General features: G+C 41.2%; 1 protein-coding gene across 3 annotated transcripts; it reads right to left on the minus strand.

Annotated features, from left to right (window-relative positions):
• Positions 1-7,229: 7,229 nt before the first annotated feature.
• LOC130275630 (coiled-coil domain-containing protein 134) lies at positions 7,230-21,934 on the minus strand. Of its 3 annotated transcripts, none has more exons than XM_056523830.1 (6): positions 21,741-21,934; positions 15,845-15,973; positions 13,549-13,633; positions 12,887-13,068; positions 11,800-11,871; positions 7,230-7,555 (listed from the first exon to the last, which is right to left on the minus strand). In XM_056523830.1, the coding sequence occupies exons 1-6, from the start codon at positions 21,765-21,767 to the stop codon at positions 7,430-7,432; spliced, it is 621 nt and encodes a 206-aa protein (XP_056379805.1). In that variant the 5' UTR covers positions 21,768-21,934; the 3' UTR covers positions 7,230-7,429. The 3 variants fall into 3 exon arrangements, with proteins under 3 accessions (XP_056379805.1, XP_056379806.1, XP_056379807.1); XM_056523831.1 differs by having other exon boundaries at positions 15,845-15,983; positions 21,741-21,900; XM_056523832.1 differs by having other exon boundaries at positions 15,845-16,001; positions 21,741-21,877.
• Positions 21,935-72,089: the final 50,155 nt, after the last annotated feature.

A 72,089-nucleotide genomic window follows, 5' to 3' on the forward strand; every position in this document is an offset into this window, starting at 1 on the left:
TGTCATTTTGAATACTTTGGGGGGTGTAGTTTTTATAATGGGGTCTTTTATGGGGTATTTCTTATATGAAGACCCTTCAAATCCACTTCAAACCTGAACTGGTCCATGAAAAATAGCGAGTTTGAAAATTTTGTGAAAAATTGTAAAATTGCTGCTGAACTTTGAACCCCTCTGGTGTCTTCCAAAAGTAAACAAAAACTTTAATGCCCAGGGCGGGAAAAGGGGTTAAATAAACCAAGAAAAACCTCAAAACCCCAGTCACCAAGGTGACGGGGTAAAAAACCCTTATTGAAAATTCCCTCCCTAACTGTAAATATAAAACTTCACTTTTATTTCACTATTATTAAAAAAGTCCCCTCTAGTGAATAAAATTAGCAGGCTATTCCCTCAACTAGTGTAACATCTCCTATCTGGAGTTCACAGTAATATGTACTTGACAGTGGCTGCAGACCACTGTCGATTGGGGAAAGTGCTGCAAATAAAATGTAATCAATCTGTCTCCCCTACATGTTTCGTGGTATGACCCACGTCCTCAGGGGTTAAGAGATAAATGGCCACGTGTATATGCAAGTGCTTCCTTTTATAACGTCCTCTGGACACTCCCCATACCTTAGAGCCAATCATGATCACACATGAACTTACCTGTTCCTATGCCACCTATCACTTGACCGTTTATTGCAGGTCACTGGGGTTAAAGGATAACTTCCGGCGCTTGTTAATGACATTCATGGGTCGCCGCACTTACCCGTAATTTCCTTTTGTTTACATGTTCCGTTACGTAGATCGCGCATGCGCCCTATCTCCGGGCTCACTGTTCAATGCGCGATCAGCGCTGTGATGACTCGCGCATGCGCGCGGACTTAGACCCATGTCCGTAACTCAGAATGTCAATGCGCATCTGCACGGACTTAGAATCTGGCTGATAGAACGTTATCTACCCAGTAATGGTGACATATATAGATCACAAGGATCTCTTAATCTATATATTAGGATTAAGATATTAGATGAAGGAGACTTATAGGGATCTATAATAGACAACCCATATAATCATTTAGCTGTACACTCTAATCTCTATAGTTGTATATCTAACAAGTGTATTAACAATTAATTCCCACTATTGATGAAGTGGTGGTATAGTTTAACCCTAGATGGCTTATAATTAATTATTTATTTATTTATTAATCTATACACTTGCACTTAAAACAATCTATTTAGTTGTCTTCTATCTTTTTATGGGTTAGTTATATGTCTATCCATATATACACGTTTTATGCCAAAACCAATGAAAGAATGGGGGAACGCATTAGTTATATATCGATCAAAAAAATAATAGATATGATAGTTGAATTGGCCCAGAATGATACCATTGCCAACTATAAATGAAAGAATTATTAGGATTGTACCATTTCTACTCATAAAAATGCCGCGAAGGAGAAGCCTTCATTAAGGCCATAGGGACTACGTGTTCCCAGTCTGTAGATCCATCTGGATTCTTCTTGTAGCAATATTTTATCTATATTGCCTCTACGTGAGCCCAGTTGTTTCTGACAAATACCCCAAAATTCGATCTCAAATACATTCTGACCATGAACTGCCCTCATGTGTCTAGCAAGTGGCGTATCACTGTTTGTACGTATAGTACTCAGGTGTTTGGAGATTCTCCTCCTAAATTCTTGTGTTGTCTTACCGACATAGAGTTTGTGTCAATTACAGCGAGCTGCATAAATGATGTTTTTACTTGAACAGTTAATAAATTGTCTAATCTGATATTGATGTCCATCAAGTGGATTAGAGAACTCTTGAGTCTTGGGTAAGTATTTGCAGAAACTACAATGGCCACATGGAAAAGATCCTGTAACCCCCATCCGAGGTCTATTATGGGTCTCCTCCAATGAGGGTAAATGACTCCGGACTAAAATGTCCTTAATATTGGATCCTCTCCTAAAGGTTACTTGTGGTCTAACCCCTACAAATCCTCTTAGATCTGGATCTGAATATAGAATCGGCCAGAATCTGCGTAAGATATTGAAAATCCTAGTACTATATGCATCATATGTACCAATACATCTGATTTTATGTTCTGTAGCTACTCTATTTGAGGTTAATAGTTGTCTCCTATCACTGTTGTTTGCTCTCCTGTGTGCCTTCTTGACATGGGCTAAAGGGTAACCCCTTGCTCTAAACCTCCGGGATAACTCTCCAGATTCCGCCTCAAAGGTTTCTTGAGTAGAGCAGTTACGCTTCGCCCTTAGGAACTGCCCTACAGGGATGCTTCTTCTCAGAGTGACAGGGTGCCAGCTTTGCCAGTGTAAGAAATTATTCGTCGATGTAGGTTTGCGAAAAACTTTTGTTTGAATCGTGTTAGTCTCATCAATCATAATAGTAAGATCTAAAAAATTAATTAGTCTACCCCCAAACTCTGAAGTGAAATGCATACCAATATCATTGTGATTAAGAGCTTCTAAGAAGGATGTGAATAAGGTGCTCCCCCCATCCCACAAAATCAACACATCATCAATATATCTACCCCAAAATATAATGTGACTAGTGTAGTGCTCAAAATCATCAGAGAAAACAAACTCACTCTCCCACCACCCTAAAAAAAGATTAGCATAATTTGGTGCACAAGTGGACCCCATAGCGGTGCCTTGTGTCTGGAAAAAGAAGGCATCATCAAATAAGAAGTAATTATGTGTCAAAACAAATGTGAGTAAATCAATGACAAATTCATTATGTGTCTTAAAGTGAATACTGCGTGTATTAAGAAATTTCTTTACCGCCGTGATCCCCAAATCGTGCCTAATATTAGTGTAAAGACTTTCAACGTCTATACTCGCTAACATGGTGGAATCAGTGACTGTTAAATCTTGTAATTTAGTGACAGTGTCCTTAGTGTCCTTAAGATAAGATGGTAGAGAGGTGACTAATGGTGCTAAAAACTGGTCTACATAGATGCTGGCACCCTGTGTAAGATTATCATTCCCCGAGATTATCGGTCGTCCTCTGAGTGGCTGTGGATTCTTATGCGTCTTCGGCAGAGAATAGAAGGTCGCAATTGTAGGATTTGAATTATATATGAAATTATATTCATCCATAGAAATTAGACTACTCTCTTTCGCTGAGGTCAAGAGGGATTTCAATTCCCTGAGGAAAGGAACTGTGGGGTCTGTTTTTAGTCTCCGATATTTAGTGTGATCCTCTAACAAAGCCAGACACATACGGATGTATTCACTCCTATCCAAAAGAACCACATTACCGCCTTTGTCCGAGGCTTCACACTAAATATCGGAGACTAAAAACAGACCCCACAATTCCTTTCCTCAGGGAATTGAAATCCCTCTTGACCTCAGCGAAAGAGAGTAGTCTAATTTCTATGGATGAATATAATTTCATATATAATTCAAATCCTACAATTGCGACCTTCTATTCTCTGCCGAAGACGCATAAGAATACACAGCCACTCAGAGGACGACCGATAATCTCGGGGAATGATAATCTTACACAGGGTGCCAGCATCTATGTAGACCAGTTTTTAGTACCATTAGTCACCTCTCTACCATCTTATCTTAAGGACACTAAGGACACTGTCACTAAATTACAAGATTTAACAGTCACTGATTCCACCATGTTAGCGAGTATAGACGTTGAAAGTCTTTACACTAATATTAGGCACGATTTGGGGATCACGGCGTAAAGAAATTTCTTAATACACGCAGTATTCACTTTAAGACACATAATGAATTTGTCATTGATTTACTCACATTTGTTTTGACACATAATTACTTCTTATTTGATGATGCCTTCTTTTTCCAGACACAAGGCACCGCTATGGGGTCCACTTGTGCACCAAATTATGCTAATCTTTTTTTAGGGTGGTGGAAGAGTGAGTTTGTTTTCTCTGATGATTTTGAGCACTACACTAGTCACATTATATTTTGGGGTAGATTTATTGATGATGTGTTGATTTTGTGGGATGGGGGGAGCACCTTATTCACATCCTTCTTAGAAGCTCTTAATCACAATGATATTGGTATGCATTTCACTTCAGAGTTTGGGGGTAGACTAATTAATTTTTTAGATCTTACTATTATGATTGATGAGACTAACACGATTCAAACAAAAGTTTTTCGCAAACCTACATCGACGAATAATTTCTTACACTGGCAAAGCTGGCACCCTGTCACTCTGAGAAGAAGCATCCCTGTAGGGCAGTTCCTAAGGGCGAATCGTAACTGCTCTACTCAAGAAACCTTTGAGGCGGAATCTGGAGAGTTATCCAGGAGGTTTAGAGAAAGGGGTTACCCTTTAGCCCATGTCAAGAAGGCACACAGGAGAGCAAACAACAGTGATAGGAGACAACTATTAACCTCAAATAGAGTAGCTACAGAACATAAAATCAGATGTATTGGTACATATGATGCATATAGTATTAGGATTTTCAATATCTTACGCAGATTCTGGCCGATTCTATATTCAGATCCAGATCTAATGGTTAATTGTTAAGGGGTTAATATTAGAAAATGGAATAAATAGCAGCTTGGTAGAAGAATGATCTAAAAATATAATAATTCAAAATGACAAGGCTGCTGGGAAGGATTTAAGAGCCACATTGTTTTTATTGTCTACATATTATCCCAGTGTTTTCCAACCAGAGTGCCTCCAGCTGTTGCAAAACTACAACTCCCAGCATGCCCGGACAACCTTTGGCTGTCCGGGCATGCTGGGAGTTATAGTTTTGCAACAGCTGGAGGTACCCTGGTTGGAAAACACTATTATCCTATAGTCTTAAAGGGGTACATTTTTTTTTTATAAATCAACTGGTGCCAAAAAGTTAACCAGATTTGTAAATTTGAAAAATCTTAATCCTTCCAGTACTTATTAGCTGCTGAATGCTACAGAGGAAATTATTTTCTTTTTGGATTTCCTTTCTGTCTGGCCACAGTGCTCTCTGCTGACACCTCTGTCCATGTCAGGAACTGTCCAGAGCAGCATTTGTTTGCTATGGGGATTTTCTCCTGCTCTGGACAGTTCCTGACATAGACAGAGGTGTCAGCAGAGAGCATTGTGGTCAGACAGAAAAGAAATCCAAAAAGAAAAGAATTTCCTCTGTAGTATACAGCGACTAACAAGTATTGGAAGGATTAAGATTTTTTTAATAGAAGGAATTTACAAATCTAGATAACTTTCTGGCACAAGTTGATTTAAAAAAAAGTTTTCCACCGGAGTGCTCCTTTAAGCTACCGGTACAGCTGTCAGATGAGCGTTCATTTCGGTCGACAGCTATTCCTAGTAAACTCTCATATACGTGCACAATCGTTTCAACCAGATGTCCGTGTGTTCTTAATAGGAAGAGAAGAATAAGCCGCTGCTAGACTACTGTGGTTGTGGGTTATCTACCTTGGGACAAAAGGATCAGGTGGCTTTCATGCTGCCTGAACCACAGGTCCTCAGGGTGGTCCCTATGGCAATCAGGGTGGACCCTGGTAGGCAGCATGAAAGTTTCAGGTTCCTATGAACATCACACCATACACATTAGACCAGTGTTTCCCAACCTGTGTGCCTCCAGCTGTTGCAAAACAAAAGCTCCCAGAAAACCCGGACAGCTAAAGGCTGAAATATTATTCAAGTAATCCGCTAAAATTAGCAGCAAGGAATAGCAGAAATTCAAGTATCAGACAAAGGCAGAATAATCACTTTTATAGATAAAGAAGAAATTCAAGGGTCTATTCACATGTTGCAGTTTCATTATAGGTCACGGTAAAAAAAAATAAAGATAAATAAAAATATGAGGCTTTTCACAACTGATTTAAAGGGGTACTCCGCCCCTGGCATCTTATCCCCTATCCAAAGGATAGGGGATAAGATGTCAGATCGCCGGGGTCCCGCTGTTGGGGACCCCGGGGATCGCTGCTGCAGCACCCCGCTATCATTACTGCGCAGAGCGAGTTCGCTCTGTGCGTAATGACGGGCGATACAGGGGTCGGAGCATCGTTACGTCACGGCTCCGCCCCTCATGACATCACGGCCCGTCCCCTTAATGCAAGTCTATGGCAGGGGGCGTGACGACCGCCACGCCCCCTCCCATAGACTTGTATTGACGGGGGCAAGCCGTGATGTCATGAGGGGCGGAGCCGTGACGTAACGATGCTCCGGCCCCTGTATCGCCCATCATTACGTGCAGAGCGAACTCACTCTGCGCAGTAATGATAGCGGGGTGCTGCAGCAGCGATCCACGGGGTCCCCAACAGCGGGACCCCGGCGATCTGACATCTTATCCCCTATCCTTTGGATGTCTAGGGGCGGAGTACCCCTTTAACCGCAACAGGTAATGACCCCCTTGGAGCGAGTCCACATTTAGCAGCTTTGTTGTGGGTTTTACCACAATTTTCGCCCTAAGTACAGCTATGTATCAAATTGACAAAATGACCCATGGTGGCTTCTGGGCAGATTTTAGACCCCATGGACATCAGATAAAGGAGTTATCCAGGCTTGACCTATCCTCGGGTTTAGATCAGTGGGGGTCCGACTCTAACCCCCTGCCATTGGCTATTTAGCACCCAATCACACTAAGTATTTTACAAGCAGAATTGTGCTCCAGAAATCCACTCGGAAATTACATTGTAGCAGCCTTCCATTGTTTTCAATAGGATTCTGCTGCACCATTCCAGATCCCAGGCTCTGCCGAAAGAATGTTCATTATTTGGCGGGACCCGCTTGGAAATGTATTGCTGTCTATAGAGATGGCGTGTTTTTTTGAGAGCGGTCCTAGCGCAGGAATATCTTGTCAGTGCTCTATTTGTGGAATGTCCGTCCATGTTTTCCCGGGCAGACGTTCCGCAATATTTCCGCCATGTGAACATGCCTAATTAAGAATTAAAGGGATTATCCAGGGATAGAAAAGCAGAACTCAAAATTTTTGGGTAGTGTGAATAGACCCTTATTGTTTACATCAGGTTTGTATTCGCACACATCATACTTTCTCTACTGTAGCAATGCCTCATTGCGCTGTGATCTCTTTAAATAGGTGCTGGGTGTCGGACCTTCCCCAGATCTCAACTTTCTAAAAATTCTATAAAAAAAAAAAATCCCTTTAAAAACACGACCATTTAGCACAGCACCATTCTTCAAAACAACTCTCTTAATTCTGTTTTAGAGGTTACATTTTCTCGAGCGTAAAAAAACATAAAATAAGAAAAAAATAAAGAGAAACCCAAAAAACAAAACACAAACACATTTTCTGATATTTTACAAAAAGAATTAAGAGCTCAGAGCCATAGACCCAATGGTTCAATCTTCTACTTGTGTTTCTGTATCCAGCATTAGAACAGTTTTTGTTACATCTTGGTTCAGACCGGAATGATGTTGGCACGTGTATTGTTCAGTAAGGCTTTCTCCACTATACGCACACAACGTTACCCTCGGCCCACCGTTATAATTCTGACCGAGAGCGCGTTATTCGAGGGCCTTTCCGGATTTCTTTCCGCTTCTCTTCCTTACGTCTTCGTTTCTCCTCTTCTTTTATCGCTTTCTGAAAGGCATCTGTATTGGGTAAAAACTAGGAAAAAGACACCCACAATTACATTTAATACACCAAAAAATGGCATCTTAACAGTTATTAACGCAAAATTATAAACACTTTCTATAAGGCCTGGTTTACACCGCGATTTGTGCCTCTAAGGCAGTGTTTTTCAACCAGGGTGCCTCCAGTTGTTGCAAAACTACAACTCCCAGCATGCTGGGAGTTGAAGTTTTGCAACAGCTGGAGGCAACCTGGTTGAAAAACACTGATCTAAGGCATGGAAAATGTGAAAATGATTTGCCAATGGAACCATTCTTAGAGTCTATTAACACAGCAGAATTTGCGCCAGGGCAATTCCGCCTCAAATGAAAGCCCAATACACTTCTATGGGATTCTGCACTCCCGTTGACCTTTCGGAATTTCCGCTTGCGGAATTCAGCAAGCGGAAATTACGGAGTGTCAACGGGAGTGCAGAATCCCATAGAAGTGTACTGGTCGCAGTGTGAATAGACCCTCAGAACAATGCCAGGTAGAGGTTTTGTGCTCGTAGCTTCTGGGGCTGTGGTCAAGAGCCCACCACTTGTATACAAAAAAAAAAAAAAAAGGAATCTTGTAGCAGCACACAAGTAAAGTGAAAAAATGGGGATTTATTCCATAAAAAGTGTTTTCACAGCAAGCGACGTTTCGACCAGGCTCTCCTAGTCTTGAAAAAGACTAGGAGAGCCTGGTTGAAACGTTGCTTGCTGTGAAAACACTTTTTATGGAATAAATCCCCATTTTTTCACTTTACTTGTGTGCTGCTACAAGATTTCTTATATAATTAAAAAAAATTAAAGGATCACCAAGATAACACATCCTAGATCTGAATGAAGGAACGAATCGTATGAAATACTTTCGTCTTTACATAGTTGAATGTGCTGACAACAAAATCACACAAAAATTATCAATGGAGATCAAATTTATCAACCCATGGAGGTCTGGATATGGAGTCACACTCAAAATCAAAGTGGAAAACCACACTACAGGCTGATCCAACTTTGATGTTATGTCCTTAAAACAAGTCAAAATGAGGCTCAGTAGTGTGTGTGGCCTCCACTTGCCCGTATAACCTCCCTACAACACCTGGGTATGCTCCTGATGAGGTGGCGCATGGTCTCCTGAGGGATGTCCTCCCAGACCTGGACTAAAGCATCCGCCAACTCCTGGACAGTCTGTGGTGCAACGTGGTGTTGGTGGATGGAGCGAGACATGATGTCCCAGATGTGTTCAATCGGATTCAGGTCTGGGGAACGGGCGGGCCAGTCCATAGCATCAATGCCTTCCTCCTGCAGGAACTGCTGACACACTCCAGCCACATGAGGTCTAGCATTGTCTTGCATTAAGAGGCACCTAGGGCCAACCACACCAGCATATGGTCTCACAAGGGGTCTGAGGATCTCATCTCGGTACCTAATGGCAATCAGGCTACCTCTGGTAAGCACATGGAGAGCTGTGCGGCCACCCAAAGAAATGCCACCCCACACCATTACTGACCCACCACCAAACCAGTCATGCTGGAGGATGTTGCAGGCAGCAGAACGTTCTCCACGGCATCTCCAGACTCTGTCACATGTGCTCAGTGTGAACCTGCTTTCATCTGTGAAGAGCACAGGGCGCCAGTGGTGAATTTGCCAATCTTGTTGTTCTCTGGCAAATGCCAAACTTGATGCACGGTGTTGGGCTGTAAGCACAACCCCCACCTGTGGATGTCAGGCTCTCATACCACCCTCATGGAGTCTGTTTCCGACCATTTGAGTGGACACAGGCACATTTGTGGCCTGCTGGAGGTCATTTTGCAGGGCTCTGGCAGTACTCCTGCTCCTCCTTGCACAAAGGCGGAGGTAGCGATCCTGCTGCTGGGTTGTTGCCCTCCTACGGCCTCATCCACGTCTCCTGATGTACTGGCCTGTCTTCTGGTAGCGCCTCCATGCTCTGGACCCTACACTGACAGACAGAGCAAACCTTCTTGCCACAGCTTGCATTGATGTGCCATCCTGGATGAGCTGCACTACCTGAGCCACTTGTGTGGGTTGTAGACTCCGTCTCATACTACCACTAGAGTGAAAGCACCACCGGCATTCAAATGTGACCAAAACATCAGCCAGGATGCATAGGACCTGAAAAGTGGTCTGTGGTCACCACCTGCAGAACCACTCCTTTATTGGGGGTGTCTTGCTAATTGCCTATAATTTCCACCTGTTGTCTGTTCCATTTGCACAACAGCATGTGAAATTGATTGTCAATCAGTGTTGCTTCCTGAGTGGACAGTGCGATTTCACAGAAGTGTCATTGACTTTGAGTTACATTGTGTTGTTTAAGTGTTCCCTTTATTTTTTTGAGCAATGTATTTACTTATGAATGAAATCCACAGTTGCAAATTTTGTGGAGATCTGTAACAATTTTAAAATTTTGGGTTCATTGCAGATTTCCCATTTAAAATCCACAGCACATTAGCAGCATATATTGACAGAACTAATATTTTCCAAAAACAGCACCACGCCAGTGCTCAGGTTGTGTGTGGTATAACAACTTGGCTTCATTCACTTCTATGGGCTGCAATGAGCTCAACTGAGGGCAGGGGTGTAGCTTTTTATTTTATTTTTTATTTTTTAAAGAAATCAGCTCTTTTTTTTCTTATCCTGGATAACCCCTTCCATGTGTGACCAGATTATAGTTAGGCTAAGTTTCCACTTGGTTTTTTTCTGGCAGTTTTTGGATATCTGCCACTGCAGTTTTTCAGCCAAAGCCAGAAGTGTATTCAAAAGGAATAGGACATATAAAGGAAGGACTTCTCCTCCATTATGGATCCACTTCAGACTTTGGCTCAAAAACTGCAGTGGCAGTATTCCAAAAACTGCCAGAAAAAAACCAAGTGGAAACTTAGCCTTAGGGAACCAATCTCTTTAATACTTTTATCCAAAAGTATAGATGTACTTTAAAATCTACATACCGTATATACTCGAGTATAAGCCGACCCGAATATAAGCCGAGGCCCCTAATTTCAACCCAAAATCCCAGGAAAAGTTATTGACTCGATTATAAGCCTAGGGTGGGAAATACATCATCCCCCCCCTGTCATCATCCAGACCCCCATCATTAACATCCTCATCATCATTACCCTGTCATCATCTAGACCCTCATCATCATCACCTGTCATCATCCCCTTGTCATCATCCCACACCCCCTTCATCATCCCCTTGTCATCATCCCACACACCCCCTTCATCATCCCCTTATCCCACACCCCCCCTTCATCATCCCCTTGTCATCATCCCACACACCCCCTTCATCATCCCCTTGTCATCATCCCACCCCCCCTTCATCATCCCCACCCCCTTCATCATCCCCTTATCATCCCACACCCCCCTTCATCATCCCCTTGTTATCATCCCCACCCCCCTTCATCATCCCCTTGTCATCATCCCACACCCCCCCTTCATCATCCTCTTGTCATCATCCGCCCTCAGTGGTCTTCAACCTGCGGACCTCCAGAGGTTTCAAAACTACAACTCCCAGCAAGCCCGGGCAGCCATCGGCTGTCCGGGCTTGCTGGGAGTTGTAGTTTTGAAACCTCTGGAGGTCCGCAGGTTGAAGACCACTGCGGCCTTCGACATCATCCAGCCCCCTTTAGTTCTCACCCCCTTTAGTTCTGTACAGTACTCGCCTCCGCTCGGCGCTGGTCTGGTGCTGCAGGGCTGTCCGGTGAGGAGGCCTCTTCTAAGCGCTTCAGGCCAGAATAGAGGCGTTGCCTTGACGATGACGCAGAAGTACGTTGGTAATGAACGTACCTCTGCGTCGTCAAGGTAACGTGACTATTCTGGGGCCGGGCCCGAAGCGCTTAGAAGAGGCCTCCCCGGTGAAGATAGCAGCCCGGAACCACTATCCCACCGGACGACCTCCTCACCTGACAGTCCTGCAGCACCAGACCAGCGCGGAGGAGAGTACTGTACAGAACTAAAGGGGGTGAGAGGGGGCTGGATGATGTCGAAGGCCGCAGTGGTCTTCAACCTGCGGACCTCCAGAGGTTTCAAAACTACAACTCCCAGCAAGCCCGGACAGCCGATGGCTGCCCGGGCTTGCTGGGAGTAGTAGTTTTGAAACCTCTGGAGGTCCGCAGGTTGAAGACCACTGCGGGTGGGGAGTTCACTCGAGTATAAGCCGAGGGGGGTGTTTTCAGCACGAAAAATCGTGCTGAAAAACTCGGCTTATACTCGAGTATATACGGTAACCAAGTAAACTTACCTCCATATTTTCACTCCTAAAGGGATTTCGATAATCGGGGGACTTTTCACTAATGCCCAACTCCTGAGACATCTGCAATAAGAAGTTATATGTAACCAAAATATACGCTGCTAATAAAGCTCTGTCTATATACTGCACCTATACTACACTGGAATTTGCTGTCATAAAATTAGATATATAAAAAACACATTATACAATATCAGGCAATAGTATTATGCAGGATAAAAAACTAAAAATGTAAAGATCACAACACAAAGGTTTACAGTTTTCATGTACTGTGGCTTTTATAGTGAACACTATGACTAAAAGTATGTGACCCCTGACCATTGCATCTATATGAGCACAGACAGGGGTTCTTTACTAGAACATCAGGTGGTCATGGGGAACTCTATAAAAAAAGATCAGAAAGGGCCTGGATGCATTTTTGGAGACTAATAATATTACAGGTTATGGATATTAGATATATATGGACAGAACGTTGATCCAGGGATTTATTCTGATCACCATATTGGAGTCGGGAAGGAATTTTTCCCCTGGTATGGGGAAATTGGCATTGGCCTCATAAGGACAGTAGGGACAAAATAGGGTTATTCAGTTGAACTTTATGGACTCTGAACTTTTTTCAACCTTAAAAGGAAATTCGTCAACAGTGTCACCTGCACTAACCTGTTGGTACGGACAGGTAGTGCAGGGGACACAGATGACAACGGTACTTACCTTGTCCCGTTCTATGCAGTCGTTCTCCGGTAATCTTCTCCGTTATCTTCAGCTCCAGGCCCGGCTTGGAGCATGGGCGGAGCTTAGTGACATCACTGCTGCTGCTCTCTGCTGGGTCCCGCTGCTAGCAAACAGCAGCTGTAACATCACTAAGCTCCGCCCATGCTCCAAGCCGGGCCCGGAACTGAAGATACCAGAGAAGATTACCAGAAAACGACTGCACAGAACAGGACAAGGTAAGTACTGTTGTCATCAGTGTCACCTGCACTACCTGTCTGTACTGACAGGTTAGTGCAGGTGACACTGGTGACGGATTTCCTTTAAGAACTATGTAACTTTATATTAACACAAATATTGGATTATGACATACCAGGCCAAGAAGCTGGGAGTGAGGACCGTCATCAAAGATGCCACTCAGATTACAGAAGCCAATACCCCACCGAATCAGGTTGTTCCAATTGGAATTTCGATCAAAGTAATGGTGAACGATCTTGGGAAAACGTAGGACGACATCACCAAAGAAGGCGGAATTTTCCACAGTGTGTGAATAGGCTGCAACATAAAGCAGGTATTAACAGCCAGCATTATAACACTTCATCTGAACAGCCGCATCACATACTCTGCCAATGACCGATCTCCTTCAGACATTTTTCCTTCTCAACAAACCTGCCAAGAATCAGAAAATGAAGCTGACAATAGCCGCATTCTTATTTCTTTCCAGAAAAATCTGCCAGTGTTGCGGAACAATTATTTAAAATAAATAGGCTTATACTTGTATATGCATAATGTGTTTCTAATCCACAGCATGGCCATACACATCTTACACCAACAATACATTGTACTGCAGTATACAATGTGCACTTCTCCCTCCTCGCAGTCTATACACCCATCATACATAGCCTAGAACAGCTCTATAGAAGATGCTGACCCCATAAACATGATCAGAATGCTTACGCTTCATACGATGAACTGTTTATAATATAAATATCAGTGAATTCTCCTTTGTAGCACTTTATATCTAACCTATCTTACCATCTTTAATCTTCTCATCTATGGGGAATGGACCATCAGGCTGTATTCCTGCTGCAATGAGAACAGCTCGGGAGTCCTCCAGCACCTGGTACGACACAAAATATTATCATAGTGCAAAGCTAAAGGTAATCTGTATTTCCTGCTAAGAGACACCATTGAATCATACTACGGAACTTCCGTGCGTGGAATTGTGCTCCGGAATTACGTTGTATAAAACTCAACATTGGAGTGCATGGGCCTTCCGCGGTCCCATTCACACTGCAGAAAACTGCTTCTGAAATTGATACAGCAGTGGCCACCAGACGGAATCTCTGAGAGGAATTCCTGATTAGAATTACGTGTGTGGATATTCTGTAGTGTGAACATATCCTTAGGGTATAAAAGCAAACTTTACCATTCCTGAAGCCGATGGTGGAGCCAAGCTGCCCAAGTGCCTGGCATGGTTTCTTGTTCACACTCGTCTCCCTCTTTGATTGATGTAAAGAGCCTCGAATGTCTAACTAGGAGGGACTAGGAGGTGGGAGCAAGCGAGGAGGCGTGCCAAATTGTGGCACTTAAGCAGCTCAGCCCCATCTTCTTGACACTTGGCTGAAAAAAAAAAAACTTTCGGACATCACTATCACCTCCCTTAAAGGGAAAGTTTACTTTTATAGCAGCTCTTCTATGGTTGGTTACTCCATCACCTAAATAAGAGACAACTCTTTTCACAATGATCACATGATGCTCAGGTCCCGCTCCTAATAAAATAAGCTACAGGGGAAAAGTACTATTGATTAGTGGCCAATAAGATGAATAGCTATCCTTGTTATAAAAACATGGCGTAAGTCTGCCACAATGGGAGGCATTTCCACAATGGGAGGCATTTGTGGGGCAATGATACCTGGTTAAAAGCCACCTTTGGGACATCAGTCTGGGAAGTGCGTGTTTAGGGACTGGACGGAATGACTAAACTCAGATGACTCTTCACCAGTAACTTACACACAGTGCATGCTAAAAGTTTACTTTCTACATTACCCAACATTAGGCAAATTATACAGGGGCATCATCACAATACTGTTACCATCCAGTATAATGGCAGAGTGGCAGGTTGGGGGCATAGAAATTGGTGACCTTTACCAGATCTGATCGATGATCTGATCGGTGGAGGTTCTGAACATCAGACTTCCACCATCAAACATGAAAGGAGATAAAAAAAAATTCTTCAAAAACTGCACCACATTAGTCTGCAGGATGGCTGTGGTTTAGCAGCTCAGTTCCATTAAAGTGAATAGAGCCAAATTGTTAACCACAAACAATCATACATTTTTTTTAATAGAAATTAGCTATGTTTCGCTATTGCTGGATAGCCCTTAAAAGTCTCCGCAATTTTGGCAGGACTGGGACTACCTTATGAATATGGAGGTGTGCTGACTCTCCCCTACAGATAAGTTCAGGGAAAAGGAGGATCAGGCATGTTGACTTTCAACTCCTGGTTATCTTAGACATATATGGCAGCAGCTTTTTTTTATTTTTATTTTTTTTTTACCTTAAATAGGTACTCCGCCCCTAGACATCCTATCCTTTGTATAGGGGATAAGATGTCCCCCTGTGATTTTTCCTGCAGCTCCCTCCCATAGGCTTACATTGAGGGGGCGGAGCCGTGACGTTGCGATACTCCGGCCCCTTTATTGTGAGTCATCAGCCACGGAGCAAAGCTTTGTTCCATGCAGCTAATGACTGGGGGGCTGCAGGAGAGATCACGGGGGTCCCCAGCAGCGGGACCCCCGCGATCAGACATCTTATAGGGGATAAGATGTCTAGGGGCAAAGAACTCCTTTAACCTACAGAACACATGCACGCTTAGCTTAACCAAGCGTACTTGTGTATAGAAAGGGCAAAAGCATTCAGCTATTGGAGGGGTATGACTGCCTAAAAGGGGTCCTCTAGAGGGAAAAAAAAATGGTGACAGAAAAATTATACAGATTTTCTAATTACTTCTATATAAAGATCTAAAGCTTTCCAGTACTCATCAGCTGCTGTATGCTACAGAGGAAGTTGTGTAGTCCTTTCCAGTCTGATCACAGTGCACACAGTTTCTGACACGGAAAGAGGTGGCAGCAGAGAGCACCCTGTCTGACTGAAAAGACTACATGACTTCTTCCAGGACATACAGCAGCTGATAAGATTTTTAAACAGAATTTACAAATTTGCATAACTTTCTGTCACCAGTTGATTTGAAAACATATGTTTCCTTTTTGGAGTACTCCTTTAAGCCTGAATACTATATCATGGAACAGTATCATGGAAAGAATCTCACCTTGAAAAGCCCCTTTAGCATTATGTCAATAATCTTGTACTGCTGGTTGACATCATTTAGTTCAATTAGGTTGTTGAGGGCATTGATCTGATCCTTCCTCTTCACCTCAAAAAGCTTCTTATCTGCAATCTGTCAAGGCCTAAATAGCATAAACGAACTTTACAGAAAATAATCATTACAGTACAGTAAGTGCAACTACAACGTCATATAGTGTGCTAAATACAACAAGAAGCTAAACATGTCCAGAATTAAGACAAATATAATTGTGCATCAACGCACACATGCAAATTACACTTTGATACCATCTAAATTAGTTAGAAGAATCTGCCATATGGTGTTATTTAAAGTATCTAGACATGTGCTGCTTTACATAGTTACATAATTAATAGTATGGTTGAAAAAAAAGACACATGTCCATCAAGGTTAACCAAGGAATTGAAGGGAAGGGGGGGATGCGATTTTATATTTCTGTGTAAGAATTAAAGGGGTACTCCAGTGAAAAACATCTTTTTTTAAATCAGCTGGTGCCAGAAAGTTAAACAGATATGTAAATTACTTCTATTTAGAAATCTTAATCCTTCCAGTACTTATCAGCTGCTGTATGCTCCATAGGAAGTGGAGTTGTTCTTTTCTGTCTGACCACAGCAGTGCTCTCTGCTAACACCTCTTTCCATGTCAGGGACTGTCCAGAGCAGGAGAGGTTTGCTATAGGGATTTGCTCCTACTCTAGACAGTTCCTGAGACAGACAGATGTTAGCAGAGAGCACTGTGGTCAGACAGAAAAGAAATGTAAAAAGAAAAGAACTTCCTCTGTAATATTCAGCATCTGATAAGCACTGGAAGGATTAAGATTTTCACTGAAGTACCCCCCCCCCCCCCCCTTTAATGTTATTTTGTTTTAAGAATGTATCTAACCCTGTTTTGAAGCTTTAAACTGTTCCTGCTGTGACCAGTTCCTGAGTTAGACTGTTCCATAAATTCACAGTTCTTATGGTAAAGAAGGCTTGTCGTTCCTTTAGACTTTATTTTTAAAAATATTTAAATGGACACTGTCAGATTAAAAAAACTTTTTATATGTTGGACATCTTGACAAAACATTAACCTTTCTCATATAAACTGCTCAAAAAAATAAAGGGAACACTAAGATAACACATCCTGGATCCGAATGAATGAACTAATCGTATGAAATACTTTCGTCTTTACAGAGTTGAATGTGCTGTCTTGAAAAAGACTAGGAGAGCCTGGTTGAAACGTCACTTGCTGTGAAAACACTTTTTATGGAATAAATCCCCATTTTTTTCACTTTACTTGTGTGCTGCTACAAGATTTCTTATATAATTAAAAAAATTAAAGGATCACCAAGATAACACATCCTAGATCTGAATGAAGGAATGAATCATATGAAATACTTTCGTCTTTATATAGTTGAATGTGCCGACAACAAAATCACACAAAAATTATCAATGGAGATCAAATTTATCAACCCATGGAGGTCTGGATATGGAGTCACACTCAAAATCAAAGTGGAAAACCTCACTACAGGCTGATCCAACTTTGATGTAATGTCAAAATGAGGCTCATAGTGTGTGTGGCCTCCATGTGCCCGTATGACCTCCCCTACAACGCCTGGGCATGCTCCTGATGAGGTGGCAAATGGTCTCCTGAGGGATGTCCTCCCAGACATGGACTAAAGCATCCGCTAACTCCTGGACAGTCTGTGGTGCAACGTGGCATTGGTGAATGGAGCGAGATATGATGTCCCAGATGTGCTCACTCGGATTCAGGTCTAGGGAACGGGCGGGCCAGTCTATAGCATCAATGCCTTCCTCTTGCAGGAACTGCTGACACACTCCAGCCACATGAGGTCTAGCATTGTCTTGCATTAGGAGGAACCCAGGGCCAACCGCACCAGCATATGGTCTCACAAGGGGTCTGAGGATCTCCTATCGGTACCTAATGGCAGTCAGGCTACCTCTGGCAAGCACATGGAGGGCAGTGCGGCCCCCCAAAGAAATGCCAACCCACACCATTACTGACCCACCACCAACCCGGTCATGCTGGAGGATGTTGTAGACAGCAGAACGTTCTCCACGGAATCTCCAGACTCTGTCACATCTGCTCAGTGTGAACCTGCTTTCATCTATGAAGAGCAAAGGGTGCCATTGGCGAATTTGCCAATCTTGGTGTTCTCTGGCAAATGCCAAACGTCCTGCACGGTGTTGGGCTGTAAGCACAACCCCCACCTGTGGACGTTGGGCCCTCATACCACCCTCATGGAGTCTGTTTCTGACCGTTTGAGTGGAAACATACACATTTGTGGCCTGCTGGAGGTCCTTTTGCAGGGCTCTGGCTGTGCTCCTCCTGCTCCTCCTTGCACAAAGGTGGAGGTATCGGTCCAGCTGCTGGGTTGTTGCCCTCCTACGGCTTCCTCCACGTCTCCTGATGTACTGGCCTGTCTCCTGGTAGTGCCTCCATGCTCTGGACACTACGCTGACAGACACAGCAAACGTTCTTGCCACAGCTCGCATTGGTGTGCCATCCTGGATGGGACTACCGGAGCCACTTGGGTGGGTTGTAGACTCTGTCTCATGCTATCACTAGAGTGAAAGCACCGCCAGTATTCAAAAGTGACCAAAACATCAGCCAGGAAGGAAGCATAGGAACTGAGAAGCGGTCTGTGGTCACTACCTGCAGAACCACTCCTTTATTGGGGGTGTCTTGCTAATTGCCTATAATTTCCACCTGCTGTCTGTTCCATTTGCACAACAGCATGTGAAATTGATTGTCAATCAGTGTTGCTTCCTGAGTGGACAGTGTGATTTCACAGAAGTGTGATTGACTTGGAATTATATTGTGTTGTTTAAGTGTTCCCTTTATTTTTTTGAGCAGTGTACTTAATAACTTTTAATTTAATTTTATTTTTATAGAAATCATGGCTTATAAAAAAAAATAAAAATAAAAAAAAAAAAATAAGAAAATAAAAACACCACTAGGGGTCTCCATACCATCCAGAACATTAATCCTGTCCTGCTGCAGCATCAACTTTGTCCTAGCCGACGCACAGGCTGGGACAAAGTCCAGCAAGTGAGGGCGGGACTAGCACTCCTCTGTGCTCACTCCTGTAGACTGCAGTATGAAAACAGAGAGGAGGGTATTACTGAGCAGCCTGCAGTGATTGGATGAAGAGACCCAGCACAGCAAGCTCCAATAAATATTGGAGTGAAAAATCACAGAATTGTGAGAAAACCGTCACATACAGGTACAGACACTATATTATGAACTACACTAACTTTACAGCCCCCGTAGCATAGTCAAATAAAAAAAATCCTGGAATAACCCTTTAAGAAATATTACACGGCCAAAACTTTTCAAGATAAAACTGAGATTAGGGCTTTCCATGCTTAGTATTCCCAGGCAGGAGACCATCAGGAATGATCCCTGGGGGGCAGAGTTCTGCCCCAACATTTTAGTGATCAGTGAAAGATTCAGCCCCCCGAACTCCGATTCTGCAAAACTTCTGACATGTTACTTATAATGGGTGCCCTTTAAGATAAAACAATGACCCAGATTTATCCGTGCAGTCTAAACCCTATTCACATGCCAGCATTTGGTCAGTATTTTCAGGGTAAATCCAACAGAGAAACCTATTGAGAAAAAAACTATATTGGCATGTTCACAATGGACTGAACTGCTGAGGATTTGTTACAGATTTTCTCAATTAAAGGGGTAGTCCAGTGATGAAAAACATATCCCCTATCCTAAGGATAGGGGATAAGTTTGAGATTGCAGGGGGCCCGACTGCTGGGGCCCCCCCCACAATCTCCTGTACGGGGGCCAGGCTCGCACAAAGCGGCGGCCGACACGCCCCTCTATACAACTCTATGGCAGAGCCAGAGATTGCCAAATGCAGCGCTCCGACTCTGCCATAGAGTTGTATTGAGGGGGGTGGTCAACACGCCCCCATGCCGCGGGCTGTCAGCGCCCCGTACAGGAGATCGCGGGGGGCCCCAGCGGTCGGACCCCCCGCGATCTGAAACTTATCCCCTATACCTTGGATAGGGGATAAGTTGTTCACCAATGGATATCTCCTTTAACCTCAATAGGAAATTGAAAATCGAAAAACAGATCTGAAGCATTTTAGTTTCATATAAACTCTTATGTATACCGCCACATATCTGACCCATATCCATTCATCTCAATGGGTCGAACATAGCCTACTGGGACATATGGCCAGACCGGTATGCCGATGAATAATGCCACATATCAGAGCCGTACCCATCCATCTCAATGGGTCAAGCATAGTTAGTAGTGATTATGTATGTATGGTGCATTCCTAACATATATTGTACTATTGTGGGACTCCAAAGTGCAGGCGAAGGGCACATTTGAGTTCTACAAAAAAAACAAAAAAAATTAAAAATAAAACAACAGTAGAAACAGACTGAACGTTGGAGGAGATTTATCAAAACCTGTGTAGAGGAAGCGTGGTGCAGTTGCCCATAGCAACCAGATTGCTTCTTTAACTTTTGAATATGCCTGTGAAATATAACAGAAGCAATCTGATCGGTTGCTATGGGCAACTGCACCACTCTTCTGCTCAGGTTTTGGTAAATCTCCCCTATTGTCACAATAACTCACTGAGATGAACGGGCATAGCTCAGATATGTGGCAATATACATCATCGTATACATCGTTTGCTCGTGTGCCCTAGTAGACCAGTGTTTTCCAAACAGTGTGCCTCCAGCTGTTGCAAAACCACAACTCCCAGCATGCTGGGAGTTATGGTTTTGCAACAGCTGGAGGAACGCTGTTTGGAAAACACTGTAGTAGACTACATCCAGTCCACCGAGATGAATTGGCGCCGGTTGGGTATGCTTCCGTACACATCAGTGCTCTGCCCATATATACAGCCCACATACGACTTCAACACAATATTAATTTACCCAGAAGGAGGCAACAAAGGTCACACCTCTCTTACACCATAGCACACATCATAAATGTTTTTTTTTTTTTTTTTTTGTCGCGTTAAGACAGATGCATTAAATAGTTCTGTCTGGCATGAGGGGGACACACCCCTTGACACTTGAGCATCTACAATACATAATAATATGATTATATATATATATATATATATAACTTTTTTTTTTTAAACGTGCTGCGTATTTTGGTGCATTTTTCTTCCCAAATCAAAAACCACCCATTGACAAGTCGTCCCCAACACTCCTATTTTACAACAGGAAGTACACCCCGAATATCTTAATAGGTATCGGAGAGCAGCGGCAGACGTAGAGTACTAGCGACTACAACTCCCAACATTCAATGAAGAAGAGAGATCTGACCATTCCACAGAGTTTTCTCTTAACCCAAGTGGCGGCTGCAAAAACCACAACTCCTATCATGTCCTGACAACCTTAAACAGCATCAGATGGCAACTACTAACTACTCCCATCATTCAATAAGAGCAAGATCTGTGACCATTCTGCAGTGTTTCCCACTAGCCAGGGCAGCAGCTGCAAAAAACAATGGCGACTACAACTCCCATCATTTCATAAGCGCAAGATCTGTGACCATTTTACAGTGTTTCCCAGCCTGAGGTTGTGCAGCGGCTGCAAAAAACAACAACTCCCATAATGTGAAACTGTGAACCATCGCCCAAGGCTGTGTAGCAGTTGCAGAACTACAACTCCCATTATGCCCTGAAAGACTTCGGCTGTCAGTGCATAATGAGAGTTGTAGTTTTGCAACAGTAGTAATATAATATACTTGAGGGGACCCCCCGGGGACGCCCATACACCATACATGTGACATCTATGTCCCCTCAAATATATAATTTAAAAAAAGTGGAGTTTCCCTTTAAGAAATCGTAAAACGTGACCGCCTCGCTCGTGCCCCTCACCGTCAATGTCTCCCAGGGTGAGCTCATCCCCGAGTTCCGTCAGCGTCTCCATGTTCTCCATACTGGTAAAAGCAATACGTCGCTCCCCGCCCGGGAAAGCCTTCGCCTTCTCGCTGCTCCTGTCACTTTCCTTCCGAAATCAACAACCTGTCACAGGCGAAACCGACGCCATGTTCCTCCCCGCACCGCCCCTCCGCTGGTGATGACGTCAGCCTCCTTACCCCCCTCCACTTTGCGTGCCTAGCCTCGTTGCGCAGACACATAAAACCATAGGCAAAGCACGATGATTGAAAACGAGGCTTGGTTTTCCTTCCCTGGACGCCAGGCGTGTGTGAGGGTGTGAGGGTTGGGAGGCTCTGAAAGCCCCGCCCACTCCTCTTGTAATAGCGCGTGCTGGTTGTTTTGTTGTCAATGAGACCAGGGCTCGCCGACCAATGGGAAGGCTTGGCGTGCTGTGGGGTGATGTGACGTCACCGATCAGGGGATCTATATTTGCATATGAGGCCGCGGCGCCTCCACACACAAAACTCACTCCGTTGTGTCTCCCGCCGTCGTGGAGACTGACAGCTGTGAGCTCGTGGTTAACCCGTTATGTGCCAGTGAAGGGGAATAGAGCCCCAGTTCACATTCCGAAACCGCGCAAAGCCGCCCTGACATGCAGTTCTCACATAGGTGCACTATATGCATGACTCCGTATTGTGTTCATACATCAGGAAATGGCATGAAAATAGACAAGATTTACTAAACCCAACTCTTAACCCCTTGAGGTCACAACCTATTTTCATTGTTATGTTTAAGTTTTTCCTCCTCGTCTTTTAAGAGCCATAAGTTTAAATAGGTATTCGGGGATTTTTTTTAATTATTTGCTACAGGGGTTGTACAGTTAGTGTGGTTCATAATATAGTGTCTGTACTTGTGTTTCATGGTGGTTTTGCAATTCTGTGATTTTTGCCCCAATGTTTATTTTAAACAGCATACAACATTACTCAAGTCTCAGGCTTTTCTGGGTTGCAGTGCAGCCGAGACATTACATCACTAGTCAGTGTTCAGAGGGAGCTTGTCTTTGCTTCAATGGAATGGCACCCTGGTCAGAAAACACTGGTATTGTGTTTCAATGGGTGGGGTGGCTGATATATAGTAGGGAGAAAAGCGATCTCACAAACAAGAAACTATGGGATTTGTAGACTGAGAGAACGAACTCCAACAGGTAGCAAGTAGCCAGTTCACAAAAAGATAGCCACAGCATTATGGTAATTTCACAACCTGGGGTGTAGCTATAGAGGTGGCAGTCGCATCGGGGCCCTGGTACCTAAGGGGGCCCCAAAGCACATCTTCCCCATAAGAGACCAGTATTATAATTGGCAAATGGGGCCCTATTTCATATTTTGCATCGGGGTCCAGAAGTTGCAAGCTACACCTCTGCTCACAACATAGCCAATTAGCCTCAAGACAAGCAAAGATCCTTCCTAAGCATGTCCAATACTGTCTGGCAGGTACGTACTAAAATCACTTTATGGTGGATAACCCTTTTAACCCCTTAACAACATAGGATATAAATGTACGTCCTGGTGCCATGGTAATTAACCCCTTAAGGACCAAGGGCGTACAGGTATGCCTTTGCTCCCTGGTACTTAAGGACCAAGGGCGTACCTGTACGCCCGTGGGAATTTCGGTCCCCGCCACGCGCCGGGCGGGGACCAGATCGGGGTGACTGCTGATATCTATCAGCAGGCACCCCGTGCAAATGCCCAGGGGGGTCATCAAACTTGCGATTTGCGGCTATTCCGGGTCATACGGGTCTATAGTGACCCGTTGACCCGGAAAATAAAGGGGTTCGCGGATGTCCTAGACACCCACGATCCCCTTGAAGCAATAGGAGTGAGGTGGCAGGGGTGCCACCCCTCCTATCTCTGCTATTGGTATTCTAGACGTGACCACAAATAGCAGATCGGGGGCGGGGGGCTTTACTTTCAGTTTCCCCGTTCTGCCCACCCACAATAGGCGGGGCAGGACGGGGAAACCGACAGGGACCGGCGCAGAAGATCCACTTACCCATCGGCGACGGCAGCGGGCGACAATCAGCGGCGGCATCGGGCGACGATCGGCGGAAGAAGAGGACGGCGACGCAGCTCCCTGGATCCGACAGAAGCCGGTGAGTTACTTAGCAACATCTGGAGGGCTACAGTGTGAGACCACTATAGTGGTCTCTAAACTGTAACCCTCCAGATGTTGAAAAACTACAATTCCCAGCATGCCCAGAGAGCTGTTTATGCATGCTGGGAGTTGCAGTTTTGCAACAGCTGGAGGTCTACAGTTTGAGACCACTGCACAGTGATCTCTATACTGTGCACCTCCAGATCTTGCAAAACTACAACTGATAGCATGCCCACACAGCAGTTTGCTGTCTGGGCATGCTGAGAGTTGTAGTTTTGCAACATCTGGAGGTCCACAGTTTGGAGACCACTGTGCAGTGGTCTCTAAACTATAGCTCTCCAGATGTTGCAAAACTGCAACTCCCAGCATGCCTAAACAGCTGTCTCTGCATGCTGAGAGTTGTAGTTGTGTACCTCCAGCTGTTGCATAACTACATCTCCCAGCATGCCTTTCGGCGATCAGTACATGCTGGGAGTTGAAGTTATGCAACAGCTGGAGGCACACTGGTTGGAAAATACTGAGTTAGGTAACAGAACCTACCTGAAGGTTTTCCAACCAGTGTGCCTCCAGCTGTTGCAAAGGTACAACTCCCAGCATGCACGGTCTGTCAGTACATGCTGGGAGTTGTAGTTTTGAAACAGCTGGAGATTTACCCCCCCTTGTGAACGTACAGGGTACATTCACACTGCGGGTATACAGTAAGTTTACTACTTCAAGTATGAGCTGCGGCAAATTTTTCGCCGCAGCGCAAACTCCTAGCGGTAAATTCACTGTAAACATCTGCCAGTGTGAACGTACCCCAAAAACACTACACTACACTAACACATAATAAAGGGTAAAACACTACATATACACCCCCTTACACTGTCCCCCCAATAAAAATAAAAAACGTATTGTACGGCAGTGTTTCCAAAACAGAGCCTCCAGCTGTTGCAAAACAACAACTCACAGCATTTCCAGACAGCCACTGACTGTCCAGGCATGCTGGGAGTTTAGCAACAGCTGGAGGCACCCTGTTTGGGAATCACTGGCGTAGAATACCCCTATGTCCACCCCTGTGCAATCCCTAATTTAGTCCTCAAATGCGCATGGCGCTCTCTCAATTCAGGCTTTTTTTCCTTTTACCCCTTATGAAAAAGAAAAGTTGGGGTCTACACCAGCCTGTTAGTGTAAACAAAATTTTTTTTTAGGCTCAGGAGTGAGAGGGCACCATGTACATTTGAGGCCTAAATTGGTGATTTGCACAGGGGTGGCTGATTTTACAGCAGTTCTGACATAAACCCAAAAAAAATAAATACCCACATGTGACCCCATTTTGGAAACGACACCCCTCACGGAACGTAACAAGGGGTATAGTGAGCCTTAACACCCCACAGGTGTTTGACGAATTTTCATTAAAGTTGGATGGGAAAATGAAAAAAATATATTTTTTTCACTAAAATTCACCCTAAATTTTTCATTTTCACAAGGGAAAATAGGAAAAAAGCCCCCCAAAATTTGTAACCCCATTTCTTCTGAGTAAGAACATACCCCATATGTGGATGTAAAGTGCTCTATGGGTGCACTACAATGCTCAGAAGAGAAGGAGCGCCATTGGGATTTTGAAGAGAAAATTTGTCCGGAATTGAAGGCCACTTGTGTTTACAAAGCCCCCATGGTACCAGAACAATGGACCCCCCCCCCCCCACATGTGACCCCATTTTGGAAACTACACCCCTCATGTAATGTAATAAGGGGTACAGTGAGCATTTACGCCCCACAGGTGTCTGACAGATTTTTGGAACAGTGATCCGTGAAAATGAAAAATTTAATTTTCCATTTGCACAGCCCACTGTTCCAAAGATCTGTCAAATGCCAGTGGGGTGTAAATGCTCACTGCACCACTTATTAAATTCTGTGAGGGGTGTAGTTTCCAAAATAGGGTCACATGTGGGGGGGTCCACTGTTCTGGCACCACGGGGGGCTTTGTAAATGCACATGGCCCCTGACTACCATTCCAAACAAATTCTTTTTCCCAAAGCTCAATGGTGCTCCTCCTCTTCTGAGCATTGTAGTTCGCCCGTAGTGCACTTCAGGTCAACTTATGGGGTACCTCCATAGTCAGAAGAGATGGGGTTACAAATTTTGGGGGGTATTTTCTGCTATTAACCCTTGCAAAAATGTGAAATTTGGGGGGAAACACATTTTAGTGAAAAAAATGTATATTTTTTTTTACATATGCAAAAAGCGTGAAACCCCTGTGGGGTATTAAGGCTCACTTTATTCCTTGTTACGTTCCTCAAGGGGTCTAGTTTCCAAAATGGTATGCCATGTGTTTTTTTTTTTTGCTGTTCTGGCACCATAGGGGCTTCCTAAATGCGACATGCCCCCCGAGCAAAATTTGCTCTCAAAAAGCCAAATATCACTCCTTCTTTTCTGAGCATTGTAGTTCGCCTGTAGTGCACTTCAGGCCAACTTATGGGGTACCTCCATACTCAGAAGAGATGTGGTTACACATTTTTGGGGGTATTTTCTGCTATTAACCCTTGCAAAAATGTGAAATTTGGGGGGAAACACACATTTTAGTGAAAAAAAAATTTTTTTTTACATATGCAAAAGTCGTGAAACACCTGTGGGGTATTAAGGCTCACTTAATTCCTTGTTACGTTCCTCAAGGGGTCTAGTTTCCAAAATGGTATGCCATGTGTTTTTTTTTTGCTGTTCTGGCACCATAGGGGCTTCCTAAATGCACATGCCCCCCAAAAACCATTTCTGAAAAACGTACTCTCCAAAATCCCCTTGTCGCTCCTTCGCTTCTGAGCCCTCTACTGCGCTCGCCGAACAATTTACATAGACATATGAGGTATGTCCTTACTCGAGAGAAATTGGGCTACAAATATAAGTATACATTTTCTCCTTTTACCCCTTGTAAAAATTCAAAAGATTGTGAATTTTCTCCTTCACTTTGCTGCTATTCCTGTGAAACACCTAAAGGGTTAAAACACTTACTAAATGTCATTTTGAATACTTTGGGGGGGGTGCAGTTTTTATAATGGGGTAATTTGTGGGGTATTTCTAATATGAAGACCCTTCAAATCCTCTTCAAACCTGAACTGGTCCCTGAAAAATAGTGAGTTTGAAAATGTTGTGAAAAATTGGAAAATTCCTGCTGAACTTTGAAGCCCTCTGATGTCTTCCAAAAGTAAAAACTCATCAATTTTATTATTCAAACATAAAGTAGACATATTGTAAATGTGAATAAAAAATTTTTGGGGGGGGGAATATCCATTTTCCTTACAAACAGAGAGCTTCAAAGTTAGAAAAATGCTAAATTTTCACATTTTTCATAATATTTTGGGATTTTTCACCAAGAAAGGATGCAAGTTACCACAAAATTTTACCACTACGTTAAAGTAGAATATGTCCCGAAAAAACATTCTCGGAATCAGAATGATAACTAAAAGCATTCCAGAGTTATTAATGTTTAAAGTGACAGTGGTCAGATGTGCAAAAAACACTCTGGTCCTAAGGTGTAAAATGGCCTGGTCCTTAAGGGGTTAAAGCACAAGGATGTATATTTATGTCCTATACATGATGCGAGCAGCGGACCTGCCAGTAATGATGGACACTAATGATCAGCAGACCTGCCAGTAATGATCGCACTAATCTCCAAAATAAACCCCTCAGATGCCGATCATTGAAGATGGCAGATGGAGGTCCCCTCACCTGGCTCCACCACTCTCCCGGGGTCTTCTCTTCTGGTATGATATCGAGCAGACCAGAGAAGAAGATTGCCGATAATATTGATTAGTGCTATGCCTATGCATAGCACTTAACAGTATTAGCAATCTAATGATTGCTATAAATACTAGGGATCGACCGATATCGTTTTTTTAGGGCCGATACCGATAACCGGTGCAGGTTAGGGCCGATAGCCGATAACTTATACCGATATTCCGATATAAGTTATCGGCTATTTAACCCCCTGCGACACCGCTGCAGATCATTGATTTAAAGCGGGCGCTTTAAATCAATGATCTGCAGTGGCTTTTGCGGGGCCATAGGCCGCCGCCACCACACGCTTCTCTCCCCTACCTGTCAGGGTGGTCCGGGCCATCCATCCATCGTTCATGTAGTGTCCGGGGGCATTCCGAGTGGAGGGTGGTCCGGTCCGGGCTGTCCTTCTTCTCCGGTGGTCATCTTCTCCACTCCGGGCAGGCTCCGGCCTAGTACGCTACATAGACTCCGCTGCGCAGTGACGCCCATGCGCAGCGACGCACCTGACGTCACGGCGTAGCGGCGTCTATGCAGCGTACTAGGCCGGAGCCTGCCCGGAGTGGAGAAGAAGACCGTGGGAGAAGAAGGACAGCCCGGACCGGTTCACTCTTCACCCGGAATGCCCCCGGACACTACAGGAAGGATGGATGGCCCGTACCGACCCCATTACGGGTAAGTTTAATTTTTTTATTGACTCGGAGGGTGGGGGAGGGGCCCGACCGGTATAGCGGTATGGGCAAAAATCCATACCGGTATACCGCCTAGCATCACAGTGGGGGGGGTGCGGTGCGGTGGGTCGGGGGTGCGGTGCGGCGGGTCGAGGGGGTGGCGGTCGCGGTGCGGTGGGAGCGGTGCGGGGGGCGGGGCATTATCGGCTTATCGGCAAGATAATTGCCGATACCGATAATGCCCAAAATCGTGATTATCAGCCGATAATATCGGCCATACCGATAATCGGTCGATCCCTAATAAATACGTTTTTTCCGGCGTAAAAGACGACTTTTTAACCTAGGAAAATCTTCTCAAAAGTCGGTGGTCATCTTATACGCCTTATATGTATTTACAACTGTTTGCATGCCAACGATCCGATCGCTTCTCGTAGTGACTCTGTCCCGCCCTGCCTCCTGCAGCGTGATTGGGCACATCACACCACATGACAAGCACACCTAGCAATGCGTCATTGGTTACCGCAGTGGGCTCGAGTTTATGCATCTACAGCGCTGATCAGCACGTCCAGATATGGCGCGGGCTCCCGACTCAAGCCTGTGTCATACTGGCCTGCCCCCAGCTTATTCCTGTTGCTGGGGGCCGGCATTAATTGCTGACATGCTGCGATCAACACGGCCGGCTATTAACCCTTTAGATCGTCTTTATCCCGTCCTTGGTGGTCCAGTGGGGTGGATCGCCCCCCCCACAGCGCGATCCACTGCTGAGGTAGTCGGAGGGCTTACCTCTCCTTCCATGCCGACTCCTGCATTGAGAATGATAATGCCTGGCAGGACCAGGCTTCATCAATCTAGCGCAGAGCATACAGATCAATGTGGTTTTATCGAACCACTTTGATCTGTATGAGGAATGAAATAATTCCTCCTAAAGATCCCCTAAGGGAACTAAAAATGTAAAAAAAAATAAAAAAGTTTCAAAACACACACATTAACTTCTTTCCTTATTAAAAGTTTAAATCACTCCCCCTTTATCCAAATTCCATATAAAAAATATATAAACATAAAAAAAAAACATATGTGGTATCGCCGCATGCGTAAATGTCCGAATTATAACAATATATTGTTAATTAAACCACATGGTCAATGGCGTACACATGGTCAATGGCGTATTTTTGATCAGTTTTTATACCATAAAAAATGTAAAAAGTCAGATCAAAACAAAAATGGTACCGATATAAACTTCAGATCACAGCGCAAAATATGAGCCTTCACACAGCCCCGTAGGCGGAGAAATAAAAAAGTTATAGGGGTCAGAAGATGACAATTTTAAATGTAAACATTTTCGTGCATGTAGTTATGATTTTTTTCAGAAGTAATACAAAATTAAACCTATATAAGTAGGATATCAATTTAATCATATGGAACTACAGAATAAAGATAAAGTGTCATATAGCCTTATAAGGCAAGTATATCCCAAACTCTATATTTTAACTGTAAAAGTTGGGGGTCGTCTTACACGCCCAGTCGTTGTCACACACCTGGGCACCTGGATGCGGGCGGTCTGGAACAGGATGTGGATCCTCTACCTGTGTGGCTGATGACTTGGACCGTATCGGGGAGCAGAGTCTAAGGTGCCGTTGGTCTTCACCAGAGCCCGCCACAAAGCAGGATGGATTTGCTGCGGCAGGCAACACCCAGGTCGCTACCCCCAATATGGCTCGACCACACAGTTAACTGGGCAAGACAAGGTACAGGAGGATGAGACAGAGGCGTAGTCAATGTAGCAGAAGGTCAAGGCAGGCGGCAAAGGTTCGTAGTCAATTAACGTAGCAGAAAGGTACGGTACGCTAGGGTACGCTTTCTCACAGGCAAATGGCACTGAAGATCTGGCAGGGGTGTGTGGGAGGTGCAACAACTTTATAATGTGCTGTTCAGGTGTATTACTAATTATGGGCGTACTGGCCCTTTAAATCTCAGAGCACCAGTGCGTGCGCACCCTAGGAGACGGGGACACGCGCTTTGGAGCTGAGACACAGTAAAGGAGGCAGCAGAGGAGCGAGGTAAGTGACGGGTCGGGGCTCGCATGCGGGCACATCCTGCGATGCGAATCCCAGCCCTGCCGGAAGCAGAAACAGTGCGCTTGCGGTTGATATTGTGCGGCCGGAGCACAGGTAGTGACAGCCGTCTTATATGCCAGAAAATACGGTAGTCCCATATGGGGACTTAAAAAGTTATAAGAAAAAGAGATTTAAAAAGTTTAAAAAAAAATAAGAAAAAGCTCCTGTTACGATTCGGCAGGCTGGAGGTGGATCCTCTGTGTCAGAGAGGGATTGGCGTGGACCGTGTCGGTGGACCGGTTCTAAGTTGCTACTGGTTTTCACCAGAGCCCGCCGCAAAGCGGGATGGTCTTGCAGCGGCGGTAGCAACCAGATCGTATCCACCGGCAATTGCTCAACCTCTCTGACTGCTGAGATAGGCATGGTACAAGGGATAAGGCAAGAGCAAGGTCGGACGTAGCAGAAGGTCAGGGCAGGCAGCAAGGATCGTAGTCAGGGGCAACGGCAGGAGATCTGGAACACAAGCTAGGAACACACAAGGAAAGGCTTTCACTGGCACAAAGGCAAGGAAGTGCAGGGGAAGTGAGGTAATATAGCCAGGAAGCAGGTGGAAGCTAATTAGGCTGATTGGGCCAGGCACCAATCACTGGTGCACTGGCCCTTTAAATCTAGAGAGCTGGCGCGCGCGCGCCCTAGGGAGCGGAGCCGCGCGCGCCAGGACGTGACAGCCGGGGGCCAGGACAGGTGAGTGACTTGGGATGCGATTCGCGAGCGGGCGTGTCCCGCTATGCGAATCGCATCCCCGCCGGCAGAGTCAGTGCACCGCTCCCGGTCAGCGGGTCTGACCGGGGCGCTGCAGAGAGAGGAACGCCGCAAGCGCTCCGGGGAGGAGCAGGGACCCGGAGCGCTCCGCGTAACAGCTCCTCCCCCAATAAAAGTTTAAATGTCCCCTTTTCCCCATTTTACCCCAAAATGCGTAAAAAAATTATGAATACACATGTTTGGTATCAAGAAGTGCGTAAATGTCTGAACTATCAAAACATATTGTAAATGATCCCGTATGGTGAACGGCGTAAACGTTAAAAAAAAAGTCCAAAATTGCTGCTTGTGTTGTCACATACAATAATGATATAAAAAACTAATAAAACTTCACATATATGCAAAAGTGGTACCGATAAAAACTACGGATCACAGCGCAATAAAATGAGCCTTCATACAGCCCCGTATACCGAACATTTTGAAAGTTATACATTGTCAAAATAGAGCAATTTTAAACAGATTTTTTGTAAAAAAAAATAAAAATAAATGAGTTTAAAGGGGTACTCCAGTGGAAAACATTTTTTTTATTATCAACTGGTGCCAGAAAGTTAAACATATTTGTAAATTACCTCTATTAAAAAATCTTAATCCTTCCAGTACTTATCAGCTGCTGTAAACTACTGAGGAAATTATTTTCATTTTGGATTTATTTTCTGTCTAGGCACAGTGCTATCTGCTGACACCTCTGTCCATATCAGGAACTGTCTAGAGCAGAAGCAAATCCCCATAGCAAACCTCTCCTGCTATCGACAGTTCCTGACATGGACAGAGATGTCAGCAGAGAGCCCTGTGGTCAGACTGGAAAGAAATTAAAAAACTTCCTCTGATAAGTGCTGGAAGGAATGAGATTTTTTAATGGAAGTAATTTACAAATCTGTTTAACTTTCTGGCACCAGTTACATAGTTACATAGTTGGTTTAAAATAAATTGTCTTGCACCGGAGTACCCCTTTAACCCCTTAACGACGCAGGACGTATATTTACGTCCTGCGCCAGCTCCCGCGATATGAAGCGGGATCGTGCCGCGATCCCGCATCATATCGCGTCCGTCCCGGCGCTAATCAACGGCCGGGACCCGCGGCTAATACCACACATCGCCGATCGCGGCGATGTGCGGTATTAACCCTTTAGAAGCCGTGGTCAAAGCTGACCGCCGCTTCTAAAGTGAAAGTGAAAGTGACACCGCTGCTCAGTCGGGCTGTTCGGGACCGCCGCGGTGAAATCGCGGCGTCCCGAACAGCTGACTGGACACTGGGAGGGCCCTTACCTGCCTCCTCGGTGTCCGATCGACGAATGGCTGCTCCGTGCCTGAGATCCAGGCAGGAGCAGTCAAGCGCCGATAACACTGATCACAGGCGTGTTAATACACGCCTGTGATCTGTGTAAGCGATCAGTGTGTGCAGTGTTATAGGTCCCTATGGGACCTATAACACTGCAAAAAAAATGTAAAAAAAAGTTTTAATAAAGGTCATTTAACCCCTTCCCTAATAAAAGTTTGAATCACCCCCCTTTTCCCATAAAAAAAATAAAACAGTGTAAAAAAAATAAAAAATAAACATATGTGGTATCGCTGCGTGCGTAAATGTCCGAACTATAAAAATATATCATTAATTAAACCGTACGGTCAATGGCGTATGCGCAAAAAAATTCCAACGTCCCAAAAAGCGTATTTTGGTCACTTTTTATACCATTAAAAAATGAATAAAAAGTGATCAAAAAGTCTGATCAAAACAAAAATCATACCGATAAAAACTTCAGATCACGGCGCAAAAAATGAGTCCTCATACCGCCCTGTACATGGAAAAATAAAAAAAGTTATAGGGGTCAGAAGATGACATTTTTAAACGTATAAATTTTCCTGCATGTAGTTATGATTTTTTCCAGAAGTGCGACAAAATCAAACCTATATAAGTAGGGTATCATTTTAACCGTATGGACCTACAGAATAATGATAAGGTGTAATTTTTACCGAAATATGCACTGCGTAGAAAAGGAAGCCCCCAAAAGTTACAAAATGGCGTTTTTTTTCCCATTTGGCCGTGCATTTTTGGGTAAAATGACTAACGTCACTGCAAAGTAGAATTGGCGACGCAAAAAATAAGCCATAATATGGATTTTTAGGTGGAAAATTGAAAGGGTTATGATTTTTAAAAGGTAAGGAGGAAAAAACGAAAGTGCAAAAACGGAAAAACCCTGAGTCCTTAAGGGGTTAAAGGTGTATTCTGGCCAAAGACATTTTATCCCTATCCAAAGGATAAGATTTCTGATCGCGCAGGACTTACTGCTGGGACCCCCTGCGATCTCTGTGCAGCACCCGCATTCTATGCTGGGCTGCTGCTGCAGTGTCGGAAACCTCTGTGTTTTTGGGACTGGTGACGTGATGTCACGCCACGCCCCCTCACGATGTCATGCCTTCCTCCCACCAATTATGTCTATGGGAGAGGGCATGACAGATAGGGGATAAGATGTCTTTGGCCGGAATACTCCTTTAACCCCTTAAGGACACATGACGTTCTCATACGTCTCCATTTCCGAGTCCTTAAGGACACATGACGTACGAGAACGTCATGTGCTTTACCGGCCCCCCGCAGCCATCTGGAGTGGAGCCAGTGCCCGATGCCTGCTGAAATCGTTCAGCAGGCATCGGGGCATATCGCCCAGGGGGGTCATGATGATCGCTCCAGTGACCCGGTGACCCAGAATTACTGGCTGATCGGGGCCCTCAGAGACGGCCCCGAACAGCCATAGCCAGCAGGGGTGAGGTGGCACTGGTGCCACCTCATGATCACTCTGATTCGTCGGCCGGTTTCCCGGCCAACCAATCAGGGCGCCTGCTGCGGGTGTCACTCCCACAACCCGCTCCGCCCCTCTTCGGGAGGACGTGAGCGGGTGCGGGAAGAAGACCCCGGGTGCTGGGGACCCCGATCCCCGGCGTCCTTGTTGGGATCGGGGCCCCAGGAGCAGCGGCGAGGGACTGACCTGCGCAGCGGCGTGGAGAAGCAGCAGTAGGAGGTGAGTGACAGCCTCCTGCTGTTGCTTAGCAACAGCTCCCAGCATGCAAAAAGGGCATGCTGGGAGCTGTAGTTATGCAACAGCAGGAGGCAGACCACCACAACTCCCAGAATTCCCTTATGGGCATGCTGGGACTTATAGTTTTGCAACAGCTGGAGGCACATTTTTTCTATGGAAAAGTGTACCTTCAGCTGTTGTATAACTACAACTCCCAGCTTGCACAATCAGCTAAAGTGCATGCTGGGAGTTGTAGTGGTGCATCTGCTGGTTGCATAACTACAACTCCCAGCATGCCCGTTGGCTGTCGGTGACTGCTGAGAGTTGTAGTTTTGCAACAGCTGAAGGCACACTGAGTTAAGTAGCAAACCAGTGTGTCTCCAGCTGTTGCATAACTACAATCCCCAGCATCCCCAGCCAAAGTAGTATGCCTCCAGCTGTTGCATAACTACAAGACCCAGCATGCCCTTCCGCTGTCCGTACATGCTGGGGGTTGTAGCTTTTGCAACAGCTGAAGGCACACTGGTTGCAAAACACTGAGTTTGTTACCAAGCTCGGTGTTTCACAACCAGTGTGCCTCCAGCTGTTGCAAAACTGCAACTCCCAGGATGCACTGATAGACCGTACATGCTGGGAGTTGTAGTTTTGCAACAGCTGGATGTTTCTCCCCCCCCCCCCCCCCCAATGTGAATGTACAGGGTACACTCACATGGGCGGAGGTTTACAGTAAGTATCCAGCTGCAAGTTTGAGCTGTGGCAAATTTTCTGCTGCAGCTCAAACTGCCAGCGAGAAACTACTGTGAACCCCTGCCCGTGCGACTGTATCCTAAAAACACTACACTAACACAAAATAAAATAAAAAACACTACATATACACATACCCCTACACAGCCCCCTATCCTCCCCAATAAAAATGAAAAACATCTGGAACGCCACTGATTCCAAAACTGAGCCTCCAACTGTTGCAAAACAACTACTCCCAGTATTGCCAGATAGCCACTGACTGTCTAGGCATGCTGGGAGTTTTACAACAGCTGGAGGCACCCTGTTTGGGAATCACTGGCGTAGAATACCCCTATGTCCACCCCTATGCAAGTCCCTAATTTAGGCCTCAAATGCGCATGGCACTCTCACTTTGGAGCCCTGTCATATTTCAAGTCAACAGTTTAGGGTCACATATGGGGTATCGCCGTACTCGGTAGAAATTGTGTTACAAATTTTGGGGGGTATTTTCTGCTATTACCCTTTTTAAAAATGTAAAATTTTTGGGAAAACAAGCATTTTAGGTAAAAAAAAAATTAGTTTTTTACATATACAAAAGTCGTGAAACACCTGTGGGGTATAAAGGTTCACATTACCCCTTGTTACGTTCCCCGAGGGGTCTAGTTTCCAAAATGGTATGCCATGTGTTTTTTTTTTTTTTTTTTTGCTTTCCTGGCACCATAGGGGCTTCCTAAATGCGGCATGCCCCCAGAGCAAAATTTGCTTTCAAAAAGCCAAATGTGACTCCTTCTCTTCGGAGAACTGTAGTGCGCCAGCAGAGCACTTTTCACCCCCATATGGGGTGTTTTCTGAATCTGGAGTAATTGGGCTTCAAATTTTGGGGGTATTTTCTGCTATTACCCTTTTTAAAAATGTAAAAATTTTGGGAAACCAAGCATTTTAGGTAAAAAAAAACATATGCAACATTTTTTTTTACATATGCAAAAGTCGTGAAACACCTGTAGGGTATTAAGGTTCACATTACCCCTTGTTACGTTCCCCGAGGGGTCTAGTTTCCAAAATAGTATGCTGTCCTGGCACCATAGGGGCTTCCTAAAGGTGACATGCCCCCCAAAAACCATTTGTCGCTCCTTCCCTTCTGAGCCCTCTACTGCGCCCGCTGAACAATTAACATAGACATATGAGGTATATGCTTACTCGAGAGAAATTGGGTTTCAAATACCAGTAAAAATGTTCTCCTTTTTACCCCTTGCAAAAATTCAAAAATTGGGTCTACAAGAACATGCGAGTGTAAAAAATGAAGATTTTGAATTTTCTCCTTCAATTTGCTGCTATTCCTGTGAAACACCTAAAGGGTTAATACACTTACTGAATGTCATTTTGAATACTTTGGGGGGTGTAGTTTTTATAATGGGGTCTTTTATGGGGTATTTCTAATATGACGACCCTTCAAATCCACTTCAAAACTGAACTGGTCCCTGAAAAATAGTGAGTTTGAAAATTTTGTGAAAAATTTCAAAATTGCTGCTGAACTTTGAAGCCCTCTGATGTCTTCCAAAAGTAAAAACTCATAAATTTTATGATGCAAACATAAAGTAGACATATTGTGTATGTGAACCCCAAAAAAATATATTTTGAATATCCATTTTCCTTACAAGCAGAGAGCTTCAAAGTTAGAAAAATGCAAAATTTTCATTTTGTTCATCAAATTTGGGGATTTTTCACCAAGAAAGGATGCAAGTTACCATAAAATGTTACCACTAAGTTAAAGTAGAATATGTCATCGTACTGACCCACAGAATAAAATAAAAAAACATGTCATTTTTACTGTAAAGTGTGCAACGTGAAAACAAAACCTTTCAAAATTTGCTAAATTGCTGTTTTCTTATTATTTTCCCACACAAATAATATTTTTTTGGTTTTGCCATGCATTATAGGGTAAAATGAGTGATGTCATTACAGAGTACAGGGTGGGCCATTTATATGGATACACCTTAATAAAATGGGAATGGTTGGTGATATTAACTTCCTGTTTGTGGCACATTAGTATATGTGAGGGGGGAAACTTTTCAAGATGGGTGGTGACCATGGCGACCATTTTGAAGTCAGCCATTTTGAATCCAACTGTTGTTTTTTTCAATAGGAAGAGGGTCATGTGTCACATCAAACTTATTGGGAATTTCACAAGAAAAACACTGGTGTGCTTGATTTTTACTTTATACATTCATGAGTTATTTACAAGTTTCTCTTTGTTTACAGCCATTGACATGTTGTCGAGGTTAACACTTGAGGAGCGGATAGAAATTGTGTTGATGTCTGGTGAATGCAGTAACCAGGTCATTGCAGCAGATTTCAATGCAAGACACCCTACTAGACCACCCATCTCCCATGCTACAATTAGCAAACTGCTTGCTAAGTTTCGTGAAACTGGTTAAGTGTTGGATTTGCCAAAATGTGGATGCATGAAATCTGTCACTTATGAAGAAGCATCAGTGGCTGTCCCAGCTTCATTCATCAAGAGCCCACAGCGTAGCACTCGCCGCATGTCACTGGAGAGGGGCATTAGTTGAACATCCCTTCGGTGGATATTAGCTACTCACAAAGGGCACCTATACAAACTCCAGCTACTGTAGCATCTCAACGAGGATGGCCCAGATCGGCACACTGAATTTGCAGAATGGGCAAAACAAAAATTGGAACAGAACCCTCAGTTTACACAGAAGATTTTGTTCAGCGATGAGGCAAACTTTTATGTGAATGGTGAAGTTAACAAACAAAACCACCGCTATTCGTCTGACACTAACCCACATTGGGTAGATCCCTCCAAGACTGTTGGAACACAAAAATTGATGGTATGGTGTGGTATACGGGGTGCAAAGATAGTGGGGCCATTCTTCATCAATGGAAACCTCAAGGCCACTGGATATGCGAAATTGCTACATGATGATGTGTTTCCCTCTTTATGCACTGAAGCTGGCACGTTCCCTGAGTATTTCCAGCAAGATGTTGCACCACCACATTATGGGTGTCAGGTCCGAGCATTCCTAGATGAATAGTTTCCTGGAAAGTGGATTGGTCATCGTGGGCCAGTTGAATGGCCCCCAATGTCTCCTGATCTGACCCCCTTAGACTTTTATCTTTGGGGTCATCTGAAGGCAATTGTCTATGCTGTGAAGATACGAGATGTGCAGCACCTGAAACTACGGATACTGGAAGCTTGTGCTAGCATTACTCCTGCGGTGTATATGGTAGTATATAGCAGTGTATACGGATGCTGGAAGCCTGTGCTAGCATTTCTCCTGCGGTGTATATAGTAGTATATAGCAGTGTATACAGATACTGGAAGCCTGTGCTAGCATTTCTCCTGCGGTGTATATAGTAGTATATAGCAGTGTATACAGATACTGGAAGCCTGTGCTAGCATTTCTCCTGCGGTGTTGCTATCAGTGTGTGAAGAGTGGGAGAAGAGGGTTGCATTGACAATCCAACACAATGGGGAGCAAATTGAACACATTTTAAAAGTGGTCAGAAACTTGTAAATAACTCATAAAAGAATAAAGTTATGTTAAAACCAAGCACATCATTGTTTTTCTTGTGAAATTCCCAATAAGTTTGATGTTTCACATAACCCTCTTCCTATTGAAAAAACAAAAGTTGGATTCAAAATGGCCGACTTCAAAATGGCCACCATGGTCACCACCCATCTTGAAAAGTTTCCCCCCTCACATATACTAATGTGCCACAAACAGGAAGTTAATATCACCAACCATTCCCATTTTATTAAGGTGTATACATATGAATGGCCCACCCTGTACATTAACAAGGCAGGTACAGTGGTGAGTGTCTTCCCCTGTTTTTAATTACTCCAGCATGAATTATAATTGTTTTTAATCATGCACTATGCACTAGAACTTTTTTGGAGTCATATTCCTCTTAAATTTGGCACTACTTATATTGTATTTAATATTTTTGATATATGTTTTAACACTTTGATGTCTTGATTTGTTATACTATTTCTAAATTATGATGTTATGCACTTTGATGGATTGATTGATTGTACACTGTTTAGGGGTATTTAAGAACCCCATTGGATTCACTCACTATGCTTGAGAAAGGAGGCGAGAGGCCTCAGAAACGTTGAACTTTGTGTTGTGAGGATGCACTTTATTGAATCTCCATGTGTGCTGCGATCTTTTCCTTTGGATTGATGCTGGATACCCTGACCAGGAACCCGATGATGGCGTGCACCTTATACTTTTTGCTTTTTGGCAGATGTGCTGCTTGTTAGGACTTCTAGATAGAAGATAGATGGATAGGTGTTTCCTAACCAGGTTGCCTCTAGCTGTTGCAAAACTACAACTCCCAGCATGTTGGGAGTTGTAGTTTTGCAACAGCTGGAGGAACCCTGGTTGGGAAACACTGAGATAGATAGATGGATAGATAGATAGATAGATAGATAGGGAATAGATATAGGACATAAATCAATGTTTCCTAACCAGGATGACTTCAGCATGCTGGAAGTTGTAGTTTTGCAACAGCTGGAGGCACCCTCTTCAGGAAACACTGATCTATCTATCTATCTATCTATCTAGCTGTCAGAGTTTACCAACCCTCCAGCTGTTGCAAAACTATAACTCACAGCATGCTGGGATTTGTAGTTTTGCAACAGCTGGAGGCACCCTGGTAAGGAAGGGGGGGGGGTGAGCAGGGATGGTGCTGTGGGGGGAGGGGAGGAGCAGGGATGGTGCTCAGAAAAGGGGGAGGCTACAGGGATAGTTCTAGAAAGGGGGGACAGGGATGGTGTGTTTCAGGGACACAGAGTTAGGTAACACTGATAAAGATAGATAGATGGATAGGGGGAGATTTATAATTGAGTTTACTCCTTTTCTTGTGTATTTTTTTGCGCAAAAATTTGTGCAGTGACTTTTTTTGCTTCTTTTTTGTGTGTCCTTTTTGATAGAGCAGAAAGCAAGTACTCTATTTTTTGTGTATTGTGGAATGCATTTTACAGTGGATACAATTTTTTTTGTTTAGACAAATTTTTTTGCGCAAATACGTTTTTTAACGCAAAAATACACAATCAAAAAGGACATGTAGGAAAGTGTTTTACCGAGACAGCCGAAGGATACAGGAGCCATCCCTCAACACTGCTAAACTACAACTACTCCCATCATGGGACAGAGTCTGTCCCATGATAGGAGTAGTTGTATTACCGCAGCACAGATGTAGTACACTTGCAAATCCCCAGGCTGCGGGACTATTTTGGGACAGTTAGGACTACTACTCCCATCATGGACAGACTACAGCCATGATGGGAGTTATAGTCCAGGGGCTGAGGGGCAGGGACATTCCCCAGAGACCCGCTGCGATCCGCATTTATTAACTGTAAAAGCTGGCGGCACATGCGGCTACACTGCGCTCCCCGCCAGCTCCAGGCTCCTGTATACACTGTCATAATTCATAATCTCTGCCGCCGGGAGACGGGAGCTCTGATTGGTAAAAAGCTATTCACCAATCAGAGTTCCCGTCTGGAGCCAGCAGGGAGCGCAGTGGAGCCGCATGTACTTGTTGACCGGCTGCGATTTGCACCTCAGCCCCTGGATTATAACTCCCATCATGGATGGAGTCTGTCCATGATGGGAGTAGTAGTCCTAAAAGTCCTGAAGCCGAAGGATGTGCAAGTGCTATCCCTCAGCGCTGCGGTACTACAACTCCTTTTATTGACATTTTTTAAAAACGCTGTTCATCATCGCAATCCACCGAATGTCCTCCACATTCACGTACCTAAAATGCAAAAAAAAAAAAAGAAAAAAGGTTAGTACATTTTTGGCGCTCTCCCCTGGGGTGTTCCTAAACAGGGAACCTCCAATTGTTGACGTCTGCCTACTGTATCCTGTATATACAGTCATCCATAGACAGCTGTATATACAGCATAGCGCACAAAGACTTGACCCCGAACTGCTTACCTTTTCCCTTGCCTGGCTCCTGTATAGTACACATGGGTACACTATGCACCCCTGTATACTATACAGCCAGTGGAGGAAAGTACTGATGCTCTGCACCCTGTATACGTTATACATCACTCCTTACCTCCTTACACTCTGTGGACTGGGCACTCTGCATCCGACCCATGGAGTGGTACCCTGAAGGCAGTAAAAAAAATTGCCACAAGGTACAAAAATGTTTCCACAAACCAGCAAAAACGCAAGAAAACTGTTACAGTTTTTCTGGCGTTATTGCTGGGGGACAAAAGACTTCAATGGAATCCCGGCCTCTAAGCAATAGAACAAAATCCCTGTGTCCACTTTTCCTGTGAAGTGCAGCTCAGGTGTACAAAAAGAACTGTGTGGAGATTTAGAACTTTGCACAAAATGTATCATGTGCCTTGCACAAGTATGGTAGATTTGGTGCAATTGCACCAAATTTAGACTAACCAAAACGATCTACAAATAACTTCTACCTACACCAACATTGATAAATTTCCCCCTATGTATTTGTGTGATTGTGTGTATGCAGCAGAGCTGATTGTGTGTATGTTGCAAAGCTGAGTGTGTGATTGTGTATATGCAGCAGAGCTGAGTGTGTAATCATGTGTATGCAGTCGAGCTGAGTGAGTGATTGTGTACATGCAGCACAGCTGAGTGTGTGATCATGTGTATGCAGCCGAGCTGAGTGTGTGATCATGTGTATGCAGCAGAGCTGAGTGAGTGATTGTGTGCATGCAGCACAGCTGAGTATGTGATCATGTGTATGCAGCAGAGCTAAGTGTGTGATCAGGTGTATGTAGCAGAGGGGAGTGTGTGATCAGGTGTATGTAGCAGAGCTGAGTGTGTGTGTGGCAATGCTTACACATAATCATACATTCAGCTCTGCTCCATACCCATGTCGCACGCTAATTTCTGCTACCAAGGTGCCTCCAGCTTTTGCAAAACTGCAACTCCCAGCATGCCAAGTTTTGCAACACTTGGAGGCATTCTGGTTGGTAAACACTGATATAGAGGTAAGGGGACAGATTGTTCAGCAAAATTACATATTTTTTAACCCCAGACATTCTGGAGGAGATTCTCAAAAACTACTGTAATTTCTGTTTCTGCGATATTATTCACACCTTTTTTTTTCCTCCCAAGGTCTATTTTCCTGCTTTGAAAATATGTGAAAATTCATTTTCCCGCCACTTTTGTTTTTTTCCGCACCCAAAAAATTTTTTGGGTTGCAGCCATATTTGATTTTTTTGTGCCAAAACTGCCAAGTTTGGCACCAAAATTTTTGATTTTTGTGCCAAATTTTACATTCCAGAAAATTTTGGTGGAAACATCTCACAAAATATTCCACAAAAATTTGAGGCAGCAGCGGGAAATACACTGCCTACTCACTATACACACAGGGATTTCGGCGGCAGCCCTATGTGTGCAGTGAGTTTTGGAGGTGGGGCCGTGTACCGGCGTGACTTTGACGCGTGGCTACGCCTCCAAAACTCACTACACGCATAGGGCTGCCGCCCGAAAGCCCTGTCTGTATAGTGAGCAAAGAATATGCAGCATATTTCCCGCTGCTGTTGCAAATTTTGTGCAGCATGAAATACGCTGCGTATACGCCAGGTGGGAAGGCACCCTTAAAATGTGGTGGATACTTTTCGTGCTAAATTGATTTTTTTGGCGCAAAATTCTTTGAGAATCTCCCCCTCTGTGTACTTTATAAAGATTTATGATGTTACTATTGTGCAGAGTTTTGTTCAGCACATACTGCTGCTCCGGCACCTCTAGCTATGTGAGTAGTGTACCGCAGGAAAATTCCACAGCTCTGTGAAGTGTGAGGTAGAGAAGGAGTGCACTGTAGAGCCTTTCTATATTTGCACAAAATTCATCAAAGGACATGCACAACTTTTGTAAATTTTGAGCAGGAGTGTAAATTAGACAGGCAGTGTAAAGGGGTAGATCTGTGTACAGTAGACACCTAATGATAAATGGCCCCCATAGGGCATAGATCAGTGTTTCCTGAACAGGGTGCCTCCAGCTGTTGCAAAACTACAACTCCCAGCGTGCTGGGAGTTGTAGTTTTGACAACCGCTGGAGGCACCTTGGTTGGGAAACACTGAGATAGATAGATAGATAGATATAGGACATAGATCAATGTTTCCTAACCAGGGTGACTCCAGCATGCTGGAAGTTGTAGTTTTGCAACAGCTGGAGGCACCCTCTACAGGGAACACTGATCTATCTATCTTTCTATCTATCTTTATCTGCGTTTCCCAACCAGGGTGCCTCCAGCTGTTACACAACTACAACTCCCAGCATGCACTAACAGCCAAAGGGCATGCTGGGAGTTGTAGTTATGCAACAACTGGAGGAGAACAGTTTGGAGACCACTGTGTAGTTGTCTCCAAACTGTATACCTCCAGATGTTGCAAAACTGCTACTCCAAGCATGCCCAGACTGTCCAGGCATGATGGAAGTTGTAGTTCGGCAAAATCTGAATGGCCAGATGTTGCAGAACTACAAGCCCAGCATGCCTGACTGTTTGGGCATGCTGGGAATTATAATTTTGTAATATCTGGAGGTCTACAGTTTGGAGACCACTGTACAGTGGTCTCCAAACTGTGCCCCTCCAGATGTTGAAAAACTATAACTCGCAGCATGCCAAGACTGTCTAGGCATGCTGGGAGTTGTAGTTTTGTAACTTCTGGAAGGCCACAGTGAAGATCAGCCTCCTCTGCTGCCGCCACTCCTCTACGTTGTTGCTTGCTGCTTGCCGCCACCTGCTCCGTGCCATCTTCCCAGACTCCCCCATCCCTCCACCATTGGTCCTGACCGACCAATGGTAGGGGATAGAGGGAGGTGGAACCCTGATCACCCTTATTTTCCGGGCCATGGGGTCACCAGTGACCTTAGTGGCCCAAAAAAATGTGATTCCCCGGTCAGAATTTACCAGCGAATCAAAGTGATCACGGTCTCAGGACCTCCCAAGGCAATGTGCTGGGATGGCTGCTGTTAGATATCAGCAGTAGTCCCGTTCCGATCACCGCCTGGCGAGCTGCAGTTATCGGAAATATGGAGGGCAGGTACGCCCCCCGTCCATAAGTGCCGGAGCATGAGGGCGTAACTGTACGCCCTCCGTCCCCAACAGGTTAATATTTTGTCTTGTAAAATGTTAGATATCAAAATGGAAGCCTAACAGATCCCTAACAAACAAAACTAACAATATAAAATCATATAGTGGCCTTACTGGCTTTCTTTGGTAATCTTCCCTTATGACATCACACATGTGATGTCATCAAGTGTTTGGAGCTATTTCTACCAGCCACTGGTACAGTTCAGGCCTTAGCTATCACAGGGAGCGCACACAAAGAGCAGGAGATGAGGAAGAGGACAAGATGACACAGGAGAGGTACAGAAATCCTAAATATTGATCAGAATACATCCAGAGTTCTAGACTTGAAAATGATTAAATATAATGGGGGAGATTTATCAAAACCTGTGCAGAGGAAAACTTGCCCAGTTGCCCATAGCAACCAATCAGATTGCTTCTTTCATTTTTCACAGGCCTTCATAAAAATGAAAGAAGCGAGCTGATTGGTTGCTATGGGCAACTGGGCAAGTTTTCCTCTGCACAGGTTTTGATAAATCTCCCCCAATGTGTCAAAATAATAATGTAAATTGTATTAAATCTGATTATTTGACTAGACACTTTGCTGATGTTCCCAAATGACCAAGTATATGCTGTCTATTCAATTCTGTTACACAAAGAGTTGGGGGTGTATGTACTGTATGGGTATATTAAGTCTATAGGGGAGAATCATGAAAATCTGTGTAGAGGAAGAGTGGAGCAGTTGCCCATAGCAACCAATCAGATAGCTTCTTTCAGTTTTCAGAAGCCTTTTTTTTTTTTAAATAAAAGAAGTAATCTTATTGGTTGCTAGGGGCAACTGATCAACTTTTTCTCTGCACAGGTTTTGATAAATCTCCCCCTATATTTATAGTTTTTCATACATAGAAAGGGAATAAATGTCCACAACACACCTATATGTTTAACCTAAAACAAGAATTTAGGCTAAAATAATGTATATTTCACTATTATTATGCTGGATTTCATGTATGACTATTAATACTGAATAATAAAAAGAAATGCATACATTGAATTTTCTTTAACAGGATTGGTTAGAGAATTGTAGAGTTCTTCTCCCTCATGGATCTGATCACCTAGTTTCCTCTCTGAGCTCTAACCCTACTTTTGCCAGGCAACAGAGAACACACTTTCCCACAATCCCCCTTGCTTACAAGCACAGTGGAGACAAACTGCCATTACCTTCAGGAGACTGCAGGTGAACTGAACATGTGTTACCCGGCCATAGTGGGTCTTAATCAAGGGCAACAGTTATCAAAACAATGCTGGTACATGGAAAATTAGGAATCATGTGGAAGATTTATCAAAACCTGTCCAGAGGAAAAGTTGCTGAGTTGCCCATAGCAACCAATCAGATCGCTACTTTCATTTTGCAGAAGCCTTATTAAAAATGAAAGAAGTGATCTGATTGGTTGCTATGGGCAACTGGGACACTTTTCCTCTGGACAGGTTTTAATAAATCTCCCCCCATTTCTTTCACTGGGAGAGATATATTGATAGATAGATAGATAGATAGATAGGGCATAGATCAGTGTTTCCTGAACAGGTTGTCTCCAGCTGTTGCAAAACTACAACTACCAGCATGCTGGAGGCACCCTGGTTGGGAAACACTGAGATAGATAGATAGATAGATATGGAATAGATATAGAACATTGATTAATGTTTCCTAACCAGGGTGACTCCAGCACTACAGCAGGGTGACTACCTCTTAAGGAAACACTGTTTCCCAACCAGGGTGCATCTAACTGTTACAAAACTACAACTCCCAGCATGCCTGGACAGCTGGAAATGCTGGGAGTTTTAGTTTTGTAGTTTTTCTAGAGCTGGAGGCACCCTGGTTGGGAAAAACGTATCTATCTATCTGTCAGTGTTTCCCAATCCTCCAGCTGTTGCAAAACAACAACTCCCAGCATGCTAGGAGTTGTAGTTTTGCAACAGCTGGAGGCACCATGTTAAGGATGGGGGGGAGCAGGGACGATGCTGGAAGGAGGAGGTGGTGAGCATGGTTGGTGCTGGGAAGGGGGGGGGGGGCTACAGGGGTGGTTCTGAAAATGGGGGGGGGGGGGGGGCAGGGATGATGGTGTGTTTGGAAAGCAAATTTTTCCGAAATGGTTTTTGGGGGGCATGTCGCATTTAGGAACCTCTATGGTGCCAGAACAGAAAAAAAAACACATGGCCTACTATTTTGGAAACTAAACCCCTCAAGGAACATAACAAGGGGTACAGTGAGCCTTAACACCCCACAGGTGATAGACGAACGTTCGTTAAAGTGGGATGGGAAAATGAAAAATGTGATTTTTAACACTAAAATGCTGGCGTTACCCCAAACTTTTCATTTTCACAAGGAGTAATAGGAGAACATGCCCAAACAAAATTTGTAACCCCATTTCTCTCAAGTAAGGAAATACCTCATATGTAGATGTAAAGTGCTCTGTGGGTGCACAAGAGGGCTCATAAGGGAAGAAGCGACATTGGGCTTTTGGAGAGCGAATTTTCCTGAAATGGTTTTTGGGGGCAGAACAGTAAAAAATAAAAAATAAAAACACATGGCATTCTATTTTGGAAACTACACCCCTCACAGATAATAAGGAGTGCAGTGAGCATTAACACCCCACTGGCATTTGACAGATCTTTGGAACAGTGGGCTGTGCACATGAAAAATTACATTTTTCATTTTTACAGACGACTGTTCAGAAAATCTGTCAGACACCTGTGGGGTGTAAATGCTCACTGCACCCCTTGTTACATTCCGTGAGGGGTGTAGTTTCCAAAATGGGGTCACATGGGGAGGAGGTCCACTGTTCTGGCACCATGGGGGCTTTGGAAACACACATAGCCTTCAATTCCAGCCTAATTCTCTCTCAAAAAGCCCAATGGCGCCCCTTCTCTTCTGAGCATTGTAGTTCACCTGCAGAGCACTTTACATCCACATATGGGATATTTATATACTCAGAAGAAATGGGGTTACAAATTTTGGGGGGCATTTTTCCTATTACAACTTGTGAAAATGAAAACATTAGAGTAACAAGCATTTCAGGGGGAAAAAAAAACTAATTTTTAATTTTCATGTCCAACTTTAATGAAAATTTGTCAAATGACCTGTGGGTTTTTAAGGCTCACTATACCCCTTGTTACGTTCCGTGAGGGGTGTAGTTTCCAAAATGGGGTCACATGTGGGTGTCTTTTTTTTTTTTTTTTTGCATTCATGTCAGAACCACTGTAACGATCAGCCACCCCTGTGCAAATTACCAATTTAGGCCTCAAATGTACATGGTGCTCTCTCACTCTTAAGCCATGCAGTTCATTCGCAGAGCATTTTACGTCCACATATGGGGGTTTTCCGTACTGTAACGCAATTTCTCCTGAGTACGGAAATACCCCATATGTGGCCCTAAACAGTTGCCTTAAAATACGACAGGGCTCTGAAGTGAGAGGGCGCCATGCGCATTTGAGGCCTAAATAAGGAATTTGCAATAGGGGCGGACCCGGTTACAAGGATGGGGCTTGTCTCCACCAAAACAGTGTTTCCCAAATAGGGTGCCTCCAGCTGTTGCAAGACTCCCAGACTTCCAGGACAGTCTATGGCTGTCCATCAATACTGGGAGTTGTGGTTTTGCAACAGCTGGAGGCTCCATTTAGGAAACACTGCCGTTTGAGACGTATTTCATTTTTATTGGGGGGGGGGACGTGTAAGGGGGTGTATATGTAGTGTTTTACTTTTTATTATTTGTTAGTGTAGGGTAGTGTAGTGTTTTTAGGGTACATTCACACAGGCGGGGGTTCACAGTAAGTTTTCCGCTGGTAGTTTGAGCTGCGCCTCAAACCTTCAGCTGTGGCAAAACTACAACTCCCAGAATGCACTGACAGACCATGCATGCTGCGAGTTGTAGTTTTACAACAGCTGTTGGCACACTGGTGGGGAACCACTGAGTTAGAAAACAGACTCTAGCTCAGTGATTCCGACCTGTGTGCCTTCAGCTGTTGCAAAACTACAACTCCCAGCATGTACGGTCTGTCAGTGCATTCTGGGAGTTGTAGTTTTGCAACAGCTGGAGGCACAGGCTTTGAAATCACTGAGTTAGAAAACAGACTCTAGCTCAGTGTTTCCCAACCAGTGTGCCTACAGCTGTGCCTACAGTGTGCCTACAACTCCCAGACTGTCCAGGCATGCTGGGAGTTGTAGTTCTGCAACATCTGAAGGGCCAGATATTGCAGAACTACATGCCCAGCATCCCTGACTGTCTGGCTATGCTGGGAATTGTACTTTTGCAACATCTGGAGGGCTACAGTTTGGAGACCATCGTATAGTGGTCTCCAAACTGTGCCACTTCAGATGTTGCAAAACTACAACTCCCAGCATGCCCAGACAATCAGGACATGCTGAAAGTTGTAGTTTTGCAACATCTGGAGGACCACAGTTTAGAGACCATTTCACAGTGGTCTCCAAACTGTGACCCTCCAGATGTTTCAAAAACCACAACTCCCAGCATACCCAGACAGCCTTTGGCTATGTGGGCATGCTGTGAGTTTTAGTTTTGCAGCTTTTAGAAGGCCACAGTGAAGACCACTTACCACGATCTTCACTGCAGCCTTCTCCACGCCGCACCTTCCGGCCGCATTCCTCCTGCTGTCGTCGATGCCGCCGCTCCTCAAGGATGCTGCCTCTGCTGCCTCCGTCGGTCCAGTAAGCCGGCCGTGCTCCTCACCTCGCCGCCCGTGTTCCCCCCCCCTGCTCTGCCCCGACTTCGATCGGTGAGCAGAGCGAGGGAAATGAACTCCAACCTCCCCGCCCCCAACTGCCATTGGTCGAGAGCCTGACCGACCAGTGGCAGGGGATAGGAGGAAGTGGCAACACTGCCACCTTGCTCCTATCCTTTAGGATGGTCAGACAGCTCCGATCATTCTTATTTTCACCAATGACCCGATTGGCCCGGATCGCAGCAAATTGTCGGTCTGAATTGACCTGCGATTTGCGGCGATCGCCAACATGGGGGGTCTCAGGATCCCCCTAGGCATTGCCATGGGATGCCTGCTGATAGATATCAGCAGTCATCCCATCCTTAAGTACCAGGACGCGAGGCCGTATCCATACGCCCTCTGTCCCCAACAGGTTAACTATACACTTAGCTGATGTTTACAATTGACGAAGTATATGCTATCTATTAAATTCTATTACACAAACAGTTGGGGTACAGTATTGTACCGTATATACTCGAGTATAAGCCGACCTGAATATAAGCCGAGGCCCCAAATTTTACCCCACAAAACCAGGAAAAGTTATTGACTTGACTATAAGCCTAGGGTGGGAAATACATCATCCCCCCATGTAATCATCCAGACACCCGTCATCATCCAGACAACCGTCATCATCCAGACCCCCGTCATCATCACCGCCTGTCAATCCCTTCATCAGTGGTCTTCAACCTGCGGACCTCCAGATGTTGCAAAACTACAACTCCCAGCATGCCCGGACAGCCAGCGGCAGGTTGAAGACCACTGCAGCCTTCGTCATCATCCAGCCCCCCCCCTTTTGTTTTGTACTCACCTCCCCTCGGCGGGAAGTTAGGGTGAGCTGGTCTATGCTGCAGGGACCGTCCAGTGGGGATGGTTAGTCGTTGCAGGCTGTCCATTTTCACCGGCGGGCCTCTTCTCTGCGCTTCGGGCCCGGACCCAGTGACGTTGCCTTGACGATGACGCACAGGGACGTTGCGCATGAACGTTCCTGTGCGGTGGCGTCAAGGCAACGTCACTACTCCGGGGCCGGGCCCGAAGCGTGGAGAAGAGGCCCCCCCCCCTGTGAAAATCGACAGCCTGCAACGACTAACCATCCCCACCGGACGGTCCCTGCAGCATATATGACCCGGACCAACTCACCCTAACTTCTGCCGAGGGGAGGTGAGTACAAAACAAGAGGGGGGGGGGCTGGATGATGACGAAGGCCGCAGTGGTCTTCAACCTGCAGACCTCCAGAGGTTAAAAAACGACAACACCCAGCATGCCCGGACAGTCGATGGCTGTCCGGGCTTGCTGGCAGTTGTAGTTTTGCAACATCTGGAGGTCTGGAGGTTGACAGGCGGAGAGTTCACTCGAGTATAAGCCGAGGGGGGTGTTTTCAGCATGAAAATTTGTGCTGAAAAACTCGGCTTATACTCAAATATATACGGTATGTTCATATTGTATATTCATATTTGTACTGTTGCATTCATGTAAAGGCAAAAGCACTTAAATGTCTAAATATCTTCAGTGTATGATACATAGTAACAGAGGTGATAGGAAAGTAATATCAGAGATCTCTGAACTTTCAACATGACACTTCCAGCAGAGACACACACACCTCCTGTTATAACATAAAACAAGAATTGATGCTTACATTATGTATGTTTAACCATTATAATGCTGGATCTTATGTATGACCATTAAAGGGAACCAAGCAATAGATTTTACCATACCTAATGCTTGGCAAAACGTTATACACGTTATACTCAACAAACAATAGTTTCAACATACAATGGGGGAGATTTATCAAAACCTGTCCTGAGGAAAAATTGGCCAGTTGCCCATATCAACCAATCAGATTGCCTATTTCATTTTTAACAAGGCCTCTGCAAAATGAAAGAAGTGATCTGATTGGTTGCTATTGGCAACTGGGCAACTTTTCCTTTGCATCGGTTTTGATAAATCTCCCCCAATGGTCTTTTCTGGACAATTGTAACTCAACATACAATGCTACAGACAGTCCAGATCTGTGAAACGTGTCAATGGCTGGAAGTACGGACCAATCAGAATGGGCATTTTACTTTTAAATCATTTGTATTACTGAAGTGCATGCACTGACTAGCTGTCTGGTAGCACCTCCCTACAGTACAGGGTGGTACTACATGTTCTGTACTACTCTACTTGTGCCAGGGTTAGCTGCTCCTTTGGACACCAGGTAAGGGTGGCTCCATTTTACTTATTAGGACATTGGGGGGGATTTATAATTTGTACCTGTTGTCAGTTTCTTTTTACCCGTTTTTTTTTTACCTTGGCTTTTACGGACGTGCGCCAAATTTATCATTTGGCGCATGTCCTTTAGTAACTTTGGCACGTACCCTATTCTTCCTTTGGTATGTGTGTTTTCCATGTCAGAATATTGTTGGTGAGGATTTGCGCCAAAAACAGGCAAATTAGCACCAAAATACAACTGGTGCAAATGATAAATTACTGACCACTGCAAAAATCAAACACAGGATGGTTAAAAACCTAGCAAGTTTACAAAATGACAGTGGGGAGAATGCGCCACATTCTGGCCCAAAAAGACACTGCGCCCAAAAAAATGCTCCAAACATTCGCAATGAAAGACACATAAATCTGTTGATAAATACTTGCTTTATCTGTATTACTTATCTACTAAATTTTCTTTAACCCCTTAACCCCTTCATGACCCAGCCCATTTTCACCTTCAGGACCTGGGCATTTTTTGAAAATCTGACCACTGTCACTTTAAACATTAATAACTCTGGGATGCTTTTACTTATCATTCTGATTCCGAGATTGTTTTTTCGTGACATATTCTACTTTATGTTATTGGTAAAATTTCACTGATATTTGCATCCTTTCTTGGTAAAAAATCTAAAAATTTCATGAAAATTTTGCATTTTTGTAACTTAGAAAGTCTCTGCTTGAAAGGAAAATTGATATTCCAAATAAATTACATATTGATTCACATATACAATATGTCTACTTTGTGTTTGCATAAAAAAATTGACAAGTTTTTACTTTTGGAGGACATCAGATGGCTTCAAAGTTCCGCAGCAATTTTCCAATTTTTCTCAAGATTCTCAAAATCTAAATTTTTCAGGGACCAGTTCAGGTTGGAAGTGGATTTTAAGGGTCTTCATATTAGAAATGCCCCATAAATGACCCCATTATAAAAACTGCAACCCCCAAAGTATTCAAAATGACATTCAGTAAGTGTTTTAACCCTTTAGGTGTTTCACAGGAATAGCAGCAAAGTGAAGGAGAAAATTCTAAATCTTCATTTTTTACACTCGCATTTTCTTGTAGACCCAATTTTTTTATTTTTACAAGGGGTAAAAGGAGAGAAATCACCCTAAAATTTGTAACCCAATTTCTCTCGAGTAAGGAAATACCTCATATGCGTATGTAAAGTGTTCGGCGGCGCAGTAGAGGGCTCAGAAGGGAAGGAGCGACAATGGGATTTTGGAGAGTGAGTTTTTCTGAAAGGGTTTTTGGGGGGCATGTCCCATTTAGGAAGCCCCTATGGTGCCAGAACAGTGGACCCCCCCACATGTGACCCGATTTTGGAAACTATACCCCTCATGGAATTTAATAAGGGGTGCAGTGAGCATTTACACAACACTGGCGTTTGACAGATATTTGAAAAGGTGGACTGTACAAATGAAAAATTTTATTTTTCATTTTCACAGACCACTGTTCCAAAAATCTGTCATACACCAGTGGGGTGTAAATTCTCACTGCACCCCTTATTACATTTCGTGAGGGTGTAGTTTCCAAAATGGGGTCACATATGGATATTTATTGTTTTGCGTTTGTCAGAACTGCTGTAACAATCAGCCACCCCTGTGCAAATCGCCTCAAATGTACATGGTGCACTCTCCCTTCTGGGCCTTGTTGTGCGCCCCCAGAGCACTTTGCGCCCACATATGGGGTATTGCATTACAAATTTAGAGGGTCTTTTTTCCCTTTTACCTCTTGTGAAAATGAAAAGTATAGGGCAACACCAGCATGTCAGTGTAAAAAATGTATTTTTTTACACTGACATGCTGGTGTAGACCCCAACTTCACCTTTTCATAAGGGGTTAAAGAAGAAAAAGCCCCCCAAAATTTGTAAGGCAATTTCTCCCGAGTATGACGATACCCCATATGTGTCCCAAAACTGTTGCCCTGAAATACGACAGGGCTCCAAAGTGAGAGAGCGCCATGCGCATTTGAGGCCTGAATTAGGGATTTGCATAGGGGTGGACATAGGGGTATTCTACGCCAATGATTCCCAAACAGGGTGCCTCCAGCTGTTGCAAAACTCCCAGCATGCCTGGACAGTCAATGGCTGTCCGGCAATACTGGGAGTTATTATTTTGCAACAGCTGGAGGCTCCGTTTTGGAAACAGTAGCGTACCAGACGTTTTTAATTTTTTTGGGGGGAGGGGGGGCTGTGTAGGGGTATGTGTATATGTAGTGTTTTTTACTTTTTATTTTAGGTTAGTGTCAGTGTAGTGTTTTTAGGGTACAGTCACATGGGCAGAGGTTCACAGCAAGTTTGCCGCTGGGAGTTTAAGCTGCAGCGCAAAATTTGCGCCATCTCAAACTTGCAGCACTCACTGTAAACCTCCGCCCATGTGAGTGTACCCTGTACATTCACATTGGGGGGAGGGGGCAAACATCCAGCTGTTGCAAACTCCGAGCATGCCCTTTGGCTGTCCGTGCATGCTGGGAGTTGTAGTTTTGCAACAGCTGGAGGCACACTGGTTTGGAAACACTAAGTTAAGTAATAAACTTTCAAGTGTTTTGCAACCAAACTTAGTGTTTCCAAACCAGTGTGCCTCCAGCTGTTGCAAAACTACAACTCCCAGCATGCATGGTCTGTCAGTGCATGCTTGGAGTTATAGTTTTGCAACAATTGCAACAGCTGGAGGCACTGAGTTAGGAAACGGACAATGTTTCCCAACTAGTGTGCCTCCAGTTGTTGCAAAACTACAACTCCCAGCATGCCCAGACTGCCCAGGCATTCTGGAAGTTGCAGTTTGGCAATATCTGAAGGATCAGATGTTGCCGAACTACAACTTCCAGCATGCTTGGGCAGTCTGGGCATGCTGGGAGTTGTAGTTTTGCAACATCTGGAGGTCCACAGTTTGGAGACCACTGTATAATGGTCTCCAATCTGTGCTCTTCCAGATGTTAGAGAACTACAACTCCCAGCATGCCTGGACAGACTGAGCATGCTGGGAGTTGTAGTTTTGCAACATCTGGAAGAGCACAGATTGGAGACCATTATACAGTGGTCTCCAAACTGTGGACCTAAGATGTTGCAAAGCCAAAGGCTGTCTGGGCATGCTGGGAGTTGCAGTTTTGAAACTCCCAGAGGCAGCAGTGAGATCGCTTTACGGCGATCTCACTGCTGCCAATGAAGATGCCGCACTGCTGCCGGAAACTCACCTCTGGGACGCAGCGCCGCCGGGACCGCCTGGAGGACGCCGGGACCGATCGGGACACCGCTCGGACGGGTAAGTGACGCCGGGGGACGGGTCAGGGACACTTAGCAGAGCGGTGTGTCCCCCGATCCCCGTGATCGGGACTCACACACCGCGCTGCTAAGTATTCTGAGAGCGAAACGCTGCTATCAGCTAGTCAGATTTGACCAGCTGATAGCAGCGATCGCTGGGGGGGGGGGGGGGGATGAAACCCCCCGTGGTCGCATGGTAAGATGGCTGGCTATCAGTGATAGCCACCATCTTACCGGGCGCTGCGGGATGCCGTGAGTAGTGGCAAAAATGTTCATGACGTACCTGTATGTCATGGGTCGGGAACACCTTGCCACCCATAACGTACAGGTATGTCATAGGTCGGGAAGGGGTTAAGGACCAGACCAATTTTATTTTTGTATATTCGTTTTTTTTCTCCTTGCATTTTAAAAATCATAACTCTTTTATATTTCCATCCACAGACCCACATGAGGGCTTGTTTTTTGTATCACCAATTTTACTTTGTAATAACATAAATTATTTTACCATAAAATGTACGGCGCAACCAAAACAATATAATTTATGTTGAAAAATTTAAAAGAAAACCACAATTTAGCAAATTTTGTAAAGTTTTGTTTTCCCGCATAACACTTTATACGGGGCGGTATAGAGCTAATTTTTGCATCATTATTTGTAGTTCTTATCGGTACCACTTTTGTTTATATTTTACTATTTATTCATTTTTATAAAATTTTTGGGGAATTTTTTTTATATGTTTATGTCATCCACCATACGGAATAATTAACCCCTTAAGGACGCAGCCCATTTTTTACCTTAAGGACCAGAGCGTTTTTTGCACATCTGACCACTGTCACTTTAAGCATTAATAATTCTGGGATGCTTTTACCTTTCATTCTGATTCCATTGATACTTGCATTCTTGGTGAAAAATTCCAAAATTTGATGAAAAAATTGAAAATTTTGCATTTTTTTTACTTTGAAGCTCTCTGCTTATAAGGAAAATGGACATTCCAAATAAATTATATATTGATTCACATATACCAGTGTTTCCCAACCCAGTCCTCAAGGTACACCAACATTCCTGTTTTTTTCAGTTACTCCATTGGAATAGAACAGGGAAAAATTAAAATTCTGGACTGTTGGTGTGCCTTGAGGACTGGGTTGGGAAACACTGTTATATACAATGGGGGATATTTATCAAAGTTGTCTATGTCCCGCATCAATATAGACCAAACTACAGAGGGTTAGGCTGGTCTATTGTGCGCCTAATTTATCAAAAGGAGCACGGCTCTTGATAAATTCTGCACACAGACTTCATGATCTATGCTTTAGACTGTATTTAAACCTGCCCCAACATGGGCTAACACTGCGGTGTACTTTCAGGAAACGCGACTTGTCGCTAAAAAATCGCTTTGCATAAATTCAGCACCAATGCATTTTCCAATGCATTTCCATCTAAAATAGACTAGAATGCATCATGTTCTAAAAATCCTCTAGAGCAAAAGTCGCAAAAAAGTCGCACATATTTTGACTGCGACTATCTGTGCGACAAATTTAGACAGGAAAAAACTGTCTAAATCCTTTGATAAATATCCCCCAATATGTCTACTTTATGTTTGCATCATAAACTTGACATGTTTTTACTTTTGGAAGACATCAGAGGGCTTCAAAGTTCAGTAGCAATTTTCCAATTTTTCACAAAATTTTTAAAATCTGAATTTTTCAGGGACCAGTTCAGTTTTGAAGTGGATTTGAAGGGCCTTCATATTAGAAATACCGCACAAATGACCCCATTATAAAAACTGCACCCCTCAAAGTATTCAAAATGAAATTCAGCAAGTGGGTTAACACTTTAGGTGTTTCACAGGAATAGCAGCAAAGAAAAGGAGAAAATTCAAAATCTTCATTTTTTTACACTCGAATTTTCTTGTAGACCCAGTTTTTGAATTTTTACAAGGTATAAAAAGAGAGAAATGTTCCTAAAAATTGTAACCCGATTACTCTCGAGTAAGGAAATACCTCATATATGTATGTAAAGTGTTTGGTGGGCGCAGCAGAGTGCTCAGAAGGGAAGGAGCGACAATGGGATTTTGGAGAGTGAGTTTTTCTTAAAGCCTCTATGGTGCCAGAACAGCAAAATATGGGGTATTTCCATACTTGAGAAAAGTTGTTTTACAAATATTGGGGGCCTTTTTCCTCATTTAACTCTTGTGAAAATAAATATTGTAGGGCTACACCAACAGGTTAGTGTAAAAATGTTCATTTTTATTTTCACGGTTAATTGTTCTAAAAATCTGTCAGACACCTGTAGGTTCCGAATGCTCACTGCACCCCTTGTTACATTCCTTGAGGGGAGCAGTTTTTAATATGGGGTCACTTGTTGTTTTTTTATTTTAGTTTTTATGTCTAAATCTCTGCAACTAACAACCATTGTGGTACAAATCACCAATTTAGGCTTCTAATGTGCATGGTGCTATAAAAAAATTAATAAATAAAAAAGTTAATAAATAAAACTGACTATAGCCATGGTAATACATAGCCTGTAAACATAATGCTGAAATGCAGAATACACTGCACTTTAATTCCAGAGCAGTGTATTATATGAGCGATCAGAAGATCGCTGTTGATTGTCCTCTTTAAAAAAAACTTAAAGGCTAGGATCACACTCAAGAATTTCAATCCGGAATATTTATGGAAAGATATTTCACGCGAACATTCACGTCCTCATAGATGGCAATGTATTCTGCACAGATTGTGTCTAAACAAAGTTAAAAAATAAAAGACAAACAATTTATAAAGCCATCAACCCCCACACCCACAAAAAATATATTTATACAAAACAAAACAAAAGATATAAAAAAAAAAAAAAAAAAAATATAAAAAACTAAATAATCCAAAAAATCCCTCCCATTAGCCATAACTAAACATTGCTTTTCAGCATAAAGCTGAAAACCATGATGTCCTGCACTATAATACCAGTGTAGTGTATTATATGAGCGATCTGAAGATCGCTGGTGAACGCCCTCTTGTAGGATTAGTTTAAAAAGTACAAAAATGAAAAAGAAATGGTCGATAAACTAAAAAACAGATAAAAACTCTCTAACAATATTTAAAAAAAGAAAATATATAGAATTGTGTTTTAAAAAAAATCTACAATTAAACCCCTACTTAATACACTATCATACTCGTGCACTGTATTATTATATGAGCTATCGAAATATCGCTCGTTAATGCCCCTTTATCAAAATAGTTAGTAAGTTATAAATGAAAAAAAGGTTGATGAAATATTAAAAAAATAACAACCCGGCCCCACAAAAACATCCCTTTAAAATGAATTTTTTTGAATCAAATATACAATTCAGAATAAAGAAAATCCCCAAAATGTTATAAAAACATTTCAAAATTAAAAGGCATACATTCCCATTACATAGTTAACTGTAGTTTATAATATAAACATTTTAAATAAAATATTTAATTAAAAAAATATCAAAAATATACATTATATTTTAAGTTAAAAAGAAACATCTAGATTCCAGTGTGTTCCATCTTTTTTTGTTTTTTTTCCTTATGCAGTTTCATAATTCCTGAGATAAGTAGTTATGGCCCTAGAGTGTTATATGTATTAGCGTCTGTAGCATGTATCAGGAACATGTTATCATACCTGTGTCTTTTTACAGGTGACTGATGTCCAGCGAGAAGGTGAACGTGACATATACGCCCGTCAGCTGCAAGAAAGGAACCACGAGACAGGTAATTAATAATGATATTAATTACTGATAACAATCAGGCTAGATGTCAAATCTAGACCTGCAGAGATTTCATAGTCTCTCTCTTATACATGAAGATATATGTGTTGTTAATAAGTATATCGTCTATGGACAGCTTCTCATATAACACAACCATATCTCAGGTACAGAGATTAAGAACATTTATGATCCTTTTTCTCTTTTTTTTTTTTATTTGTAGGAATCCCCTTTTTCAATACTCTATAGAATAGACTGCACTGACTGCAGAGTTTACAAGTTTACTTTAGACTGTGGGCTGACTGACCGCAGACTTAAGACTTAACTGTACTAAGTAAAAAATATCTATATTCCTTTTTATTTTACTTCAAATATATAATTATAGCCAAACACTATAGCCATAATAACTGATAGCCTGTTAATATAATGCTGAAGGGTATAATACACTGCACTTTAATACTAGTGCATTGTATTTTATAAGTGATGTGAAGATCGCTGTTAAATGGCCCCCTTTATAAAAAATTAAATGCTAGGTTCACATTGAGGAATTTCCAGCCGGAATAACTATTGACGGAGGTTCCACGGGTGCATTGCCATCCCCATAGATGGCAATGTATTCTGCATGAATAATATCTAAAAAAAAGTTTAAAAAAAACAATTTATAAAATAATTAACCGAGACCCCTACAAAATTATACATATATATATATATATGTACAAAGAAATAAAATAAAAATATAATAATCCAACAAATATAAAAAATAACCCAACCCTCCCTTTACATTAGCCATAATTAAACATTGGCTGTCAACATAATGCTGACAGCTATAATACACTGCACTGTAATACTAGTGCAATGTATTATATGGGCGATTAGTAGATTTCTGGTAAAAGCCCTCTCTTGGGATAAAAAAGAGAACAAAAAACAACAAGTTACAAAAAACTAATTAAACATAACACCCTTAAAAAACATTAAAAGAGAGAATATTTTTTTAAAACACACAATAAAACCCCTGACAAAACCTTAACCATAAATTGTCTTTTAGAATAATACCGAGAGGCATAAGACACTGTCATACTACTGCAGTTAATATATGAGCTGTCGAAAGATTGCTGCTTTAAGTCCCTTAATGGGAATAGTTAACAACTAATAAGATGCAAAACAAGGTTAATGAAATAATTTTAAAAAATCTAAATCTCCGCCTCACCAAAAACATGCCTTTAAAAACATATTTTGTATCAAATATTAAATTAAGAAAAAACAATATATAGATATGCCCAAAAAACTTTATAACCCCATAAACAAAAACTGACGATAGCCATAATCATACACCTCCTGTCAGCATGATGTTGAGAGGCATAATACACTGCACTAAGATAGTAGTGCAGTGTTTCATAGAAACGATCAGATCAGTGGTGAAAGGTCGCTCTTTTATGGGAAAAACAAAAATAGAAAGGCTGAAATGCTATAAAAAATTAATAAATAAAAAAAGTAAATAAATAAAACATACTATGCCATGGTAATACATAGCCTGTAAACATAATGCTAAAATGCAGAATACACTGCACTTTAATTCCAGAGCAGTGTATTATATGAGCGATCAGTAGATCGCCGTTGATTGTCCTCTTTAAAAAATACTTAAAGGCTAGGATGCCACTCAGGAATTTCAATCCGGAATATTTATGGACAGATATTCCATGCGAACATTCACGTCCTCATAAATGGCAATGTATTCTGCACAGATTGTGTCTAAAAAAAAGTTAAAAAATAAAAGACAAATAATTTATAAAACCATCAACCCCCACACCCACAAAAATATATTTATAAAAAACAAAACAAAAGATATAAAAAAAATAACCCAAAAAATATAAAAAAACAAAATAATCCAAAACCCCCCTCCCATTAGCCATTACTAAACATTGCTTGTCAGCATAAGGCTGAAAGGCATAATATCCTGCCCTACAATAGCAGTGTAGTGTTTTATATGAGCGATCTGAAGATCGCTGGTGAACGCCCTGTTGTAGGATTAGTTTAAAAAGTTCAAAAAATGAAAAAGAAACGGTTGATAAAATAAAAAAGAGATAAAAAAAACTCTCTAACAATATTTAAAAAAAGAAACTATATAGAATTGTGTTTAAAAATAAATCTACAATAAAACCCCTGCATAATACACTATCATACTCGTGCAGTGTATTATAAAATGAGCTATCGAAATATTGCTGGTTAACGCCCCTTTATCAAAATAGTTAGAAAGTTATAAATGTAAAAAAGGTTGATGAAATAATTTAAAAATAATAACCCGGCCCCACAAAAACATCCCTTTAAAATAAAATTTTTTGGATCAAATATACAATTCAGAATAAAGAAAAAAAATATCCCCAAAATGTTATCAAAACATTTCATAATTAAAAGGCATACATTCCCATTATATAGTTAGCTGTTGTTTATAATATAAACATTTTAAATAAAATATTTAATTAAAAAATATCAAAAATATACATCATATTTTAAGTTAAAAAGAAACATGTAGTTCCCAGTGTGTTCCATCTTTTGTTTGTTTCTTTTTCTTATGCAGTTTCATAATTCCTGAGATAAGTAGTTATGGCCCTAGAGTGTTATATATATTAGCGTCTGTAGCATGTATCAGGAGCATGTTATCATACCTGTGTCTTTTTACAGGTGACTGATGTCCAGCGAGAAGGTGAACGTGACATATACGCACGTCAGCTGCAAGAAAGGAACCACGAGACAGGTAATTAATATTTATATTAATTACTGATAACAATCAGGCTAGATGTAAAATCTAGACCTGCAGAGATTTCATAGTCTCTCTCTTATACATGAAGATATATGTGTTGTTAATAAGTATATCGTCTATGGACAGCTTCTCATATAACACAACCATATCTCAGGTACAGAGATTAGGAACATGTATGATCCTTTTTCTCTTTTTTTTAATTTGTAGGAATCCCCTTTTTCAATACTCTACAGAATAGACTGCACTGACTGCAGAGTTTACAAGTTTACTTTAGACTGTGGGCTGACTGACCTCAGACTTAAGCCTTAACTGTACTAAGTAAAAAAAATCTATATTCCTTTTTATTTTACTTCAAATATATAATTATAGTTATACACTATAGCCATAATAACTGATAGCCTGTTAATATAATGCTGAAGGGCATAATACACTGCACTTTAATACTAGTGCATTGTATTTTATAAGTGATATGAAGATCGCTGTTAAAAGGTCCCCTTTATAAAAATTTAAATGCTAGGTTCGCATTGAGGAATTTCCAGCCGGAATAACTATTGACGGAGGTTCCACGGGTGCATAGCCATCCCCATAGATGGCAATGTATTCTGCATGAATAATATCTAAAAAAAAAGTTAAAAATAAACAATTTATTAAATAATTAACCCCGACCCCTACAAAATTATACATATATATATATATATATATATATATATATATATATGTGTGTGTGTGTATAAAGAAAAAAACAAATAAAAATCCAACAAATATAAAAAATAACCCAACCCTCCCTTTACATTAACCATAATTAAACATTGGCTGTCAACATAATGCTGATAGCTATAATACACTGCACTGTAATACTAGTGCAATGTATTCTATGGGCGATCAGTAGATTGCTGGTAAAAGCCCTCTCTTGGGATAAAAAAAAAAGAACAAAAAACAACAAGTTAAAAAACTAATTAAACATAACACCCTTAAAAAACATTAAAAAAGAGAATATTTGTTTAAAACACACAATAAAACCCATGACAAAACCTTAACCATAAATTGTCTTTTAGAATAATGCCGAGAGGCATAAGACACTGTCATACTACTGCAGTTAATATATGAGCTGTCGAAAGATTGCTGCTTTAAGTCCCTTAATGGGAATAGTTAAAAACTAATAAGATGCAAAACAAGGTTAATGAAATAATTTTAAAAAATCTAAATCTCCGCCTCACCAAAAACATGCCTTTAAAAACATATTTTGTATCAAATATTAAATTAAGAAAAAACAATATATAGATATGCCCAAAAAACTTTATAACCCCATAAACAAAAACTGACGATAGCCATAATCATACACCTCCTGTCAGCATGATGTTGAGAGGCATAATACACTGCACTAAGATAGTAGTGCAGTGTTTCATAGAAACGATCAGATCAGTGGTGAAAGGTCGCTCTTTTATGGGAAAAACAAAAATAGAAAGGCTGAAATGCTATAAAAAATTTATAAATAAAAAAAGTAAATAAATAAAACTGACTATGCCATGGTAATACATAGCCTGTAAACATAATGCTAAAATGCAGAATACACTGCACTTTAATTCCAGAGCAGTGTATTATATGAGCGATCAGAAGATCGCCGTTGATTGTCCTCTTTAAAAAATACTTAAAGGCTAGGATCCCACTCAGGAATTTCAATCCGGAATATTTATGGACAGATATTCCATGCGAACATTCACGTCCTCATAAATGGCAATGTATTCTGCACAGATTGTGTCTAAAAAAAAGTTAAAAAATAAAAGACAAATGATTTATAAAACCATCAACCCCCACAACCACAAAAAATATATTTATAAAAAACAAAACAAAAGATATAAAAAAATAACCCAAAAAATATAAAAAAACAAAATAATCCAAAACCCCCCTCCCATTAGCCATAACTAAACATTGCTTGTCAGCATAAGGCTGAAAGGCATAATATCCTGCCCTACAATAGCAGTGCAGTGTTTTATATGAGCGATCTGAAGATCGCTGGTGAACACCCTCTTTTAGGATTAGTTAAAAAAGTTCAAAAAATGAAAAAGAAACGGTTGATAAAATAAAAAAGAAATAAAAAAACTCTCTAACAATATTTAAAAAAAAACTATATAGAATTGTGTTTAAAAAAAATCTACAATAAAACCCCTGCATAATACACTATCATACTCATGCAGTGTATTATTATATGAGCTATCGAAATATCGCTGGTTAACGCCCCTTTATCAAAATAGTTAGAAAGTTATAAATGTAAAAAAGGTTGATGAAATAATTAAAAAATAACAACCCGGCCCCACAAAAACATCCCTTTAAAATGAAATTTTTTGGATCAAATATACAATTCAGAATAAAGAAAAAAAAATCCCCAAAATGTTATCAAAACATTTCATAATTAAAAGGCATACATTCCCATTATATAGTTAGCTGTTGTTTATAATATAAACATTTTAAATAAAATTTTCAATTAAAAAATATCAAAAATATACATCATATTTTAAGTTAAAAAGAAACATGTAGTTCCCAGTGTGTTCCATCTTTTGTTTGTTTCTTTTTCTTATGCAGTTTCATTATTCCTGAGATAAGTAGTTATGGCCCTAGAGTGTTATATATATTAGCGTCTGTAGCATGTATCAGGAGCATGTTATCATACCTGTGTCTTTTTACAGGTGACTGATGTCCAGCGAGAAGGTGAACGTGACATATACGCCCGTCAGCTGCAAGAAAGGAACCACGAGACAGGTAATTAATATTTATATTAATTACTGATAACAATCAGGCTAGATGTAAAATCTAGACCTGCAGAGATTTCATAGTCTCTCTCTTATACATGAAGATATATGTGTTGTTAATAAGTATATCATCTATGGACAGCTTCTCATATAACACAACCATATCTCAGGTACAGAGATTAGGAACATGTATGATCCTTTTTCTCTTTTTTTTAATTTGTAGGAATCCCCTTTTTCAATACTCTATAGAATAGACTGCACTGACTGCAGAGTTTACAAGTTTACTTTAGACTGTGGGCTGACTGACCTCAGACTTAAGACTTAACTGTACTAAGTAAAAAAAAATCTATATTCCTTTTTATTTTACTTCAAATATATAATTATAGTCATACACTATAGCCATAATAACTGATAGCCTGTTAATATAATGCTGAAGGGCATAATACTAGTGCATTGTATTTTATAAGTGATATGAATATCGCTGTTAAAAGGTCCCCTTTATAAAAATTTAAATGCTGGGTTCACATTGAGGAATTTCCAGCCGGAATAACTATTGACGGAGGTTCCACGGGTGCATTGCCATCCCCATAGATGGCAATGTATTCTGCATGAATAATATCTAAAAAAAAAAGTTAAAAATAAACAATTTATAAAATAATTAACCCCGACCCCTACAAAATTATATATATATATATATATATATATATATATATATAGCAGTGAGAGACTGGTGAAACGTTGTCTTTGCACATGCTGGAATAAACACCACCTTATGCATTATTGTGGAGTGCTGCATCATCTTTACTTTTCTATATATATATATATATATACAGATGTGTGTGTATAAAGAAAAAAAAATACTAATCCAACAAATATAAAAAATAACCCAACCCTCCCTTTACATTAACCATAATTAAACATTGGCTGTCAACATAATGCTGACAGCTATAATACACTGCACTGTAATACTAGTGCAATGTATTCTATGGGCGATCAATAGATTGCTGGTAAAAGCCCTCTCTTGGGATAAAAAAAAATAACAAAAAACAACAAGTAAAAAAACTAATTAAACATAACACCCTTAAAAAACATTAAAAAAGAGAATATTTGTTTAAAACACACAATAAAACCCATGACAAAACCTTAACCATAAATTGTCTTTTAGAATAATGCCGAGAGGCATAAGACACTGTCATACTACTGCAGTTAATATATGAGCTGTCGAAAGATTGCTGCTTTAAGTCCCTTAATGGGAATAGTTAAAAACTAAGACGCAAAACAAGGTTAATGAAATAATTTTAAAAAATCTAAATCTCCGCCTCACCAAAAACATGCCTTTAAAAACATATTTTGTATCAAATATTAAATTAAGAAAAAACAATATATAGATATGCCCAAAAAACTTTATAACCCCATAAACAAAAACTGATGATAGCCATAATCATACACCTCCTGTCAGCATGATGTTGAGAGGCATAATACACTGCACTAAGATAGTAGTGCAGTGTTTCATAGAAACGATCAGATCAGTGGTGAAAGGTCGCTCTTTTATGGGAAAAACAAAAATAGAAAGGCTGAAATGCTATAAAAAAATTAATAAATAAAAAAAGTAAATAAATAAAACTGACTATGCCATGGTAATACATAGCCTGTAAACATAATGCTAAAATGCAGAATACACTGCACTTTAATTCCAGAGCAGTGTATTATATGAGCGATCAGAAGATCGCCGTTGATTGTCCTCTTTAAAAAATACTTAAAGGCTAGGATCCCACTCAGGAATTTCAATCCGGAATATTTATGGACAGATATTCCATGCGAACATTCACGTCCTCATAAATGGCAATGTATTCTGCACAGATTGTGTCTAAAAAAAAGTTAAAAAATAAAAGACAAATGATTTATAAAACCATCAACCCCCACACCCACAAAAAATATATTTATAAAAAACAAAACAAAAGATATAAAAAAATAACCCAAAAAATATAAAAAAACTAAATAATCCAAACCCCCCTCCCATTAGCCATAACTAAACATTGCTTGTCAGCATAAGGCTGAAAGGCATAATATCCTGCCCTACAATAGCAGTGTAGTGTTTTATATGAGCGATCTGAAGATCGCTGGTGAACGCCCTCTTGTAGGATTAGTTTAAAAAGTTCAAAAAATGAAAAAGAAACGGTTGATAAAATAAAAAAGAAATAAAAAAAACTCTCTAACAATATTTAAAAAAAGAAACTATATAGAATTGTGTTTAAAAAAAAAATCTACAATAAAACCCCTGCATAATACACTATCATACTCATGCAGTGTATTATTATATGAGCTATCGAAATATCGCTGGTTAACGCCCCTTTATCAAAATAGTTAGAAAGTTATAAATGTAAAAAAAGGTTGATGAAATAATTAAAAAATAACAACCCGGCCCCACAAAAACATCCCTTTAAAATGAAATTTTTTGGATCAAATATACAATTCAGAATAAAGAAAAAAAAAATCCCCAAAATGTTATCAAAACATTTCATAATTAAAAGGCATACATTCCCATTATATAGTTAGCTGTTGTTTATAATATAAACATTTTAAATAAAATATTTAATTAAAAAATATCAAAAATATACATCATATTTTAAGTTAAAAAGTAAAAATGTAGTTCCCAGTGTGTTCCATCTTTTGTTTGTTTCTTTTTCTTATGCAGTTTCATAATTCCTGAGATAAGTAGTTATGGCCCTAGAGTGTTATATATATTAGCGTCTGTAGCATGTATCAGGAGCATGTTATCATACCTGTGTCTTTTTACAGGTGACTGATGTCCAGCGAGAAGGTGAACGTGACATATACGCCCGTCAGCTGCAAGAAAGGAACCACGAGACAGGTAATTAATATTTATATTAATTACTGATAACAATCAGGCTAGATGTAAAATCTAGACCTGCAGAGATTTCATAGTCTCTCTCTTATACATGAAGATATATGTGTTGTTAATAAGTATATCGTCTATGGACAGCTTCTCATATAACACAACCATATCTCAGGTACAGAGATTAGGAACATGTATGATCCTTTTTCTCTTTTTTTTATTTGTAGGAATCCCCTTTTTCAATACTCTATAGAATAGACTGCACTGACTGCAGAGTTTACAAGTTTACTTTAGACTGTGGGCTGACTGACCTCAGACTTAAGCCTTAACTGAACTAAGTAAAAAAAAATCTATATTCCTTTTTATTTTACTTCAAATATATAATTATAGTCATACACTATAGCCATAATAACTGATAGCCTGTTAACATAATGCTGAAGGGCATAATACACTGCACTTTCATACTAGTGCATTGTATTTTATAAGTGATATGAAGATCGCTGTTAAAAGGTCCCCTTTATAAAAATTTTAATGCTAGTTTCACATTGAGTAATTTCCAGCCGGAATAACTATTGACGGAGGTTCCACGGGTGCATTGCCATCCCCATAGATGGCAATGTATTCTGCATGAATAATATCTAAAAAAAAAAAAAAGTTAAAAATAAACAATTTATAAATAATTAACCCCGACCCCTACAAAATTATACATATATATATATATATATATATATATATATATATGTGTGTGTGTATAAAGAAATAAAAAAAAAATAATCCAACAAATATAAAAAATAACCCAACCCTCCCTTTACATTAACCATAATTAAACATTGGCTGTCAACATAATGCTGACAGCTATAATACACTGCACTGTAATACTAGTGCAATGTATTCTATGGGCGATCAGTAGATTGCTGGTAAAAGCCCTCTCTTGGGATAAAAAAAAAGAACAAAAAACAACAAGTTAAAAAACTAATTAAACATAACACCCTTAAAAAACATTAAAAAAGAGAATATTTGTTTAAAACACACAATAAAACCCATGACAAAACCTTCACCATAAATTGTCTTTTAGAATAATGCCGAGAGGCATAAGACACTGTCATACTGCTGCAGTTAATATATGAGCTGTCGAAAGATTGCTGCTTTAAGTCCCTTAATGGGAATAGTTAAAAACTAATCAGACGCAAAACAAGGTTAATGAAATAATTTTAAAAAATCTAAATCTCCGCCTCACCAAAAACATGCCTTTAAAAACATATTTTGTATCAAATATTAAATTAAGAAAAAACAACATATAGATATGCCCAAAAAACCTTATAACCCCATAAACAAAAACTGATGATAGCCATAATCATACACCTCCTGTCAGCATGATGTTGAGAGGCATAATACACTGCACTAAGATAGTAGTGCAGTGTTTCATAGAAACGATCAGATCAGTGGTGAAAGGTCGCTCTTTTATGGGAAAAACAAAAATAGAAAGGCTGAAATGTTATAAAAAATTAATAAATAAAAAAAGTAAATAAATAAAACTGACTATGCCATGGTAATACATAGCCTGTAAACATAATGCTAAAATGCAGAATACACTGCACTTTAATTCCAGAGCAGTGTATTATATGAGCGATCAGAAGATCGCCGTTGATTGTCCTCTTTAAAAAATACTTAAAGGCTAGGATCCCACTCAGGAATTTCAATCCGGAATATTTATGGACAGATATTCCATGCGAACATTCACGTCCTCATAAATGGCAATGTATTCTGCACAGATTGTGTCTAAAAAAAAGTTAAAAAATAAAAGACAAATGATTTATAAAACCATCAACCCCCACACCCACAAAAAATATATTTATAAAAAACAAAACAAAAGATATAAAAAAATAACCCAAAAAATATAAAAAAACTAAATAATCCAAACCCCCCTCCCATTAGCCATAACTAAACATTGCTTGTCAGCATAAGGCTGAAAGGCATAATATCCTGCCCTACAATAGCAGTGTAGTGTTTTATATGAGCGATCTGAAGATCGCTGGTGAACGCCCTCTTGTAGGATTAGTTTAAAAAGTTCAAAAAATGAAAAAGAAACGGTTGATAAAATAAAAAAGAAATAAAAAAAACTCTCTAACAATATTTAAAAAAAGAAACTATATAGAATTGTGTTTAAAAAAAAAATCTACAATAAAACCCCTGCATAATACACTATCATACTCATGCAGTGTATTATTATATGAGCTATCGAAATATCGCTGGTTAACGCCCCTTTATCAAAATAGTTAGAAAGTTATAAATGTAAAAAAAGGTTGATGAAATAATTAAAAAATAACAACCCGGCCCCACAAAAACATCCCTTTAAAATGAAATTTTTTGGATCAAATATACAATTCAGAATAAAGAAAAAAAAAATCCCCAAAATGTTATCAAAACATTTCATAATTAAAAGGCATACATTCCCATTATATAGTTAGCTGTTGTTTATAATATAAACATTTTAAATAAAATATTTAATTAAAAAATATCAAAAATATACATCATATTTTAAGTTAAAAAGTAAAAATGTAGTTCCCAGTGTGTTCCATCTTTTGTTTGTTTCTTTTTCTTATGCAGTTTCATAATTCCTGAGATAAGTAGTTATGGCCCTAGAGTGTTATATATATTAGCGTCTGTAGCATGTATCAGGAGCATGTTATCATACCTGTGTCTTTTTACAGGTGACTGATGTCCAGCGAGAAGGTGAACGTGACATATACGCCCGTCAGCTGCAAGAAAGGAACCACGAGACAGGTAATTAATATTTATATTAATTACTGATAACAATCAGGCTAGATGTAAAATCTAGACCTGCAGAGATTTCATAGTCTCTCTCTTATACATGAAGATATATGTGTTGTTAATAAGTATATCGTCTATGGACAGCTTCTCATATAACACAACCATATCTCAGGTACAGAGATTAGGAACATGTATGATCCTTTTTCTCTTTTTTTTTATTTGTAGGAATCCCCTTTTTCAATACTCTATAGAATAGACTGCACTGACTGCAGAGTTTACAAGTTTACTTTAGACTGTGGGCTGACTGACCTCAGACTTAAGCCTTAACTGAACTAAGTAAAAAAAAATCTATATTCCTTTTTATTTTACTTCAAATATATAATTATAGTCATACACTATAGCCATAATAACTGATAGCCTGTTAACATAATGCTGAAGGGCATAATACACTGCACTTTCATACTAGTGCATTGTATTTTATAAGTGATATGAAGATCGCTGTTAAAAGGTCCCCTTTATAAAAATTTTAATGCTAGTTTCACATTGAGTAATTTCCAGCCGGAATAACTATTGACGGAGGTTCCACGGGTGCATTGCCATCCCCATAGATGGCAATGTATTCTGCATGAATAATATCTAAAAAAAAAAAAGTTAAAAATAAACAATTTATAAATAATTAACCCCGACCCCTACAAAATTATACATATATATATATATATATATATATATATATATATATATATATATATGTGTGTATAAAGAAATAAAAAAAAAATAATCCAACAAATATAAAAAATAACCCAACCCTCCCTTTACATTAACCATAATTAAACATTGGCTGTCAACATAATGCTGACAGCTATAATACACTGCACTGTAATACTAGTGCAATGTATTCTATGGGCGATCAGTAGATTGCTGGTAAAAGCCCTCTCTTGGGATAAAAAAAAAGAACAAAAAACAACAAGTTAAAAAACTAATTAAACATAACACCCTTAAAAAACATTAAAAAAGAGAATATTTGTTTAAAACACACAATAAAACCCATGACAAAACCTTCACCATAAATTGTCTTTTAGAATAATGCCGAGAGGCATAAGACACTGTCATACTGCTGCAGTTAATATATGAGCTGTCGAAAGATTGCTGCTTTAAGTCCCTTAATGGGAATAGTTAAAAACTAATAAGACGCAAAACAAGGTTAATGAAATAATTTTAAAAAATCTAAATCTCCGCCTCACCAAAAACATGCCTTTAAAAACATATTTTGTATCAAATATTAAATTAAGAAAAAACAACATATAGATATGCCCAAAAAACCTTATAACCCCATAAACAAAAACTGATGATAGCCATAATCATACACCTCCTGTCAGCATGATGTTGAGAGGCATAATACACTGCACTAAGATAGTAGTGCAGTGTTTCATAGAAACGATCAGATCAGTGGTGAAAGGTTGCTCTTTTATGGGAAAAACAAAAATAGAAAGGCTGAAATGTTATAAAAAATTAATAAATAAAAAAAGTAAATAAATAAAACTGACTATGCCATGGTAATACATAGCCTGTAAACATAATGCTAAAATGCAGAATACACTGCACTTTAATTCCAGAGCAGTGTATTATATGAGCGATCAGAAGATCGCCGTTGATTGTCCTCTTTAAAAAATACTTAAAGGCTAGGATCCCACTCAGGAATTTCAATCCGGAATATTTATGGACAGATATTCCATGCGAACATTCACGTCCTCATAAATGGCAATGTATTCTGCACAGATTGTGTCTAAAAAAAAGTTAAAAAATAAAAGACAAATGATTTATAAAACCATCAACCCCCACACCCACAAAAAATATATTTATAAAAAACAAAACAAAAGATATAAAAAAATAACCCAAAAAATATAAAAAAACTAAATAATCCAAAACCCCCCTCCCATTAGCCATAACTAAACATTGCTTGTCAGCATAAGGCTGAAAGGCATAATATCCTGCCCTACAATAGCAGTGTAGTGTTTTATATGAGCGATCTGAAGATCGCTGGTGAACGCCCTCTTGTAGGATTAGTTTAAAAAGTTCAAAAAATGAAAAAGAAACGGTTGATAAAATAAAAAAGAAATAAAAAAACTCTCTAACAATATTTAAAAAAAGAAACTATATAGAATTGTGTTTAAAAAAAAACTACAATAAAACCCCTGCATAATACACTATCATACTCATGCAGTGTATTATTATATGAGCTATCGAAATATCGCTGGTTAACGCCCCTTTATCAAAATAGTTAGAAAGTTATAAATGTAAAAAAGGTTGATGAAATAATTAAAAAATAACAACCCGGCCCCACAAAAACATCCCTTTAAAATGAAATTTTTTGGATCAAATATACAATTCAGAATAAAGAAAAAAAAAATTCCCAAAATGTTATCAAAACATTTCATAATTAAAAGGCATACATTCCCATTATATAGTTAGCTGTTGTTTATAATATAAACATTTTAAATAAAATATTTAATTAAAAAATATCAAAAATATACATCATATTTTAAGTTAAAAAGAAACATGTAGTTCCCAGTGTGTTCCATCTTTTGTTTGTTTCTTTTTCTTATGCAGTTTCATAATTCCTGAGATAAGTAGTTATGGCCCTAGAGTGTTATATATATTAGCGTCTGTAGCATGTATCAGGAGCATGTTATCATACCTGTGTCTTTTTACAGGTGACTGATGTCCAGCGAGAAGGTGAACGTGACATATACGCCCGTCAGCTGCAAGAAAGGAACCACGAGACAGGTAATTAATATTTATATTAATTACTGATAACAATCAGGCTAGATGTAAAATCTAGACCTGCAGAGATTTCATAGTCTCTCTCTTATACATGAAGATATATGTGTTGTTAATAAGTATATCGTCTATGGACAGCTTCTCATATAACACAACCATATCTCAGGTAC

Source organism: Hyla sarda, chromosome 6 (assembly GCF_029499605.1).
Source record: "Hyla sarda isolate aHylSar1 chromosome 6, aHylSar1.hap1, whole genome shotgun sequence".
Taxonomy (NCBI): Eukaryota; Metazoa; Chordata; class Amphibia; order Anura; family Hylidae; genus Hyla; species Hyla sarda.

Excerpts from the sequence above, each read along its gene's own strand:
- LOC130275630 (XM_056523830.1), bottom strand. The coding sequence starts at position 21,767 with ATGAGCTCACCCTGGGAGACATTGACG. Across the intron at positions 13,634-15,844 it reads TGCTAAAGGGGCTTTTCAAG|GTGCTGGAGGACTCCCGAGC; the intron begins GTGAGATTCTTT and ends GTGTCGTACCAG. Across the intron at positions 7,556-11,799 it reads TTAGGAGTGAAAATATGGAG|TTTTTACCCAATACAGATGC; the intron begins GTAAGTTTACTT and ends TCTTTTTCCTAG.